The 67624-nt window shown below is 42.7% G+C and overlaps 2 protein-coding genes across 3 annotated transcripts in view; one reads left to right on the forward strand and one right to left on the reverse strand.

The window, feature by feature from the left end:
- The window catches only part of LOC308293708 (protein bicaudal D homolog 1-like), a gene marked incomplete at both ends in the record, with an annotated part of 67142 nt that extends 58520 nt beyond the window's left edge, over positions 1 to 8622 (reverse strand). The window contains one exon of the mRNA XM_080736313.1: positions 8401 to 8622. Coding sequence (XP_080592439.1) covers positions 8401 to 8622 — 222 coding nt within the window. The remainder of the gene's footprint in view (positions 1 to 8400) is intronic.
- A 31064-nt stretch (positions 8623 to 39686) lies between these two features.
- Positions 39687 to 59812, forward strand: LOC308294873 (uncharacterized protein). Of its 2 annotated transcripts, XM_080737778.1 has the most exons (6): positions 39687 to 39767; positions 40591 to 40707; positions 42658 to 42774; positions 57722 to 57799; positions 58316 to 58573; positions 59112 to 59812. In XM_080737778.1, the coding sequence occupies exons 4-6, from the start codon at positions 57745 to 57747 to the stop codon at positions 59453 to 59455; spliced, it is 657 nt and encodes a 218-aa protein (XP_080593904.1). In that variant the 5' UTR covers positions 39687 to 39767; positions 40591 to 40707; positions 42658 to 42774; positions 57722 to 57744; the 3' UTR covers positions 59456 to 59812. The 2 variants fall into 2 exon arrangements, with proteins under 2 accessions (XP_080593904.1, XP_080593905.1); XM_080737779.1 differs by lacking the exons at positions 39687 to 39767; positions 40591 to 40707 and adding an exon at positions 41785 to 41814.
- The last annotated feature ends 7812 nt before the right edge of the window (positions 59813 to 67624 follow it).

Below are 67624 nucleotides of genomic sequence, written 5' to 3' on the forward strand. Positions count from 1 at the left end.
ATACCTTGCTTATTGTAAGTCGCTCTGGATTAAGAGCGTCTGCTAAAAGCCTAAATTGTAAATTGTCATTCAGACTGATCCAAGTTTACAAAGGGTTCTGCCCCCCATGTCTCGCTCTACAATTAGTGTAGTGTGCTTTACAATGCTGTAGTTTCTTCACACACTCTAATTTATTTGACCCTAAAACATTCAGTTTGTTAATAATAATAATAATACTTGACCACACATGCTGACCCACCCTTCCCCCCTGTGTGTGTGTGTGTGTGTGTGTGTGTGTGTGTGTGTGTGTGTGTGTGTGTGTGTGTGTGTGTGTGAGAACAACAGCGCCCCTCCCTTAACATGTGTGGTCAGAAAAGGTACTGCAGGCTTGAGGCTACATACACGGACGGCTGGACGGCCGGACGGACGCATACACACACGGCCACGTATGGGAGACGGTGTGACCACCGCTCAAAAAAACATAATCAGAACTTAGAGTAGATGTGTAAAGCCTCTATTAGAGTCCAGGGTGAAGAGCAATTCACTTCACCGCGGTGTAGTTTTCTAGCTATCACCTAAAAATACATAACAAAGCCTAGGTGATAGCTAGGAAACTACAACGCGGTTAAGTGAATAGCTCTTCACCCTGGACTCTGATAGAGGCTTAAGCCTCCCTAGCTACCCATAGGTAACTGAGTCCCTCCATGTGAGAAGGCTCTGTCTGGAGGAGACAGCACTAACAAGCCTGACCCACAGAGTAATGGCCACTAACCGTGCACGCATGCACGCACATACACATGCAAGCACGTCACACACACACACACACACACACACACACACACACACACACACACACACACACACACACACACACACACACACACACACACACACACACACACATACACATATTACTATACTTGTGAGGGCATTAATGTCTTGCGCTGGCGGTTCTACGACATTTCAACTAAAGCCAAAAATAGATGATCTACAGTACAGTACAAGCTCACTAAATGTCGCAGACACGTTATAGATCTCAGGGTAGATCTCAGCTTGCCTTGCAGATCTGCTATTTTTAGTTAACAACACCAGCACATACCTACCTACATACCACTTTACGTACTGTATAAATCAGGCATAGGCAAGAATAAACATAACCTCTACATTTCAAATCCTAAGCCCAACCTGAATCTTTTCCTAATTGTAAGCCTAATTCTAAAATCAAACGCAGTTTAGTGGTCTCAAATCCAGCGCTCACTTCAAACTGGGTTTGATTCTTTTAAAATAAGGCTAGGTCAAATTCTACGGGTTACGGTGGAGTCTGAAGAGGTGAGGGGGGTGATGAGGACAGTGTTTATATTTTAGTGACAGGTCACAGGTGCTACGTCCTCTTTAATCTGATTCTCAAGACTGTGAGTTATTGAGAGCTGTGAAGAAACAGCAGGCAACCCCCCAGACACCTCATTTAACCTCTTGCACCATCCTCAAGAGAGCTCATTTATTTCACCTCTGGCTCCAGCCCGTCACATGCCATATATTTTTGGGTCGATGCCGATCCCGATTTTGGATAGTCCTAGACCAGGGGTCTTCAACAGGGGGTCCGGGACCCCTAGGGGGTCCTCAGAGTTACTACAGGGGGTCCTCCAAATCTTTGTGTGATAGAAACTTTTTGATCCTTTTTTATATGAACCACTTGAATCCTAGCGTTAGATAGAAGATCTACAAGTTCACAACGCCTCGTGCTGCAAGGCTTTGTGAGCTTGAGATCGGCTATTTACGGCTGTTCAAGTGGTTAAATACGTATCGGAAAACACAAATTGACATGAACCAAAAAACACTGATGATCCTACTGTCAAACAATGAAACTATATGGAATCTATGAAAAAGTTGTGGGGGTCCCTGCTTCATCGCTCTCTCAACTAAGGGGTCCTTGGCCTGAAAACGTTGAAGACCCCTGTCCTAGACCATGATATTTTGTCAACATTTTCAAATCAATTTGAAAGGCTTAGCTTAGTATTGGTGGATTTGTTGGTGCATAATAATCTGATTGGTTAACAAATCTTATTGCTTTTTTTGTAGCATGAAAATAGTTTTTTGTTAGATTTCATTAAAGTTTCTAATTGAGAACATGCAACTTAAAAGTAAAAAGTGTAAATAAAAATGTAAGGTAGCACTCCATCACGATTGTATTTGACCACTCAAGCCCCATTAACAAAAATCCTAAAATAGACAATCTACAAGGCCTAAATTAGGGACACCAGGCTGCAAGTGGTAAACTAATATATTGACAATTGCGTCACCAAATAAAAACTAGACTAAAATGTTTGGAAGGAACTAGTGGAAAGGAGATCCAGTGGAACTAGACAAGTCATTTTATGTCTGGTGAGCTTGGATGTTCCGCTCTGAAAATAGCAGATCTACAAGCTCACAACGTGTCGTGCTGCAACGTGTTGTGAGCTTGTAGATTGGCTACTAAAACCAACTGTAAATTTTGTCAACTAAATTCTTATGACCTTTCATTCAAAAGACTATGACTCAATATTTGCAGTTAAAATTAACACTGACAGACAGACAGACAGACAGACAGACAGACAGACAGACAGACAGACAGACAGATAGACAGAAGCCGGTGGGCAAACATCACAGCACAAAGCATATGGATATGAACACATCATGCACAAAGAGAGGGAGGAATTCTTCCATCTCCCACGTTTTTCATCAAGATAAGTGTATTTCATGTATAAATGTATATCTTTTTATTAGGGCCAAGGACACTTGGCCTTTGGTGTTACACGTTATTCTTTGAGGGCACACAGGCCAAATGACAGGGCACTGAGGGCAGGAAGGCAATCAAATAAAACAAAGGCTGTTCCATTCACAAAATTAATAATGCATTGCTATTTACAAATCACAAATCAAAAGTTCACACACGACTAATCTAATCACTGAATATTTGAAGATGGGATGTCAGTAGCCATAAATTATAACTACCAGGAGAGGATGCTAATATGCGGAGGTTATGTCTCTCCTGGAGTTATAAACCAGAGTCATATGGCTCTCGCTGGTTGAGCCCCAACGTCCATCCTACGCTCAAAACATGTACAAATCAATAAGTTGCTCACCGAGTCGTCGAAACAGCTTTATATCTACTGGACGGCACACTCGTTGGCATGTGTTAGTCCATATGTTTCTAATAAATTAATGTTTACTAAAACTTCTCCGAGTCTCATCGCTTTCCTTGTTTTTGAACTGCTGGCCGACCATATCACGTGACGTTGATCGCCGTTGCGATTCGCTCATACTAGGACATGACGTTTTTGTATGCGGAAGTATTCCAACGTTCTGTAGTTCTGAAGCGTTCTGAAGGCGACGAGGAGACGTGAGTCTCGGAGAAGTTTTAGTAAACATTAATTTATTAGAAACATATGGACTAACACATGCCAACGAGTGTGCCGGCCGGTAGATATAAAGCTGTTTCGACGACTCGGTGAGCAACTTATTGATTTGTACATGTTTTGAGCGTAGGATGGACTTTGGGGCTCAACCAGCGAGAGCCATATGACTCTGGCTTATAACTCCAGGAGAGACATAACCTCCGCATATTAGCACCCTCTCCTGGTAGTTATAATTTATGGCTAGGAAGTCAGGGAGAGGTAAGAATTCAGAATCTCAACAAAACACGCTATGCAAACTTGGGGGTTTAAAAACCTCAAGAGGAAAGAGTCAGAGGGTAAAACAGTGGAATCAGCTGGGGCAGTATGGATAGGATGGGGCATCAAGGCTACTGTGGCCTGTCACAATTATTACATAATCGTCTGATCGCAATTATTTGAGGTAATCGCAATTATTTTGCATACTCGTCATAATCGTTTCCATGTTGAGAGATGTTAATATAGTTTCAAACACTTTAAAAAAGTAGTGGAAATAGCAGATATACAAGCTCACAACGCGTCACGATGCGACGAGTTGTCATAATAGGCTTTTGGTCTTCAGGCAGGTGCTCTGAGCCACTCTGCCACAACTTCTCTAAATCTGATTCAAAATGTAGAGAAATCTGTGTAAACAGAGAGTTAATAACAAATGTACCAGACTTGTTTTAGTGCAGGTTGGTCCATATTTAAGTAGAGTGAGAGGCAACAGACAGGACACTGAGAAAGATTAGCATGCAGAGCCTTCGGTCTAGCAGAGAATGACTCACACATCCTTCAAACCCCTTTCAACCCGCCGGCCTATTCTGGACAGGTCATTGTACCGTATGCAGTGGTGTAATGTAACGTAACTAAGTACATACTCCAGTACTCTATACTTAAGACAATACAATTTTGAGGGATCTTTATTTTCTTCAGTATTATTATTATTTTTTACTTCTACTCTCATTTACATCTCAGAGGAAAATATTGTTCTTTTACTCCACTACAATTATTTGAAAACATTGTAGTTATTTGTTACTTTGTAGGTTTTGATTATTATTACAAAACACACTGACCACTTCAGCCCAATATATACAGTATTTCAGCCATCACATCACGCATGTAGATTGGCTATATGTTCGAAAGATACTTTACACATTTTGAACTTGTGGAATGGGACATTCTGCATAATGAGCACTTTCTACTTTTTGGTGCAGAGGGGGGGAAAAAGGAGCGGCCCAAGTACAGAACCCCTGGTTTAAGTGATTAAGTACACCCCACAGGCCGGCTAACTAAGGGTCACACCCATCTTGTGACATTCAGGAGATGTAGATCGGAATCTTGAATGGGTTTTAAATTTAACCAACTCATCATTTCAAAGGGAAAAACCTACAGCTGACGTTTTAGAACATAAAATATTCACAGCTCTGTTCAGGAGCTATCATGCATCCATTAGCGTTCTTCCTACGCCTCTGTCTCCCTCTGTCCTTGCCTCTTTTTTGTTTTTACATTCTCTCTTTCAGACACATCGTGTCTCAGCAAAGAATCCATACTCTAAGTACCAGATATCAGATAGCTCTGATGCCACTAGGTCATTACTTATACTAGGTCATTACTTTTTTTCCTTTTTTCCACACATAATAGAACGGTTTGCTGCACACAGCGCAGAGAATATCTGAATCAGCGATATGTTGAAGAATTTAAGCAGAGGAATGGAAGGATGCTGGGAGACATGGGGGGGGGGCAGAGGTGCAGTCATTCATGCATAATGCAAAGTGGCGTCAGATTACTGCGACAGGACAAACGTCATGCTATCGTGATTTTTTTAATATGTCCAGTATGGATGCTCAACGGTGCCTCATGGTAACTCAACAACAGTGTAGTAGAGTAGAGTAGAGTATAGTAGAGTACAGTGGTCAGACAGTACAGTAAAGTAAAGTACAGTGCAGTGCAGTGCAGTACAGTACAGTACAGTACAGTACAGTACAGTACAGTACAGTGATTGAATCTCATGGCTAATTGATGATTAAGGTCTTGTGACTTGGTCTTGTGCACTGGTAGTCAGCTGGGATGGACTGGCTGATTAATTAATAACGACAATCTCTATCTATCTTTAAGTCTCCACTGGCAGTTATTGGGTTTTAATTGGTGGAATTGCTTTCATATGCAAGAGTCAAGAGATGACACTGTTTAAATCTGAACAGTTTGATAATGCCTCTCCGTTACCGCTCCCTTCGTACAGTCTTCCCTCCACGCACAAACGCACGTACGCACACGCGTGCACGCACACAGACACAGAGACAAATAGACAGATAACAGGCAGGCAGGCAGGCAAACAGACTAACAGGCAGACAGACAGGCACGCAGACAGGCAGTCTCCAGCATCTTTTCCATCTCAATAAACGACCATGAGCTTTGGGCGCTGTCAGCATCTGCCCCTCTCGACGTACGTACGTATGCAGCACTGACTCCATGTATATTATATCATATGATCCATTATTCAGGATGGATGGCCCATATGAAAGCTTAATGCACAGACACCCACACAGTGGAGCGTTCCTGCTGCTATTCCAAAAGATGTATTGTGTACACATCATGAATGACACAGCATCTGCTGTGAAAACGCTGCCATGTACTGTAAATTATGACAATATAAAGGCTGTTGAAAAGGGAATGGCATCCTCCCTATGTATACTGTACGGTAATTATGAATATCACGTAATTCTATAGAACATTCATGAGCATTAACTTGCTTAATCTTTTCTTAACAAACCAAACCATGCAGTGGTAAAACGTGAGTGTGTGTGTGTGTGTGTGTGTGTGTGTGTGTGTGTGTGTGTGTGCGTGCGTGCGTGCGTGCGTGCGTGCGTGCGTGTGTTGAGCTATAGGAAAGCAGGTTTCCAAACATCAACAAGCTGTCCGTTCACTTCACAGGTTGCTAGAGAACATATATGAATCAATATGCAACTGAGCCACAACACAACAACACACTGCCCGCTCTGGACACATCTATTAGAGCACGGCTGGGTGAATAATCTGAATATGACTTCAAATCAATGGAAGGAATGAATACAGTAATAAGCCATACTTGACAGTGTGGTGTGTGTGTCACTCTGTGCTGTGTTGCAAGGTTGCTGTTGTGCTGCATTATTTGATCCAACATTATTCAACAGAGTATAACGTTGCATGTTGGGAAAATAAGAAACCTTGTATGTCCATATTTTAACTTTTTGAGTTTTTATTGTAAATTAACGCCCTACTTCTTGATCATACAGTGTCACCCGAAATCATCAAAAGTAGATCCGCAATTAAGCTCGAACATGGTGCGAAGTGAGGTGTTTTGAGCTTTTATATCTGCTATTTTTTAATTTGAATCCTGAAAAGTAACAGTTTTGGACATATGAGATTTCCAGTTTCCACTCGACAGAGGCACTAATTCATTATCCATAAGCTTTAATGATGCCGTGATATGAGACCCGAGATGATATCGACTGGGATTTTGGATATCATATAGGGCAGGCTATCATAATTATTACTTATTAAAAAACTGTCAAATGGTAAATGGCGCTATTTATATAGCACCTTTATCCAAGGCACTTTACATTCACCCAGTCAAAACAGTCAATTGGTCTGGTGTGAGTCTGCAGAATAGCTATTTTCACTATTTTGGAAAACTTTAAAAGAAAATGTATATTATTTCCCAATTCAATATTATTATCATAACACTATCAATATTTTAATATCTTATTTTGTCCATATGGCCAAGCCCTTCTTTGAGATACAGGACCGGAATGGAAACAAGCCTTTAAATAACCACCACTGTATTATTTGCAAACTGTTATTAAAGTATTCAATCAATCAATCAACCAACCAACCAATCAATCAAAAAAGAGACAAAACAACAGCATTGTCAGTCTCTTTGACACATATTTTGACATAATAGGACCCCAATGGAAACAAGCCATCCTATTAGCAGACCTTGTATAAACTGTAGGCCTACCTTCCTGACCTGCACCTTCTTCTTTTTTTTTGTGTGCAAATTGCAATCAATTATGCAATCAATCAATTGAGGACATAATCAATAATGACAAACTGAACACAGCCTTACACAGGTAGCCTATGTCAGTGTGCGAAGTGCTCACAGTCACAGCACAGACCGTTTTGATTGATTGATTGAAGGCTTTATTAGAAGTTTGCATAGGAAAATGTACAGATTCATGACGGTACAGTTCAGAAAAGACTAAGCTTATTTCAACAGGAAACCATTTAAGTATCTCATATAAAGAGTAGCCTATTATTAGAATATAAATGTAATTAACCAGCTTATTGCTTCACATTTCACTGGAGTAAAGCCACATTTCAAGGATGCAAATAAACAACTGCCGTCAACTTGCGTCAAGTGAATGAACCAAACCGAGCTCTGGTTCATAGCGTTAGAATGAGTTCTCCTTAACGCTATGTCACAGATGATCCCTTGCGCTCACAGCCACGGTAGCCCAGGCTGCTCAGCCTCTCGCCTGTAGTAGAAATAAACAGTACAATTTCGCTACTCACCAAAACAAAGACGGTTCTAAGATGCTGAAAGCCTACTTTCCTTAGTGGGAACACTCGGAGCTCCCCACCTCACGTCTAAAATACACTTTTTGCCCAGAAAAGAAAATATTTCACCGGAAGTTTTAGCTACTCCACAGCGCCCTCTACAGATCTTGTCAATAGAAAATTCCATGGACCAGATTCTTTCTTCCGGTGAAATATTTTCTTTTCCGGCTAAAAAGTGTATTTTAGAAGTGAGGTAGGGGGCTCAAAGTCCTCCCACTCAGGAAAGTAGGCTTTCAACTCTATAAATCCGCCTTTGTTTTGGTGAGTAGCGAAACCGTATTTTTCATTTTCACTACAGACGAGAGGGTGCGCAGCCTTTCCTGCTGCGCAAGGGATCATCGGTGACATAGCGTTAGGGAGAGCCCCTTCTGACGCTATATGGACCAGAGCTAAACAACCAAACAAACCTCACCTCTTGTAACTGCTCCAGCTCCCTCCTCAGAGTGTCCTGCTCGGTCTCCAGCTCGGCGTACTGCTGCTTCAGGCTCTGGTTCTCCTCCAGCACCACCAGACCGCACTCCGCCGCGCGGATCTTCTCCCGGTTGGCCTCGGCCAGCTCCTGGGTGAGCCGCTCCACCTCGGCCCGGTACTGCTCCACCGTGTCCCCGCCGCATCCTCCTCCGTCCGCAGCCATCGCCCCTCTGATGCTGCTGCTGCTGCCTCTCTGACTCCCACTGCCGTCTATATGCGGTCCTCCTGTCTCCTCAGAGACTGAGAGAGATAGAGAGAGAGAGGCGGAGGCTGCCTGGCTGCAGAGATGCTATGCTGCTGCCAGGGGTGGACTAGAAAAAGTAATCAAATGTTGTAGGCTACTTAAATAAAAGTAGCAATAGTGCACTGTAGAAATGCTCGGTTACAAGTAAGTAGGCCTAATAGGCTACTCATTATGCATTAATGTCCCATTTCAAGTTTTCAAAATAAAGATCAAAGATCTACAAGATCACGGCTTGTGCATCGCAAGCATTGTAAGCTTGTAGATCTGCTATTGTATCTTGTAGTGTGAACTTGTAGATCTGCTATCTATTGTAGATGCTATTGTAAATCTGCTATTTTCAAATGGCCAAAACATATTATAGGACTGAAGTGGCTAATGTAGGCCTATGTTTTAAAGTATAAAAATCTAAATCTAGGCTACAAAGTAACAAGTAAGGTTTTCAATGTAGTTGAGTAAAAGTAAAGAAGTATTGGAAATTTGAAATATTCAAGTGATATCAAAATTATACTTAAGTAGCCTACAGTACTTGAGTAAATGTACAGTTACTTTAAACCACTGCGCTCAGTGTGGACGCAATGAATGAACAACTGGCAACAACTATAACTAGAAAATATTGTTCCTTCGAAACAATTGTGGGCTCGCTTCAAGCCAGAAAACAATGGCTATAAAAGTACAAAATGTCAAGATCGCAGGCAGTGCTCTCTTTGACCTTACTGACGCAATCGGACACTGCATGCATGATTTGAGGCATTTTGTTCCAAAAATGGGTTATGCAAAAAGTTGACCCGCTGGTGGCGCTATAACAGGACAATGTGAGAAGGGTGGCATCTGTTCCTTGACAATGTGAGAAGGGTGGCATCTGTTCCTTGACCTAGTGGGAATGTGCTTACAAGATTTCATGTACATCGCAGGCTGTGTTCATGATTTGAGGTGTTTTTGGCCACTTTATCGCTGCTTGCAGCTATATTTATTATTATTATTATTATTATTATTTTTGTGTGCACTTCATAGGCATGTTAGATAAAGGTCCTTAGATTGTGTGTAGAATGTTTCATGCAAATTGCAAAATAAAATCCTAGAATAAAAACAGGTTTAAGCGTTTCACAAACTGCTCAAAATTATATAGCGCCCCCTTTGGCCAATTGGGGTAAGATTGGTTTTAGTGATATTTGGAATAACACTCTACATCTTTGCCAAATGCCATGAATATATTACTTTGCATGTATGATTTAGAGGCAGAAGAATAATTTGCATAAAACTGCAATATTCATTGAATTTATTAAAAAAGCATGTTTCAATTTTTAAAAAATCCGATCTGACAGATTTTTAGATATCGGTCCAAAGTTCACGTAAAAAAAGTTTTGTGCACGTGACGCGAAAATTCCAGAATAAAAGTGGGTTTAAGTGTTTTACAAACTGCTCAAAATGGCGGAAAATCTAAGGGCGGAGCTTACTTAACAAAGACACAGATGTCTTCCGCTCGAGTCAAAGCACGCGTGTAAGCAAGTTGCATGACTTCAAACGAAACGAGTCATGACTTATGCCCGTTTGAAGTTTGAATTTTCAAACGCTTCGTATAGCGCCCCCCTTTGGCCGATTCGAATGAGATTGGTTTCAGTGATATTTTGACTAACCCTCTACATCTTTGCCAAATGCCATGAACGTGTAACTTTGCATGTATGATTTAGAGGCCGAAGAATAATTTGCATAAAACCGCAATATACATTGAATTATTAAAAAATCATTATTTAACGTACAAACTTCTCACCACATAGCCTGTGTAGATATAGGTTCAAATTTCATGTGAAGAAAGTTTCATGCGCATTACGCAAATATCCCAGGAGGAGATAGATTTTTACTGTATTTCATATAATTCCAAATTGTGGGAGACCTAAAGGTCAGAGGTCAAAAGTCAGCGGGTAAAAGTTGTTCGGCATGAGGAGACGCATACGTGTATACAGGTTTCATGGCTGTAACTCAAACATCCCTATTGTCATCATTCGACCTGTCCCTCACCCCTTCCCCTCCCACCCATAAGGCAGGGAATGTATTGGACCTTGTGTTCTCCCGAGCCTGCTCCCCATCTAACCTTACTGTTACCCCTATGAAGTACTCAGATCACTGCTTCATAACCTTCTCCCTCTCCCTCTCTATCCCTCTCCCACCCTCGGACTGTCACCACACGACGCAACCTGAAGACCCTGGATCCCTCAACTCTCTCCTCCTCCATTCTCTCCTCCCTCCCAACCCCAGATACCCTTCCCTCTCTCCCTCCTGACACTCTAACATCTTCCTTTCTCTCCTCTGTCTCCTCAGCGTTCGATCGGCACTGCCCTCTCTCGACCAGGCCAGCACGCTCAAATCCACCGGCTCCGTGGCTATCTGAAACCCTCAGAACTGAGCAAACACCTCTCAGGGCGGCAGAGAGGAAGTGGCACAAGTCGAAGCAACCAGAGGACCTAGCTCACTTTCATGGACTCCTGTCAGGTTTCTCAGTCGCACTCTCCACTGCAAAATCATCATTCTACCACACAAAGATTCAATCATGTACCTCAAACCCTAGGAAACTGTTTAGCACCTTCTCAACCCTCCTCAAACCCCCCCCCCCCCCCCCCCTCCGTCATCCCTCTCAGCGGATGATTTTGTCACCTACTTTGAAAAGAAGGTTGATGATATCAGTAGTTCATTCTCCCATCTCCCCCAGAATACAGTGTCTAACACACGGAATTGTATCCCTAACATAACATGTCTGTCCTCCTTCTCCCCTCTCTCTGCAGATGACGTCATAAAACTAGTGACTTCCTCTAGACCTACCACCTGTGCCCTGGATCCAATCCCTTCTCCACTCTTCCAGACGATCGCACCTGACCTACTCCCCTTCATAACCGCCATCATCAACAGTTCTGTAACCTCAGGCCAGCTGCCTTCAAGGCAGCCAGAGTATCACCACTCCTCAAAAAACCAACTCTTGACCCCTCGGACGTCAAGAACTACAGACCGGTATCCCTCCTCTCATTTCTTTCAAAAACCCTTGAACGTGTGGTCTCTAACCAGCTTTCTCTCCATCTCTCACAGAACAACCTGCTGGATCCCAACCAGTCAGGTTTTAAACCGGCCCATTCTACAGAAACGGCACTCCTAGCAGTCACAGAAGCACTCCATGTTGCCCAGGCTGCCTCCCACTCTGCAGTCCTGATTCTTCTGGATCTATCAGCAGCATTCGACACAGTGAATCACCAGCTGCTCCTGGACACCCTTGCTGACCTAGGCATCACCGGGACGGCACTAAAGTGGTTCGCCTCCTACCTGTCGGACCGGACCTACCAGGTCTCATGGAAAGGTTTGCTTTCATCCCCCCGAACCCTCCACACGGGAGTCCCCCAGGGATCCGTACTTGGCCCTCTGCTTTTCTCCCTGTACACCAAATCCCTTGGTGCTGTAATCTCTGCTCACAATCTATCCTATCACTGCTACGCTGATGACACTCAACTGTTTTTGTCCTTCCCCCCTTCTGCCACCCAGGCGGAAGAACGCATTGCTGCATGTCTGGCCGACATCTCACAGTGGATGTCAGCCCACCACCTTAAGCTGAACCAGGACAAGACGGAGCTACTCTTCTTCCCAGCTAAGTCTTGCCCCATGCAAGATCTCACTATTTCCATAGATAATGCATTGGTGACTTCAGTTCCTACTGCTAGAAACCTTGGTGTGGTCCTGGACAGCCAGCTATCATTCAAGGCACACATTGCATCAGTCACCCGGTCCTGTAGGTTCACACTCTATAACATCCGTAAAGTCAGACCCTTCCTTACCCAGGAGGCAGCCCAGCTCCTCATTCAGACATGTCATATCAAAGCTTGACTATTGTAACTCTCTCCTCACTGGTCTCCCGGCATGTGCACTTAAACCTCTCCAACTGATCCAAAATGCCGCGGCACGACTGGTCTTCAACCAGCCTAAGTTCTCACATGTCTCTCCCCTTCTCCGCAGCCTCCACTGGCTCCCGGTTGCGGCCCGCACTGAATACAAAACACTGATGCTGACCTTCAAAGCAGCCAAAGGTATGGCTCCTCCATACCTCCAAAACCTGATCACCCCCTACACCCCCACCCGTTCACTTAGATCAGCCAACACAGGGATGCTGACAGAACCCTCGCTAAAAACTCCAGGGCAAAAATCCACTCGTCCGAGACAGTTTGCCCTCCTGGCCCCCAAGTTGTGGAATAAACTCCCTGTCGCACTTAGAACAACGGACTCACTCGCTAGCTTTCGCCGTGGACTGAAGACTCACCTTTTCAGACTCCACCTAAACCCTTAGCACTACAGAAAGGTCAGTGACCATACATGAAGCTAGTTAGCATTAGTTTTTTGTCTTTAGGTTTTTAGAACTTTGATTATACTGTGTTTTTTCTAGATAGATATCCATTTGCATTTGTTATATTGTTTATGATGTTCTGACCAGAGTGTATATAAGAGAGTTACGTCACGCTTTGAACTCGCCGCAGACCGGAAGTGGCGTCGCATGGAGCCTGTTCTCATTCTTATCGAGGCTCTGCTGCTCTCCTGCCCGTCCGCCCCCACTATAGCCGAGGTATTTTCAATCACTGGTAAGTAGACGAAATCACGTCTTTTTCACCCTTTTAACGCATTCACGGGCCTCTCGTGAATGTGTGAATGCGTGAATGCGTTAAAAGGGTGAAAAAGACGTGATTTCGTCTACTTACCAGTGATTGAAAATACCTCGGCTATAGTGGGGGCGGACGGGCTGAAGACGGGCTAGCTAGGAATGAGAACAGGCTCCATGCGTGCGCAAGTGCGCATGCGTAAGCTTCCCACCATAGAGTAAATAGGCTTTCCACGCTTACTATGGGAGTCGACGTAAGTGACGTAACTCTCTTATATACACTCTGGTTCTGACATATTATCTTGTTTATTATTGTGATGTTATCTGCTTATTGTAAATCGCTTTGGATTAAAAGCGTCTGCTAAATGCCTAAACTGTAAACTGTAAACTGTAAACACAGCATGAGCTATACCTGTTCAAAGTTTGCACTTTCGAAGGCTTCCTACAGCGCCACCATTTGGCCGATTGCTGTAAAAAGTAATAGCACACGTCGCCACAGTAAGCTGAACACATTGATGTTTTTATTTTCATTTTCTCACTAAGTATGTAGGAGTAGAAAGGAACCGAAGTTTTGAGGAGAACTTGATATGATTGTATAGTATAGATAGAAACTAGAGTTGACAGAGTCAATTTTGACAAGTGTGCCTGCAGCTCGCTAAATGTGCGAGTTTGGACGGTGAGGCAATCCACCAAGTTGTCTGTGTTAAGTTTTGAGAGGGTCGTTCCACCTGAAAAACGCGCTCTGGCACGAAACGGTTACGTTTTGCGCGTTTGTGACGCCCCCTACGGGTCGAAGTGGAAATGCTTTTGGGGATCTGTTGAGTATGCCACCCGCGACCTGTGGTTGAAATTCAGTGTTGACTTGACCTTTTGTTTGTGATTTATGGCAATCTTTTGCCAAACGGGCCCCTCCCGCTAAAAGGGGCTCATACCGTTACGAACGAACGGTATGAACTATCGAAATATCCCTTGACTATGTTTATTGCGTGGGTTCCTAGATCAAGTGTACCCATTTCTGTGACATTTGACGAAAATATGTAGGAAAAGGAGCAAAAAGTGTGTTTTGGAGAAAATTCAAAATGGCGGAAAATCTATCCTGATGCAAATGGGCGGGGCCTATATGGGGAGATGCGTCTTGACCCAAGAAATCCAGGGAAAAAAGAAATTTAATTTTTCGATCTACGGTTCAAGAGTTACGATTTTTTTCTCTCTCTCTTTTCGCTCTCTTGCTGTTCCCTCTGAGGACAGGCGTGCATGCATGAGTCAAACTCTTCACGTTGTTTTTGGGACGGCAGTAAGATGTCATCGTGTGCGGTGCAGAACTCATGGTTAAAATCAAACCTCGGTTCGAAGTGGAGCAGTGGCGGGTTTTTCAGGGGGACCGACCCTCTCAAAACGAAACACAGACAACTTGGCGGATGGTCTCACAGTCCAAACCGCTGCACAAGGTCGCACATTTAGCGAGCTGCAGGCACACTTGTAAAAATTTACTCTGTCAATTCTAGTCTCTTTCTCTCCTCTCGCTCTCGCCTCCCTCTGGGCTCATAGAGGTAGGTATTTTCTGAGCACCCGTGCACTGTTTATTTCAAATACATCAGTAGGTGTAGATCTCTGATTATCTGGGTATGCAAGACTAGTGGATCAGTAAAGGATGTTACAGCCAGTTGCAGATATATGCCTAATGACTGTTTTTCCTTTGTGTTTTTACAGAGCTGAAACAAGCACAAGCTATGATGAATGCACTACAATGAAGTATACACACCAACTAGTGGACATACTGTTATTGTGACTGATGATGAATGGTATCTCACAACCAGAGACACAGTTAGACTTCTTAAAGTGCCATATTTATCTGTCTGTGATTCCTAACCCTGGTTTCTCAGGGGGCCCCTGCCATATTAAAAAAAGGGCTCCTGCTGCTTTATCTTTATTTATGAAACAGAACCGCATTACAAAATTGCCACAAGTGAATTGCAGTACACATGGCTATAGATCTTCTGTGACATAGCTACCCAAGTAATAATTTAAATAGACCATGTGAAGTTGACCGACGGCCTAGGCTCCAAGAATGGCTCAAGATGTTCTTTTACAGCGGTTTATTTCACCAACCTCCACCTCCGATGCAGTTTTGTACAGTGCAAACAAAATTCCAAATACAAAAATAAAGTTGGCCAAAAATCAAAAATAGAGAACTCAAGAACAAAAGGCAAAAATCAAGAAAAAGGAAAAATAACAAACTGCACTAGGCTATGCCCATGAAGGGCCCTGGCAGCTCTTTCACAGAGGTGTTCTCACCTCACTCTCCCGAGCATAACTGAGTTGCCCTGGTTAGCAGCCTCCCTATAAAGGAGTGGACTGTACCACTAACCAGGGAACTAATTAACAGCAAATAGCTGATCTACAAGCTTACAGTCTCTTCTGAACACCTTACCATATTAATAAATGTTCAAGTGTGTTACACTACCCATCATTTAGGTTAGAATTCATGTATAGAGACAATAGGTAGTCCCCCCAGGAATCCGCGGAGAAAAATTCTTAATTCCGCGGAGAACAATCCTGATTCTGCGGAATTCTGTGGTGAACAATTCTTGATTCCGCGGACATTAAAAAACAACCTAAAATGACCAGTTATCAAGCTAAAAATGATATAGTTCTAATAATCAAGTAAAACCCTTCATGAAATAGCTACAATTAATTTTAATTAGTGGTTAGAATAATCAAATAATCATTTTTGAGAATATAAATCTAATATTAAATCTATTCTTTTTTTTAATTGTTATTGTTTTTAATAATTACTTTCTGTTGCAAAGACTATATTGTCATGCAAACCCTGCCCATAGTAACCACATTTTAGAGGATAGCCTACCTACTACCTAGTATGGGTGTAATATTTATTTATTCTCTTCTGCATTATTGCCAGGACCATAGACATAGAGGAACTATAGTTCAGGACACAGTTTCTGTCAGGAACGAATGTGGGACCGGACCAATAGAATACAGCATCAGTGCAACCAGTAGGAGGGAAGCTAAGCTATTCCCCCAGGCTCTGTATGAGGTGGCCACTGGCCAGACCATGTACACATCGTTTTATAATAGTAGTAATGACTACTCCCGCCGCTCTGCTGCCACTCGCGACCGTTATTCTACGGACGTCAGAAAAGTCCGCGAATGGCCGAGAAATCCGCGGGTGGTCCATGTATAGCATGCGTGAGTGCGTCTTTCTCACCATGTGAGGCTTGTGAGCCAATATAAACAGTCAGACGATGTGCCTAGTTCCTAGGCCATTAAAAATCAGCACCATCCGCTCTGGTATCGTCACCACACACACGAGTCACAGCCGGTCACAGCACATGAATGCATGCCACGGCAAACAAAGCCATTTCCGTTTCCGTATCAGGCACGAGGACCGGCTAGGCTGTGAGTCTTGTCCGTCTATATCACCGCGACATCTAGCGGCCGAGATGAAAACTACATGTAAAATGCAATATTCTGCTCCTCGTCTTGTCCTATTCTGCGGACTACTATGATATCCGCGGGAGGCTCTGATATCCGCGGAGGGCTTCGATTTCCGCGAAAAATTCCGTGATCGCGGAATCGCGGATTCCTGGGGGGACTAATTAATGTTCACAATTTTGTTTCTACTCTGTGTCTCATGGGAGGGCTGTGGGCAGTTCAGAAATCCATCTACCAATGACATCATTGTTTGGAAGATTCTTTTTTTAAATATTTAGATTTTTATTATAGTGAGAACAATGCCTTCCATTATAACATTGCAACATTTCAAGAATAGAAATTCAAGAATAGAAAGCCTAATTTCTATTTGTTTTGATTCCCTATCGAGGATGTCACTGGTAGACGGACGGAGTTCTATGATTTTTGTTATTTTATCATGAACATTAGTGAGGACCAATTAAATGAAGTTAGGTTGAAAAGTGGAGAAGTTCTCCTTTAATGTACAGTAGGGTCAGCAAAATGTTTATATTTAACATTAGTCCAATACTTGTCAAACATCGATTTCACCATTGACATATAATCTAAAAACAGAATTTTAGTAGGCCTACTGACACTTAATTATTTTGTGCCATTATCTTGTGTTGTGGATGTGACACACACACACACACACACACACACACACACACACACACACACACAGTTTCCACAGGATTACTTACTTTGCCCATCTTGTCTTCATTCACTGCCAGCAAATCCCTTCACACATTCTGTAAGGAAAGAGTCAATTTCCCCCTCTTTTTAAACACATTGACCTGTCATTTAAATAACACAGGGCACACACCACTAAAAATGCCTTCAACAACTAAACTTGACTTTTATGCTAGTTTACATCAAAAGTTCAACTACATGCCTTCTTAGCTTTCAGCTAACAGTCAATTGAATTAGCAGCTGCAGCTAACAGCTAATCAACAGTAATGGTGTGTGTCTCCAGTCTCCCTCTGTAGACAAGGCAGAATTTCTGAAAATGTGCTTGTATAAAGTCCCGAAGGCATTTTGCGAATATTTATTATATACAACTGTTCTAGGGGTATTAAGGGATGCTGAATCCAAATTTGCTGTATATAATGCTCAAAAATGTTCCTAAATGGCTAAAAATTGAGAAATCCAACATGGCCGCCACTGCAAGGCTGAAATCTATTTAAGTGAAAATCTTTTTGACTAAACAAGGTAGAAACTTGAACTAAATGTGTTTTTCTAGGTTAGCCTACATGGGGAATTTGAAATTCTATCCTGATTTTAGATCAGACGTGAATAATTGGCTTGAAACTCATGTATAGCAGAAAAGGTTCGTTATTGATGCATAATCCGTCAAACAGAAACAAAAGCAGGAAGAACCATGGTTTTATTCATCAAAACTCTTTTGATTTAGATTTTTCTATCAACAAATCATATATGCAAATTATATATAGTCCTTAATATGAAGGTAGGCTACATTAATTTAGCCTATTTGCAGTCATCAATATTTCGAGCAGATCTCATAGGTATTTTGCAGCTGCATGCATCCAATTCCACTTTTTCTGAATAGAATAGAATGGGTTATAATATAATATAATAGTATTTTACCATATCAATAAAAGCAAATGTACATGGGACTACTTCTTACTGTAATCCTTACTGTGGCAGCTTATTCACAGTCTTCCTCAGTGTTCCGACAAGTGTTGAGTTTTTTGCAGTTGTATACTTCCATACATGCCATATGACTCTTTATGGATAGAATAGAAGAGAAGGGGATACAACGTTTATAGCCAGCACAAGTACATCAGGGTAGGGTTCATCAATCTGTCAACATCTAAGAGTCTAGAGTATGCAGTCTAGTAGGCTGATATTCTCTAAAATTACCAAATCCCATTAGTACAAACTATTATACATACATACCTGCAGCTGCAGCTGCAGCGTTCGCTGAGGCACTCCTTTGTACACCCACATGAAGTGAACTCCCTGCAGGCTTTGGGCATAGGTGGCAGAGAGAGTAGCCGTGGCACTAACTGGCCTTCCTTGATCATCCAATCCCATTTCCTCCACTGGAGGAAGATCGGGGTGTGGCAGGTGAGCTTGATTCCATATAGTTGCTTGATAGTGTGCATGTATGATATGGAACCTCACAGCATCTGTGGTTGGTGGCAGAGTCTCTTGGGGACGACCTTTGCAGAATAACTTTACTCATGCTTTGTTGCATGAATCAACGTCAGGCACACCATAGATCTTACAATTGAATGTTTCTGATGATGTCACGATATCTTCTGTGAAAGGGCCCTTCCCAAGGCCAGCAAGATCAGTGTGATGTTGTTCGAACACCTGCCAGGCTGTCTTCTTTCCGTGGCCGCTGAACTGAGACACACTGTCACATCCAGTAAGGGCATGGAAGGCAAGGAGTGTCCACGAGGAAGCTGATACACGACTGATCCTTCACTGTATCCATGCACTGATGGAAACAGTAGTCATGTCAGCACGTGACACAGAGGTGGTGCTTCTACTACTGCTTGCTCACTTTGACAAAATCAGATGTACCTATGTCTACATGAAAGCTGGGATATCAAAGGACCCAACGTTTTTCCCAGTGCATGAAATTCACAGGACTTCCATGCCCTTACTGGATGTGACAGTGTGTCTCAGTTCAGCGGCCACGGAAAGAAGACAGCCTGGCAGGTGTTCAAACATCATCACACTGATCTTGCTGGCCTTGGGAAGGGCACTTTCACAGAAGATATCATGACATCATCAGAAAGATTCATTTGTAAGATCTATGGTGTTCCTGACGTTGATTCATGCAACAAAGCACGAGTAAAGTTATTCTGCAAAAGTCGTCCCCAAGAGACTCTGCCACCAACCACAGATGCTGTGAGTGTGAGGTTCCATATCATGCGTGCACACTATTAAGCAACTATATGGAATCAAGCTCACCTGCCACACCCTGATCTTCCTCCAGTGGAGGAAATGGGATGGATGATCAAGGAAGGCCAGTTAGTGCCACGGCTACTCTGTATGCCACCTATGCCCAAAGCCTGCAGGGAGTTCACTTTATGTGGGTGTACAAAGGAGCTGCAGCTGCAGGTATGTATGTATAATATATTGTACTAATGAGATTCGGTAATTTTAGAGAATATCAGCATACTAGACTGCATGCTCTATAGACTCTTAGATGTTGACAGATTGATGAACCCTACCCTGATGTACTTGTCCTGGCTATAAACGTTGTATCCCCTTCTCTTCTATTCTATCCATAAAGAGTCATATGGCATGTATGGAAGTATACAACTGCAAAAAACTCAACACTTGACGGAACACTGTGGAAGACTGTGAATAAGCTGCCACAGTAAGGATTACAGTAAGAAGTATTCCCATGTATATTTACTTTTATTGATGTGGTAAAATACCAATTACCAATTATATTATAATCCATTCTATTCTATTCAGGAAAAGTGAATTGGTTGCATGCAGCTGCAAGATACCTATGACATCTGCTCGAAATATTGATGACTGCAAATAGGCTAAATTAATGTAGCCTACCTTCATATTAAAGTGATATTTCTCTTTCAAAAAACTTTGGGTAATTTTATCGTCTAATCAGGCTTTTATGAACACCCTGAACAGTTTTTAATTTGCTTGATTCAATATTTAGATATTTGATGTAAATGTTACCAGGCCCTCGGCCTCTCCCCACAGACACCCATTGTAACTTCAAACTTCATTTTAACCATGATAGATTCATTAAAAACACCCATTATTTTTTCTGGTGAATCATATTACCCTCCTAATATGTGAGCAGGTCGTGTTTTTTCAATAACATTTTTTCATTTATTTTTAATAATTATTTTTTGAATTAAAATTTTTCCATTTTCCCAAATAATTAATCAAAATAAATGAAATGAATGGAAAAAAACACGGTCTGCTCACGTATTAGGAGGGTAGAATGAGTCACCACAAAAAATAATGGATGTTTTTAATGAATGGTTAAAATGGAGTTTGAAGTTACAATGGGTGTGTGTGGGGAGAGAAGCCCTTCCCCTGTTTCCCTGTTGAAAGTGGAATATCCCTTTAAGGACTATATATAATTTGCATATATGACTTGTTGATAGAAAAATCTAAATCAAAAGAGTTTTGATGAATAAAACCATGGTTCATCCTGCTTTTGTTTCTGTTTGACGAATTATGCATCAATAACGAACCTTTTCTGCTATACATGTATGAGTTTCAAGCCAATTATTCACGTCTGATCTAAAATTAGGATAGAATTTCAAATTCCCCATTTAGGCTAACCTAGAAAAACACATTTAGTTCAAGTTTCTACCTTGTTTAGTCAAAAGGATTTGCACTTAAATAGATTTCAGCCTTGCAGTGGCGGCCATGTTGGATTTCTCAATTTTGAGCCATTTAGGAAAATTTTTGAGCATTATATACAGCAAATCTGGATTCAGCATCCCTTAATACCCCTAGAACAGTTGTATATAATAAATATTCGCAAAATGCCTTCGGGGTTCTGATTTTCTGAAAATTGATCCTGTCTACTGCCCTGGCTGTCACGGGTCCATGCTCAAGCTCCCTCAGCCCTATGTTCCCTCATATCAGCCTTATGTTCCCTCAGCCTTATGTTCCCTCAACCCTATGTTCCCTCAGCCTTATGTTCCCTCAGCCTTATGTTCCCTCAGCCCTATGTTCCCTCATCACAAAATAGGACCCTATGTTCCCTCAGCCCTATGTTCCCTCAGACCAAACATTTCAGTCCCCCATGGCATTGTTTCCGATGTCTCATTGATCTGACGCCCCATTCGTCAGATGCTGGTGAATGCTAACCTGGTGAATGCTAACCTGGTGAATGCTAACCTGCCGACGCTGTTGAATGCTAACCTGGTGAATACTAACCTGGTGAATGCTGACCTGCCAACGCTGGTGTATGCTAACCCGTGAATGCGGACCTGCCGACACTGGTGAATGCTAACCTTTTGAATGCTGGCGAATGCTAACCTTGTGAATGCTGACCTGCCGATGCTGGTGAATGCTAACCTGGTGAATGTTAACCTGAAGAATGCTAACTCTTTATATGCCCATATATGGAGATCCCTGATGTCATCATTATTAAGGCCAAATCTGTGAATGCATGGGGAACAGGGATCTCTATATATGGGTAACTGGTCCGATATAATAAAGGATAACATAAATTAAAAGTTCACATATGGGTATTCCCAGATGATGCCCTGTTAGGGGAGCCACACCAACAGAATCCATATATGGCCAAGACTGGTGGCCAAGACAGATGGCGTGACCTTGCCCCATTAAGGCTTAATGGGACATCGGAACAATGAGATGTCGGACCAATGCCATGGCACCGTCTATTTTGGGTTGAGGGAACATAGGGCTGAGGGAACATAGGGTCTATTTTTGGGTTGAGGGAACATAGGGCTGAGGGAACATAGGGTCTATTTTGGAATTGAGGGAACATAGGGCTGGGGGAAACATAGGGTTGAGGGAACATAGGGTATAATAAATTGTTAGGGAGTGAGGGAACATAGGGCTGGGGGAACATAGGGCTGAGGGAACATAGGGTTGAGGGAACATAGGGTTGAGGGAGCTTGAGCATGACCCCGCTGTGACAACAAACAAATGTAACTACTGCTCGTTCTGCATGGCAGTGGAACATTCTAACCAACTAAAACATGTTGAAAGTCGAAAAAACCTTACCTTACTTCCAGAATGAAGGAAATGTTGAAGAATGGAGATGACAAACTTCGCTAACTTCCATTTTCAGGAGAGGAGGAGATGTGACGCAGCAGTCATTGGAAAAAGTGGGCGGGGCCGACATAATGCCGGGTGTGTGTGTGTGTGTGTGTGTGTGTGTGTGTGTGTGTGTGTGTGTGTGTGTGTGCGTGCGCGCGCGTGCCAGAGAGAGAGAGAGAGAAAGAGAGAGCAATAACAATTCTAGCTATACATGTAATGCCATGCTCAAAGGGACAACAGGTTTAAAGCAGTCACCTAGCTTGGTCATGATTCACCAAAAATTATATTATATAAAATATTTAATAGAGTTAGGGTATTTAATAAATTCCCATTTTTGGTGTTTTTCAAATATGTTTTGACAGAATAAGATGTTTTATGGTAATGATTCACCAGGACTGGATGTCTTGGTTCCAGGTTTATAATAATTTATATGCATATTTTCAGAAGTCTTTATGACAGCAAAATGGCCGCAGGCCGCAAGCCAACTGATATGCCCATATATGGAGATCTATGTATCTGTCAGCCCTTATCCCTTTTATATCCCTGATGCCATCAGTATATCTCCATGGGCATGCCACCTTTTGTACCCATATATGGAGCAGACTGATTTGTTTGCACCTGATGCCATGACAACACATGGTTAGATACACTTCATATTTGGGTGTAGTTGCATGGTTATGGCTGAGTCAGTGACATCAGAGATAAGCCTACCGGCTGGCTAAAAGGTCCTATTGTTTTTTTATAAATCTTTCCACACATTGAAAATTGTAATTGTTTTATGTATGTTATAATTTACAGTTGCAAAACACATACTGCAACCTCGGGTCCATGCTCAAGCTCCCTCAGCCCTATATTCCCTCAGCCTTATGTTCCCTCAGCCTTATGTTCCCTCAACCCTATGTTCCCTCAGCCTAATTTTCCCTCAGCCCTATGTTCCCTCAGCCCTATGTTCCCTCATCCCAAAATAGGACCCTATGTTCCCTCAGCCCTATGTTCCCTCAGACCAAAAATCTCAGTCCCCCATGGCATTGTTTCCGACGTCTCATTGTTCTGACGCCCCATTCGTCCGATGCTGGTGAATGCTAACCTGGTGAATGCTAGCTAACCTGGTGAATGCTAACCTTTTGAATGCTGGTGAATGCTAACCTTGTGAATGCTGACCTGCCGATGCTGTTGAATGCTAACCTGGTGAATGTTAACCTGAATAATGCTAACTCTATATGCCCATATATGGAGATCCCTGATGTCATCATTATTAAGGCCTGTGAATGCATGGGTAACAGGGATCTCCATATATGGGTAACTGGTTCGATATATATTAATAAAGGATAACATAAATTAAAAGTTCACATATGGGTATTCCCAGATGATGCCCTGCTAGGGGAACCACACCAACATAATCCATATATGGCCAAGACTGGTGGCCAAGACAGATGGCGTGACCTTGCCCAGTAAGACGCCCTTAATGGGACATCGGAACAATGAGATGTCGGACCAATGCCATGGCACCGTCTATTTTGGGCTGAGGGAACATAGGGCTGAGGTAACATAGGGTCTATTTTTGGGTTGAGGGAACATAGGGCTGAGGGAACATAGGGTCTATTTTGGAATTGAGGGAACATAGGGCTGGGGGAAACATAGGGTTGAGGGAACATAGGGTATAATAAATTGTTAGGGAGTGAGGGAACATAGGGCTGAGGGAACATAGGGCTGAGGGAACATAGGGTTGAGGGAACATAGGGTTGAGGGAGCTTGAGCATGACCCCCACACGTGCACACACAATGGTTAATATTGTGAATGACCTCCTCTCGATAGTTCACAGCACTTCCTCCTTTTCTGCTGGTATGAAGTCAAATGAGCATTGTCAGGACAGGCACAGTTGTACGTTGCAGGTTTGTTATCTGCAGAAGAGTGTCTGACATGGGAAAAATGGGCTGCTCTTCACATAATGTGTAACTGGTAGTGGAAAGACCTTCACCATGACCGGTTCTCCAGGCGATCACGGGACATATTGCGACCCCCAAACATGAATCAACATTGCACCACTGACTATAGTCACTATACCTGGACAAATCCATTTGGAAGTTGATGGGAAGATATTGCACATTGAGATTATTGACATAAGATACTTAAATATAAAACTTACCCAGCAGTACAAGAACATGACTGGTCCAAAAGTCTCTCTTGGTCAAATTTGAGAAAGAGATTGTGGGGCTTCTCATTTTTGGCTTGAGAACGGTATGCATTTCCTTCTATGACTGTTGTGTTTCCTTCTTTTTTAATTTTAATATTATGGATATATGCTTCAAAGGCATACTGTAGCCCCTTTTCCCTCGACCTAGATGATATTAAGGAACTGTTGTTCCAAAAACTTTGGCTAACAGCGACGGGCAGCGTGTTGTTGACATTTTCCTCCATACTGACAGTGAATGAATGACTGACGACAGGTGCTGCAAAGCGTGTTAGTCCTTAGGCTCATACTCAACATTTGACATATCGGTACCACCTGGGTGGGCAAATTCTAGTTGTGATTTTTATATTCCTATACATCTCTAGATTAAGTTTTGATATGATAGACCTTGCAGACAGGTAGCTTAAGTGGTGTTATCAGCTGCTAAAGTTACCATCCCCCTTTGAAAATTGGCATTTTAGACACAGGTACATATATTTCTATTAGCTTATGTAAGTACAGTGGTCACTGGACCTCTTCAAACCTTTAATAAATACATAAAAATAACTATTTCCGCCTAAACCATATATTTTCTTTTAGTTCTGTGGCATCAAGAAACATCAGAGACACAAAACACAACAACTAGAATACAGACACGACCCTAAGGATTCAGGAAATGTATAATTTACCAACAGTATTTCATTCTGAGGTGGTAATCTTCAGCCTTATCTTAAACGGGCACTTTTTATGAGAAATACAGGTTAATAGGCCTATATGAAAGAATAACATTAAACCTCCCTAAACATTGATACAAAAGTGTTTCAATTGGTTCTTTTACCTTTAGGCATGCTTGAGAACCGAAAAATTTGGAAAATATAATTTACCATAAAGGCATCATTTTCAAGATGGCACCCAGGATGGCTGCCGGGAGCTTAAAGGGCATTAATATACCTTAGAGGAGTTGTTTAAAAAAAAAAAAAAAAAAAAAGTTCCCCCTCTTCTGTGTTGCCTAGAACTGGAGGATTGCTTTTGGGGTTTGTATTGTAAAGTACAATGTGTGATGTCATCAAGTTGTAAATTACAATACAAACCCCAAAATCAATCCTCCAGTTCTAGGCAACACAGAAGAGGGGGAACTTTTTTTTAATTTCCACACAACTCCTCTAAGGTATATTAATGACATAGTTCAATATTGAAAATGGGTTGTCTTCCCCTTTAAAATAGCTACCGGTATATCTCAATTATGCAACCTAGAAAGGTGGTTTTGGTGTTTAACCCAAGGTTTTGGGGTTCAAGGAATGTGTCTGAATCAGTGAAATTAACACCAGTTAATCAAATGTTAATGCCAAATGCAAGATGGCGTCCCTCCCAAGATGATGTCCCATTATACTACTATACTACAAACAATAAATAACACTAACTCTCACATTTAATGTCAAAACTAGGAAACACTTTTGGAAGCATGTATACTATGTATTAGTATTTTAATCACTTAAATAACCACAAAGTAGTCAAGTTATCCTGTAAGCCAGATCTACTAGCCCTATAGGCACTTGTTGTCTTATGTATGCACTGTTCGTTGCCATATTCTGACTCCTCTGGAAGAAACTTGTAAGGATTGTCACATTCCTTAAGAAGTTGACAGTCTGTCCACAGACAGTAATACATTTACAGAGAGCAGCAGATATGAATGACCGTCATGAGACCGTCTAGGCTAGAGAAACATTCATTCAGGTTTCAGCCCCATGCAGCTCATGGCTACCATACCCTCTTCTTTCAGCTTCGACTGCTCTCTTCGCATTCAATCCGACTTTTTCACCATTTCTCAGACGTTTGAATGCAGAGAATATGCACTGGGTATCCACGGAGGAGCCGTGGATACTTTGAAGTACGCATGCGCCGATATCTCTCGCCTTGAATATTGTTCCCCTCAGGGGAATCGAACCCAAACCGTGGGTTTGTTGCATCCGTGCTCTACTGACTGAGCTAATGAACGGATGAAGTGACTCCTTTTTTGTGCATTTATCTATGACGTGGATAGTGGGGTAGATGTTGATAATGAGGGACTGAATATTTACTATTCTGTCCATAACGGCACATAACTCGGTAACGCGGCTGAGTGGGATTGGGCGCCGTTCCCACCGCTCGCCGCGGCAACTCGGCTCGCTAGCGCTCGCCTCGGTGGCGGCTCACGGGGGTCATCGGCGCCCAATACCGCGCCGCTCCGTCGGGGTCTGTGGCGTGGGGCGTTACACCGGGGAACAGAGCATACTTGGCATCTTGGCATCTGGTTCGAGGCTGGGAATCACCTCAGGTTTTATTTTTGCGCTCCTCTGAGGTTGACCACTAGATGTCGACATTTTACTACTAATATCTCTGCATTGGCATACTGGATATCCAAGTATCCTGGATACTTTCTGCATTGAAGAGTCTGAAAGCACGTGAATATTTCGCATTAAGTGCGTTGATATCATTAGAAGCAGGTGCTTCTTTTCCCATCCAGACCATAAAGGTAAATGGACTGCATCTATCCACAAGTTTCCAACGCCCCATAGTGCATTGCGCAGGCGCCGTACAGAGCTTCCGGCACCGCAGCCGAGTGTGATTTACAAGCTCACAATGGGTTGCATCTGTGAGCCGGCCAAGTCTCACATTAACAGCCAGTGTGCAAAACTGGGTCAAGTTCAACTCTCAAGTTCAAGTTCTCAATATGCTAATAAAGTAACCCAATTACCAATGTTCAAGGTTTGTTGCCGGACAACGCCAGTTGGTTTAACCAACAACCCATAAAAAAAGGGTTTCTTTATATAGGCTAACACAGGTTCGTAATGTACACTGAGAGAGCAACCTGGGGAATGCAAACCCCGAAGAGAGAGGGAGACCAAACAAGTTTTCAGGGGGTTTACAAAGGTACAATTATTTATTTCCCTTTACAAGGCGTCTTCGCCGTCATAACAATAAAACATAAAAAAAAAACAAAAAAAGAAAGAACCCTAACTAAAAGCGCCACTAAGCTGTGGACTATAAAGGGGTATTTAAAATGGTACTGGTACAACTTTATTTCAAAAGCGGATGCTAAAATAGTTAATTAAAATGCTAAATCACCCAGAGCAGGGACACTAATATAACTCCAACAGGGCCACAGTGCGTCACTTATTCAAATACTTTACTCCATTTCTCTTCAACAATACAGGCCGAGACTCAGGCCGGCGCAGAGCGCTACAGTACTTCTACTTAATTACTCAGTTATTCGTTACGTGTCAGCATACAGGCGCAAAGCGCTACAGTACTTATACTTAATTACTCAGTGGTTATAACGTGGAGCAGCCTCCAGGGCGCAGAGCGCTACAGTACTTCTACTTAATTACTCAGTGGTTATAACGTGGAGCAGCCTCCCAGGGCGCAGAGCGCTACAGTACTTCTACTTAATTACTCAGTGGTTATAACGTGGAGCAGCCTCCCAGGGGACCCAGTGTCTTCAATGAGTGAACATGGATAGCAGGAAACCGTCACCTCTCCCGTCTACTTCGGTACACCTGAAAGTACAGGAGGGACACCGCCAGATAACTTGTTCTACACCACCAGTCGTTCTACATGTAAAGGCTATAGCAGGAAATCGTGGCCAGTGTGACATAGAACGGTACTCACACACAAAGGCAAGCATACGCTTGCCTCCGAGTTGAAATGGCTCGTCACACTGCGATCGCCGTCACACTGCCTCGGCCAGGCTCGTCACCCTCTGGAAGGTTGTAGGTAGTTGGACACGGCCCGTCTCTCCGAGGCTGATTCTATACTGGTGCACACTCTCAGGTCACTCACGTTCGTTCTACTCAATGTCACTGTCACTGTCACTAGGCCCCCTTATCATGCTCTGCTGCTGCTCGCGCACCACACGTCTGCCCTCTCTGGAGTTCGTCTGTCAACTGAGTGCGCTCTCCCATTCATACTCAGCGACACTCCCTCTGCCGGCTCCCCATTGGCCCGCAGTGACGTCACCCCACCCCCATTGGCCAAGTCTCTGCTCCTAGTTATCCAACCCTGCAGCATTACACCCAATGTCCTGGGAACAATCAGTCCATTCACAAAAACAGAACATGAATGGGGGAAAGAGAACACAAATTAATAATTCAAATAAACATACAAGGCGTGTGTACACAACAGAAAATAATAGAAAGAAACACACGCATGAACAAAAATAAAATAAAAACAAAAAACTTAGGAGTACCCTCTTTCACCCCATCACACATCTGCGACGCGACGTGAGCTTGTATGTCTGCTGTTAAACCGGAAGTGTGGTCCAAACAGGTCCAAATAATCTCCAGTAAACTCCCGCGGAAACAGGTGGATATAGCGCTTTACAATGTACTTAAATTCAAAAATTGACTCTCACACTGATGGAAACCATGGCAAGGCACCACTTTGATACCAACCCCGGGGGAACCCGGGTTTTGAACTAGGAACGTTCCATTTCCCAAGCTGCCCTCTACCTCCTGAGCCACTGCTGCCCAATGATGTGTTATTAATATTATGCTCTAAGACAGTGGTTGTCAATCATTTTTATTTCAATATACCTCCATAACTCTGAGAGGGTACAATGTAACCACATTATGTTTCCATTAGGTTCTATGTGCACACTTCCAGAGTTACAGACATAGAAGGGTCCATTTAGACTCCCTCTGTGGACCCCAATTTTGATAACCAGTGCTCTAAGAAAGTTGGTCATTTGGGGCAGATGTTCTTTTAAATGGTTGCTGTCATACAGTACACTTTAAAACTGCCATCTACAATGGACAAGACTTCGCAGATTTTGGTCTTGGCAAAAAGACTACTTTCCATAAGCTTGTAAATGGAGACCCTGTTCTCCATCCATAAGGCAATGGATGTCCGTAACTGAGAGACCACCTGGGACACTGAAGGTCCCACGTCCGATTACTGGCCCCAGCTATGTGGTGTGAATGAGCAGGGGTGTAGCTGTGGAGTTAACCAGGTCTCCTCTTTGTGCCAACACATTCACTGTCCCAAACCAGACTGGTGATTGATCACCTTGGGTGCCAAAGTAATGGCTCATATATTCAAACAATCATGCAATATAACTCCTTCTGTAACTCTGGGAGTGTGAAAATGGAACCTAATGGACACATAATGTGGTTACATTTGTACCCTCTCAGAGTTATAGAGGTTCTTGAAACTACACATTTTGAGAACCACTAGTTTATTTAGAGCATACTATCAGGGAAGGTTTGGCCTTGTGCCCCTCCAAAAACTGGCATTCCCTGAGGCCCCAGCTGACTGTACCACTTTCTCCTCAGTCTCTTTCTTGTCATGTAGACACCAGTGTCTTTTGTCTACATTTTTAAAACCAATCCAGTATCTTTGCTTGGTGCAGAGCTGAGCATGGATCAAATTGTAAATAGCATAATGTATTTCTTTCATAGCAGATAGTCTACATATAAAATGTTTTATTTACCTCACAACAGGCTCAAAACGGACGCGTTTCGACCATCTACTCTTCAAACGCTGATGAAGACCTAGATGGTCGAAACGCGTCGGTTTTGAGCTTGTTGTAGGTAAATAAAACTTAAAAAAAAGAAAAGGAGATTCCTTGAGTGCTGGCAACTTCTTCACCTCGCATGTTCTTTTGAGCCGTGCACCGAAAAGACTGTATCTAATTTGGATGAAAATGACCACCTCAGAATGAAATACTGTGGGTAAATTATACATTTCCTGAATCCTTGGGGTCTTGTCTGTATTCTAGTTGTTGTGTTTTGTGTCTCTGATGTTTCTTGATGCCACAGAACTAAAATAAAATATATGGTTTAGGCGGAAATTGTGGGAAAATCTGAGTTATTAAAGTTTTGAAGAGCTCCAGTGACCACTGTACTTATCATACATATTCACAAAAGGGCTTGAATTAAAGCTCAAAGTGTCCCCTTAAAAATAATACCAAACATATAATATAAAACCTTGCAATATGTCCTGAACATGAGCCAATAACAAGATATGCATGAATGAAAATCCGCCTATAGAGGAAAATAACAAAATGGCAAAAAAATATAAAAAGCTACTCCTATGGAAAGTCTATCATATTTTAATTTACTTATATTGACCCTAAAAACAATTTAGTATAGGTAAGGTTTTGCCCCCTCAGCGGTACAGATATCTCGTCCAGCCCAAGGACTATGTCGGACATATCAAAACTACCGTCGAGGGAAAGGTGGGGGCGGAGCTACCGCTAGTCATCCTCAGTAGTCTGGGATCACTTCACTTTTCGGGTTTGTAACCGGTCTGGAGCGGAAACCACAAAACGTCACGTTGTAGTACTCAAAGGACTACAATTTGCCGGAAAGATCAAACCGGATTCAGTTTTAACCCAACATATTCCCCTGCGCTCAAGGACACACTTTTAGGGCCTACATAATAAACTCCTTGATGCGGAGTAGTTTTGCTTTTGAAAAATTTGTTTGGTACATCTTTTAGTCCAACTTTTAGCGACTGGCAAGACTACACTAGGCTACTCGAGCATTTTAATAGGTATTGGGGAAACAAACGGAGGGAACCAAATCAACGCGACACCGCTTCTTCTAGTGGTTTCCGCGCTCTAGGCGGAAACCAAACGGCCTGTTGTGAACTAACACCACGCTTTTCGCGTGATTCCTAAACCCACCAGGATTGAGTTAAGACCCGCCTCCTCTCGATAATCTTAAAGGGGAGTTTCGGTCAAAAACGACTTTCCTACCTTTAAAATGTTGATTCAGGAAGCTTCTGGGTTGATCCTGGTTAGTTTTGACCCATAGCAGCATTTTGTTCCATTTTGGATTTTCTCCCCTGCACCCCACGGCTCCAAACGGCACCTCTTGGGTCACTCCATAATCCGGTTATTATTCTCGCTCAAAACTCACTTTTCTCGCTCGGTCTCAGTCCCTGGTAACGTTGTTAGCAAATCCAAGCTACACCAGCTCCTGGTCGCCGCCATGTTTGTTTACTTTTAGCTCAACTCTGAACTCTCAGCCCAGGAGAGAACACTGTGAAATCACGTTTTGTATCGCGTGACTCCCCGACGCGCGACGAACAATAAAACACAAAAATGCTCTTAGCCAAAGAAAAAAGATGTAACTATGTCGACAAAGTCTGCAGAGTGATGTATGGTGTAGCCTCTTGTCTACCTCAACAGGCACAACAGGCTGTGGGGGGAGGGGGGTGGAGCTGTGAGCAGCAGCAGCAGCTTGTGAACGCGCGTTTCCCAACGGGTATGGGATTTCCCAGTGTTTCTCTTGCAGGGCTGAGAGTTCAGAGTTGAGCTTCTTGTAAACAAACATGGCGCCGACCAGGAGCTGTTGTAGCTCGTATATGCTAACAACGTTACCAGGGACTGAGACCGAGCGAGAAAAGTGAGTTTTGAGCGAGAATAATAACCGGATTATGGAGTGACCCAAGAGGTGCCGTTTGGAGCCGTGGGGTGCAGGGGAGAAAATCCAAAATAGAACAAAATGCCGCTATGGGTCAAAACTAACCAGGATCAACCCAGAAGCTTCCTGAATCAACATTTTAAAGGTAGGAAAGTCGTTTTTGACCGAAACTCCCCTTTAAGTATGAAAGTGCCCATGAACGTTAGTGCTGCTCGCTCAAGTGCAAAGTACCTACTACCTACTGATCCATTACAATAATACACGCAGCATAATAGGCCCAAAGCCATATCCAAACCATAACAATTTAACTGATAATCAGTAAGAGTTTTTATTTTGAGCGCATATAGTGAGTGAAAAATTAATAGCTTGCCTTTCTCAGTACGTTTTTCTCTTTAGCAAAGTTACAAAGTTTTCCCTTTATTAAGCACAGTCAGTTTCAAGTTTTTTTTTAGCACAGTTTATTTTGAGCACTGTAGTGAGAAATTAATAGTTGTGCATTGTGCAAATGCAGGCTTTTCTCAAGTACAAGTCTTCATGCCTCTGACTTTATCCACCCTCCATGTGTCAGGCAGGGATTTCAGCCACTCCTGGAAGTCCTCACGTTTCCGCGAGGCGGGTCTTAACTCAAGCCTGGTGGGTTTAGGAATCACGCGGCTTGGTGGGCGAGGTTACATCCTCAGAGTATGAGAAGCCCTTTAGGCCAATATAGCATAGTCAGCTCGCACATACATATATACTTCACTTGCACATACATACATAATGGTCTTTCACTTGCACATACATACATACTTCACTTGCACGTACATACATACTTCACTTGCACATACATACATATCGGTACTTCTTTCGCACATACATACATACTTCACTCGCACATACATACATACTTCACTCGCACATACATACATACTTCACTCGCACATACATACATACTTCACTCGCACATACATACATACTTCACTCGCACATACATACATACTTCATTCCACATACATACATACTTCACTCGCACATACATACATACTTCACTCGCACATACATACATACTTCACTCGCACATACATACATACTTCACTCGCACATACATACATACTTCACTCGCGCATACATACATACTTCACTCGCACATACATACATACTTCACTCGCACATACATACATACTTCACTCGCACATACATACATACTTTACTTGTGCATATACAGTGTTGAAAATGTATATATGTGCATGTTGAGTTTGTTTAAATGTGTGCAAAAGTATGTATGTATGTGTGCAAAAGTATGTATATATGTGTGTGCAAAAGTATGTATGTGTGTGTGCAAAAGTATGTGTGTGTGCAAAAGTATGTGTGTGTGCAAAAGTATGTATGTGTGTGTGCAAAAGTATGTATATATGTGTGTGTGCAAAAGTATGTATGTATGTATGTGTGTGCCTGAGTATGTATATAACAGGAAGGCACTTGATATATCCGGAAGGACCCTATAGTTAGATTTCAAATTAAAAGCTTTTTGGAAAAGCAACAGGCCTTCTGGACGGAGTGCACAACTGATGAAAGCAGCAGCAGAATGCAAAAATGAAGACAGTCCATTTGATTTGTTTTGTTTTGATTTGTTCGCAAGTCAATCTCTTAAATGGCAATAGAGACTTTGTAATTCATTTCTTTCAAGGTTTATTAAATAATAATTACAAACATTTTTGACATTTTGATTGGCAGGACATTGTTATAACGATCATAAGACCCAGAGCAATAACCCAGTAAACCCACCTATAACCCAGACTCCCTCTCCAGTCAGAGTTCAGAGTTTTAATGAATGTAGAATTTTGTGCAAGATGTCATTTGCTATAAATGTCCTAACTTCATTTAATTTACCAAGTTTAAAAAAATATTTGTTTTTAAAATAAAAATCATCTCTGTCACACTTCTGCCAGTGTGCCGGTGATCACCCTCCCCTGTGCCAATGTTGGCACCCGTGCCTAAGGTTGCCTACCCCTGAGCTAAAAACCAGAGGCTGTGGCCGCCCTCAGACTATGAAACAGCCTGCCCTTTCACATTTGAGCTGCTGAGGACATACTACTCTCTGGCCTTTGACCCCTAGAATTAGGCCTATATTAGGCCCACTGTGGTTGAAAATGACACGGCAGTTAATTAATATCATAGCACAGGGGTCCTCAATAGGCGGACCGCGGTCCATGTCCGGACCGCGAGGCACCACCGACCGGACCCAGGACGAATTATAGTAAAAAAAATATATAGTATCGCCACGTTTTGTTTCACTTCATTGCATGCGCTGTGCGTGTGTGTGTGCCCACTGTGGTTGAAAATTCATTGCATGCGCTGTGCGTGTGTGTGTGCCCACTGTGGTTGAAAATGACACGGCAGTTAATTAATATCATAGCACAGGGGTCCTCAATAGGCGGACCGCGGTCCATGTCCGGACCGCGAGGCACCACCGACCGGACCCAGGACGAATTATAGTAAAAAATATATATAGTATCGCCACGTTTTGTTTCACTTCATTGCATGCGCTGTGCGTGTGTGTGTGTGTGTGAGAGAGAGAGAGAGAGAGAGAGAGAGAGAGAGAACGATATACAGTATGTATATATATATATATATATATATATATATACATATATGTGGTGGATAGAGTCGCAGCCCCAGCCTGTAGCCTCAAAAGTCTAGTATCTGCCCTCATTCCATAGGGATATCCCTTTGGAGTGATGGTTAAGATATTGGATTTTCACGTAGGAGACCGGGTTCGAAGCCGGGTGGGGAGGTTCGGATCACCTCCGTTACATTGGTGCCGTGACCCGGATCCGGTATCCGGTAGATATTCCCCATGCAGATGGGTCAATCGGGACCCCTACCCACCTACGGGGTGGCAGGCTATCACCTCAGACTAGAACCCGTACGATGAGGCCGACTCCAGCCCGTTGGGTTAGGAAAGAGGCGTTGATGTCCCTTTAATCTTTGATGGGGTGGCCAGACGATTAAGGGTTTCCGTTCGGGCCTTTTCAATATTGTACAGATTTCACAGGAAATCTGGGGGTGGCTGTTTAAAGACCCTCACTCACCTTCACGTCACATGGCTAGTCGTTAAATCTCCATAAATGGAGATAACCGACGCATCTCACTAAGTCTGACCTCACAAGCCCCATATTTGGGCACGGACAACCTATAACTCCATATATAGAGACATGGCTGCTGACATCAGTGTGATGTCACACTGCTGACATCAGTGTGACGTCACGCTGCTGACATCAGTATGACATCACACAGACAAGCGTTATATAAAGGGTGATTATCTCTTCCCGGTTTTTATGCCAGCAGAGACACCAGCCAACACGACTCATTAGCCAGCTCTCATGGAGAGAGCCCACAGCCTTCCGTACGAGTCGGGATACCTGGCCTTACAACCCAGATATCTCAAGCATGAGGGTTTTAGTGTGGGGCCTGGAGCAAATGCTAATTTCGTGTAAATGTCTTAAAGCGCCAAACTTTCGTGCAAATGTGTCTTAAAGCGCCAACTTTTGCACAGATGTAGCCCAGGGCATGCTCTAATGATTCAGTTTGCGACCTTCGGGGTCGCCACAGCGGTCAAATCAAGTTGGGCTCCCATCGACTTTCTATACAGGAGGAAAATACCCAGAAAAACATTTTTTTTTCTGGGTATTTAAGTAGGATGTGAGGGGTCTAACTAGGGGTTGTCATGATGCTGAATCCATTGCACGCATTTGTTTTGCACAAAAAACATTCCTTGGGCTACAAATAGCCCCAGAATACGCCCACAAAACTGTGATAAACCATGGAGGAGGAAACGTTGAAAGGATCAGGAGGGTGGGGGCTAGCATGGATCTTCAATGCATGTAAGTCAATGAGAGGAGTCAGCACAGACTTTGTGGGTAGGGGAGGGGTGGGGAGAGGAGAGAGCAGAGTGTATATAAGAGAGTTACGTCACGCTTTGAACTCGCCACAGACCGGAAGTGGCGTCGCATGGAGCCTGTTCTCATCTTATTATTATAGCTCTATGGTTCTCATTCTTATCGAGGCTCTGCTGCTCTCCTGCCCGTCCGCCCCCACTATAGCCGAGGTATTTTCAATCACTGGTAAGTAGACGAAATCACGTCTTTTTCACCCTCTTAACGCATTCACGGGCCTCTCGTGAATGCGTGAATGCGTGGTGACATCTAGTGGTCATTAAATTGAACAGTACAGTAAGTCACTGGACTAAACCAAATTATAAAACAGCAGAAAGAAAGCTACCTGACACATTGGAGAGAAGCAACCCAAAAGCAGAGCAAACTAGAATGCTATTTGGCCCTAAACAGAGAATACACCATGGCAGAATACCTGAGCAAGGTGGCCGACCCAAAACAAAGAAAAATCTTGACTAGGTACAGACTCAGTGAGCACAGTCTTGCAATCGAGAAAGGACGTCACAGGCATACCTGGCTCCCTAGAGAAGACAGACTTTGCACCCACTGCACACAAAATGAAGTGGAAACTGAGCTACATTTTCTAACCACATTGTCCGCTGTACCAAGACATCAGAGACACATACTTCCCACAGATTATAACCACCCAAGGAGAGTTTGAAAATATGACCAATGATGAAAAACTCCCATACCTGCTGGGTGAAGTAAAAGAATGTGCAAACACAGCAGCAAGATTTGTGAGCTGCTGTGATAAGAGAAGGATATCAAATGGAACCCAACCACCTTAAAAACCATTGTATATATCCCTGCTCTGCCTGCACGTTACCGTGATGCATGAAAACTGTTTTCACCTGTACATATTTTGTTCTGATTGTATTGTATTGTGTACACTTTTGCTTTGGCAATGTAAACGTATGTTTTCTCATGCCAATAAAGCCCTTTGAATTGAATTGAATTGAATTGAAGTCTACCCAATGCCTATTCTGAGATGGAAGATGGCAGCATATGTATTTATTTATATGAATTGATAATCGGGGCCCAAGGTTTTATTCTGATTTGGACAACATATCTAGCAATGTGCAAACATTCAATCAACAAATAAATAAATACATTACAAGTCAAGTCAAACATATTTATTAGGCACATTTCAAAACAAGAGAAGTTGACCCTAAAGTGCTTTCCAATGGACGAAGCAACAAATAGACCTTTTGTTATTTACAAATCATATATACAGGCATATCACCAAGTACGAAACATAAAACAAAACAATAAAAGAGCAATAACAACAGGTAATAGATAATACATCTGTATATATATTATAAAATAGAAGAAAGAAAAAAAAAACATCCTGTAGATGTCAGAATATCCTGTACATGTAGATTGTGTATTTTCACTTTTTCTTTAATTTAAATAATAAAACATGCAATAAGTGTACATTCAGATAGGGCTCTATACATCATTACTTCTCAAAGTGGGCCCTGGGGACCCCCTGGTACTCCTTGAGGGAGTTCCTGTGGTCCCCAGACTCCCCAGGTGAATGATAGTATTGAACTAAATAGACGATTATGTGTATCTAACTCTGAGTGTACAAATGGAACCAAATGGACCCATTAGGGTAGATGTGGCTCCATTTATAAACTTTCAGGGTTAAATCAACATTAATTGTACAATATCAATTGGTGGCTCAGAGATATAAATACAATGGGTCTGTAGCTCTGAGTGTACAAATGGAACCAAATGGACCCATTAGGGTAGATTTGGCTCCATTTATAAACTTTCAGGGTTAAATCAACATTGATTGTACAATATCAATTGGTGGCTCAGAGATATAAATACAATGGGTCTGTAGCCTAATGCATGTCAAATTGGGGGTCTGAAATTAAATTGGTTTAGAATCACTGCTAGAGCTGTAAAACCGTTCTCTATTGGTGGTCCTTGCCTTGGCATATCTTCTCAAATGGTGTTCTGCTGGGCTAATAAATGTCAATTTGGGGGTCCTTGACATGAAAAAGTTTGAGAACCACTGCTATACATTATATTGTGCAGAGGTGTTACAGCAGTGTCAAACACTTACGGTCAGCACAATATAATGTATAGCAGTGAGGGTCAGTGCCCCCATATTTATGTTTGGTGGGTGTCTATTGTCATGCTAGATCCCTTGAACATTGTTTGTTGTAAATTGGAGCTAAGGCTCCTCTGGCCCCTGGCAATTACATGTGGCCCCTGATGTGGTTATGCATCGCATTTCCCTGAACAGTGTTTGTGCAGATTCGTTAGGGTCGTCCCTTTTGGTGCGACAGTACAGCATGTTACCCCAGTGGCTTTTGTACTTTCTGTGGATGCTTGTCATGCTCTTCCACCTGGTTCCACGCCTCTGGTTCCACGCCTCTAGGATGTTGTTCAGCTCCTCTGCTGTGATGCTCAGCCTGCCTGTGGTGCCTCCCTGTTCTCCTGGTCCCGGGCGAGCACGTATAGACATCACTGGCTGCTTCCGCACCCAAATCACATACCTATGAGTTGAGAACCAAATATCAGAGCATTACTTCACACATCATCACTCACTCACGTACTTTTGAAGCACATCATGGGGGGGGGGGGGGGGGGGATTCAAGGTGCCCTCAAGGATCCTATTACAATTATCATTAATGTCATACTCAAGTACAGGTGCAGTTATAATCAGGTAGCCTACAATGACATTTTGTTTGGCAACTGTCATTCAGTGTTAATCCACTGTCACTAATCACAGAGCTGTCTGGATGCCTGGTAGGCCTATGCAAATTAAACTATAGAATTGGCCCATAGAATTGAAATTGAGCAATCCAGAGAGTTGAACTCTGTACCATAACAATGTTACAGTAGTACCACTTACGATCGCTGCTTTGTTTTGCTTACCGGTATTTGTCACCATGTCTAGTGAAATGTTAATGTATGTCAAAAGAATAACTCTCACCCTATTTAACTTTTTGTTTTATGCATAAATACATTACTTGTATGAAATCAGTGAAAGCACCAACTTCAGTGATTACTGATACAGGTGATCACACAATACAATAGATAAACTATAGCTTATCTACAAGCTTGTTGATCAGCTATTCACTCAGACTGGGGTCTGGGAACACCGATTTTTGTTTTGTATTTTTAAGATAGCATGAACAGTTACCCTGTATCCCTCAACTATTTAAAATACAAGCTTGTGGATCTGGTATTTTCAATCAGTTTGGGGTCTGGGGACCCCCAGGGGTCCTCCGATTTTTTTTATTTGTATTTATAACACATGAACATCAGCTAGGCACTATGCCTCAGCTATTTTAAAATACCAGATGTAGAAGCTTGAGGATCTGCTATTTTCAACAAATCAGTGTCTAGTCAGCCCAGTATCAAATCCCAGATCAATATAAAAAGTGATCCACTATCTTCACCAACTAACCAAGACAATTAACCTAGGGTGACCATATTTTCAGCCAGTCAAACCGGGACGCAAAACACTGTTGCCTAAAACTGGGACCCTAAAAGCAATGCGCACGTTACCGCGCACGCGCGTGCCCATTCTCTAACGTTCGTGCACGCGCGCACACACACACACACACACACACACACACACACACACGCACCGCAGGGTTGCAAACAGGCAGTGAGTGATTGACAAACAGGCTCAGTGTTGAATTCAGACACGCAATGAATTTGTTCCTTTTTTCTGATTGGTTAGGTGAGCATGTTTATGATAAATGTCTATGCAACCACTGAAAACAGCTACTATTATTTTAATTCTGGTGAAAACCGGGACAATTTTGTAGTGAATGTTGAAAACCGGGACATATTAGTGTTTTAGAGATATTTGTCGGGACACCGGGACACGTAGCTTGAAAACGGGACTGTCCCGGGTAAAACGGGACGTCTGGTCACCCTAAATTAACCATCAGAACGTTAGCTTTTCCATGCGAGGAAAGTGTTCAATGCATTCAAAACACAGACCAAATCGGCGATGTAAATAGGCGATGCTAACGGCGCTAATGTGTTAGCATGGCCCTCAATGGACTATAGACTTATTAAACAGTGTTGTTTCCTGTAGGTAAAGTCGGCTGTCGTGCGCGCGCCGGATATAGCAAATCTACAAGCTCACAATGCATTGCATCGGGAGGCCTTTTGAGCTTGTAGATCGTCTATTTTCAGCGCGCGACGCCGTCGTACGACGAAGCATCGGGCATTAACGTAAATTAGTCAACGTCAGTTTTCTGCTACCATTTGGTCATTGGGGAGCTTTTTGCTAATATAATAACAAAACAGTTAGTAGTCTAAACACAGAGTGAGTGTACCACAGTGCAGATAAAAAGGCAGGTCAATAATATTATATCCTTCTGTTCGTGAGTTAACTTGCCAGCTGACAAGCAATTATAGTGAATACAGGCGATTAGGACTGACTGGACCTGGTTAAACTTAACAAGTGAATACTGGGCAACTAGTTTCGTTGTGTTAATTGTTTAATAAGGCTATTATAAACTAATGACATATCCTACATTTCTCATTTGCAGTAACTTTGGAACACAATAGAAGGCTCAACAGTACAGTCAGGAAAGCTGATTCTACCACCAGCAAACACCACAGGACTGAATAACAGCAAAGGTCCTCGACAGAAAATAACACTGGAGGTGAGAACAAATGAGTCTGGGATAAAAAAGAAAGAAATAGGAGCTTATTCATTTCTGCTACTGTGATTCAGTGGTTCTCAAAGTGGGGTTGGGGACCCCCAGGGTCCTTGGGGGGGCACAACATTTTGTATAACACGGTTCTATTGTGAAAATAGCAGATCTATATATGCTCACAACCCCTCACGTTGCGAGGCATTGTGAGCATGTAGATCAGCTATTTTCACAATTTCAGTCTCTAATATTTGACAATTTGACCTTTGTCAATTTAATTTGTCATTTCAGAGGTTAAAAAAGTCCTTACGTTGTCATTAGACATGTACATAAACCCTCAATACACTCTGTTGTTTTGTTGTTTTGTTTAAGTTGAGTGAGAAAACAATGTTGCACATTAAGTTAATCATTTGGGGACCCCCCAAAATCATTTTGGGACCTCTCTGGGGTCTCGACCCACAGATTGACAAACGCTGAGTCCTGTTGTGCCCAGAGGCGTCAATTGGGTATGGCAAGCTATGGCAGCTGCCATACCTTAGCTACAGGGGGAAATAATAAAATGTACTGTAATCGTGCCTGTTGCTAAGGTATGGCAACATGACTGGTGTCACACCAGTCATGTTGCCATACCTTAGCTTTTTCTGAACTGACGCCACTGGTTGTGCCCGGCTGGCGGCTGCAGTGTGTACTGTGCTGTGTCGAACACACACACACACACACACACACACACACACACTGCATATTAGTAAACGATTGAGTAGAGGACTTCTTAAAAAGTTTTAGATTAAGACAATTTGCTTGCATTGCGATGCAGCCGCGTGCCGTTCTGAATCTGCATCGATGCTGTGACGTTACATAATTGTTACTTTTAGCCTACGTTTGTTGTTGTTTTTCCTCCTCAAGGAACGTGGCTAAATCGTTAGCATGCTTGCGCTTTAGCCCCGTTCCTTTAGCCTTGGAGGAATAAAATAATTACAGTCAGGCAGTTTTCAAAGCAGAGAATCTACCAATCATGCGGTTTACAACAGCTTTAGTAGGGCAGGAGAGAGGGGTCTACCAGCACCCCAATGACATGTTTTCGAAACCTGAATTTGTTCCTTTTTTCTGATTGGTTAGGTGAGCATGTTTATGATAAATGTCTATGCAACCACTGAAAACAGCTACTATTATTTTAATTCTGGTGAAAACCGGGACAATTTTGTAGTGAATGTTGAAAACCGGGACATATTAGTGTTTTAGAGATATTTGTCGGGACACCGGGACACGTAGCTTGAAAACGGGACTGTCCCGGGTAAAACGGGACGTCTGGTCACCCTAAATTAACCATCAGAACGTTAGCTTTTCCATGCGAGGAAAGTGTTCAATGCATTCAAAACACAGACCAAATCGGCGATGTAAATAGGCGATGCTAACGGCGCTAATGTGTTAGCATGGCCCTCAATGGACTATAGACTTATTAAACAGTGTTGTTTCCTGTAGGTAAAGTCGGCTGTCGTGCGCGCGCCGGATATAGCAAATCTACAAGCTCACAATGCATTGCATCGGGAGGCCTTTTGAGCTTGTAGATCGTCTATTTTCAGCGCGCGACGCCGTCGTACGACGAAGCATCGGGCATTAACGTAAATTAGTCAACGTCAGTTTTCTGCTAATGTCAGTTTTCTGCTACCATTTGGTCATTGGGGAGCTTTTTGCTAATATAATAACAAAACAGTTAGTAGTCTAAACACAGAGTGAGTGTACCACAGTGCAGATAAAAAGGCAGGTCAATAATATTATATCCTTCTGTTCGTGAGTTAGCTTGCCAGCTGACAAGCAATTATAGTGAATACAACAGGTGATTAGCACTGACTGGACCTTGTTAAACTTAACAAGTGAATACTGGGCAACTAGTTTCGTTGTGTTAATTGTTTAATAAGGCTATTATAAACTAATGACATATCCTACATTTCTCATTTGCAGTAACTTTGGAACACAATAGAAGGCTCAACAGTACAGTCAGGAAAGCTGATTCTACCACCAGCAAACAACACAGGACTGAATAACAGCAAAGGTCCTCGACAGAAAATAACACTGGAGGTGAGAACAAATGAGTCTGGGATAAAAAAGAAAGAAATAGGAGCTTATTCATTTCTGCTACTGTGATTCAGTGGTTCTCAAAGTGGGGTTGGGGACCCCCAGGGTCCTTGGGGGGGCACAACATTTTGTATAACACGGTTCTATTGTGAAAATAGCAGATCTATATATGCTCACAACCCCTCACGTTGCGAGGCATTGTGAGCATGTAGATCAGCTATTTTCACAATTTCAGTCTCTAATATTTGACAATTTGACCTTTGTCAATTTAATTTGTCATTTCAGAGGTTAAAAAAGTCCTTACGTTGTCATTAGACATGTACATAAACCCTCAATACACTCTGTTGTTTTGTTGTTTTGTTTAAGTTGAGTGAGAAAACAATGTTGCACATTAAGTTAATCATTTGGGGACCCCCCAAAATCATTTTGGGACCTCTCTGGGGTCTCGACCCACAGATTGACAAACGCTGAGTCCTGTTGTGCCCAGAGGCGTCAATTGGGTATGGCAAGCTATGGCAGCTGCCATACCTTAGCTACAGGGGGAAATAATAAAATGTACTGTAATCGTGCCTGTTGCTAAGGTATGGCAACATGACTGGTGTCACACCAGTCATGTTGCCATACCTTAGCTTTTTCTGAACTGACGCCACTGGTTGTGCCCGGCTGGCGGCTGCAGTGTGTACTGTGCTGTGTCGAACACACACACACACACACTGCATATTAGTAAACGATTGAGTAGAGGACTTCTTAAAAAGTTTTAGATTAAGACAATTTGCTTGCGATGCAGCCGCGTGCCGTTCTGAATCTGCATCGATGCTGTGACGTTACATAATTGTTACTTTTAGCCTACGTTTGTTGTTGTTTTTCCTCCTCAAGGAACGTGGCTAAATCGTTAGCATGCTTGCGCTTTAGCCCCGTTCCTTTAGCCTTGGAGGAATAAAATAATTACAGTCAGGCAGTTTTCAAAGCAGAGAATCTACCAATCATGCGGTTTACAACAGCTTTAGTAGGGCAGGAGAGAGGGGTCTACCAGCACCCCAATGACATGTTTTCGAAACCTGTTTTTTTTGGACCGTTATGATGTCTAGTTATGATTTCTGCTTGTTGCCGTCGCCAACTAATGTCCCATGGGGTTCATTTTTAACCTTTTCTCACAACTATTCCCAATCTGAACCATACAATGGTCATAACAGAAAATGCCATAACGCTTGATGTAAACAACCTACAGGGACAAATGAACACACTTTTCTATATGATTTTGACCCAGGGAATTAATTAAAGTGGTTATTTTTTAACATTTATGCACATCTTGACCCTATTTCAGGACAGAAACGGTGAAGAATTACCCAAAAATGTTCAAAACACGTCTATACTTCTCTTTGTACAGATAAATTAAGGTGTATTCTTTTGATACCACAGGTTTTTTAGGACCCTTATGATGTCTAGTTATGATTTCTGCTTGTTGCCGTGGTCAACTAATGTCCCATGGGGTTCATTTTTAACCTTTTCTCACATATCCCCAATTAGTGTGGGGATTTAGGGGAGCAAATGCTAATTTCGTGCAATTTTGACTTAAAGCGCGACATTTTGCACAGATGTAGCCCAGGGCTTGCTCTAATGATTTAGCTAGGGCGCCCGAGTCTGCGACCTTTGGGGTCGCCACAGCGGTCAAATCAAGTTGGGCTTCCATTGACTTTCTATACAGGAGGAAAATACCCAGAAAAAGATTTTTTTTCTGGGTATTTAAGGAGGATCTGAGGGGTCTAACTAGGGGTTTGTCATGATGCTGAATCCATTGCAGGCATTTGTTTTGCACAAAAAACATTCTGTGGGCTAGAAATGGCCTCAGAAAACAATACACGTATGGGTGAGTATTCATGTTAGTCGGAGGCCTTAGGGTTTTTTTTTCTTGTGCTAATCAGTCTAAAAGTTCAAAATTTTGCACAGATGTAGCTCAGGGCATGTTCTAATGATTTAGCTAGGGCGCCCGTGTCTGCGACCTTCGGGGTCGCCACAGCACCCACACAACTCTGAAAAGTGATGACTCATCACTTTTCATCACTAAAGTCGATGGGAGCCCAACTTGATTTGGCCGCTGTGGCAACCCCGAATGTCGCAGACTCGGGCGCCCTAGATTCAAGGCATCTCGGTTAAGTTCTTACCGGACACCACTGCATCGGTTATCTCCATATATGGAGGGATGTGTTGGTTATCTCCATATCTGGAGATTCAACCTTCAACGATTTTGACATCTTGTTACTAATCTGTCGGTAGATAATGCCGGTCTTATATCACAGCCTCCACCTCTCACGTCATACGGGCAGCCATAGTTACACCTGGAATGTTGAATATCCATATATGGAGATAACCTACGCATCACACAAAGTCTGACCTCACCAGCCCATACTTGGGCATGGACGACTTATATCTCCATATACGGAGATGGCCATATATGGAGATACGATGACATCACAGAGTCCACAGCTGATGATGTGGCGTGATGTCATACAATACACAAACAAGCCCTATATAAAGGGGCAATTCTCAGCAGGGAAGAGAGCATTCCCCACTAGCTGAGTATCTTATCACATCTTGGTTGTGATGATAAGCTATAAGCTTAGTTGATCCTGGCGATAAGGTCTGAGTCGAGGAATGCTCTCTTCCCTGGTGAGAATTGCCCCTTTATATAGGGCTTGTTTTTGTATTGTATGACATTGTATGACATCACGCCACATCATCAGCTGTGGACTCTGTGATGTCAGAGTGATATCAGCTGTGGACTCTGTGATGTCAGAGTGATGTGAGCAGTGTGATGTCATACTGATGCGGAGATATGAGCAGGGCAAAAGTGTGACGTCACACGTGTCACGTCACACGTGTGACTCAGGGACGGACTCAGGGACGGACTCAGGGACGGACGGACGGACGGACGGCCGGTGGAGGTTTTCATACTAAACTGCGACCTGACGGTCGCAACTATATATTCTGCATCTAGCATGAGGCATATCTATTCTGCATCTAGCATGGGGCAACATGTTTAACCAGCTGTGTGTGTGTGTGTGTGTGTGTGTGTGTGTGTGTGTGTGTGTGTGTGTGTGTGTGTGTGTGTGTGTGTGTGTGTGTGTAGGCGGGGGCGGGGTGGGGGGGGGGGGGTGGGGGGGGGGGGTTACAGATGTTGTCCAAAAATCCTGCAGATCGGTACACAGTATCTCTGTAGCCATTAAACGAAACGGGTATTTCTTACATTGATGCTCCTACATATTATCATGCAAGCACCAGTTAAAGTTACTTTCCATCCATCATATAGGCCTACTGTGTGCACAGTGCACACCCCATAACCCACACACTGCACATAATTTCGGAGCTCATCTTTGAACGGGTAAGGACTAGTTCACAATGGTTTATAGAAATACCCAACACATTTGCATTCTCATTGATCATAGTGTTATAACCATACAGCTATAAATCAATCCATTATACGGTTTAAGCAGAACATTTTGTTCTAGCATAATTTTCCGCTTTTTATTTTAGCATTTAAGTGCACTTCATATAGCAAATTAGTGATTATTAAACATGGCATGATTATTGTTATTAAGTATAACTATTATTTATAAGTTCTTATAGTTATAATTAACTATACTTAGTCCTATAAGAAGATTATTTGTTGTTGACTGAAAGTGACAAATATGAACTCTACTTATTTTAAATCTTTACGCCTTAAATACAGTAGCCTATGTCGTGATTGGTCACCCTAATATAATGTGCAGTTTCATAAAGACGTTCCCCTGTGCACAGCGGAGATTAGGCCTACATGCACACTTCTCCAGCTTCCAGGTATGAACTACAAACTGCGATGTTTCTCTGGAGCTGGGCAACCAAATGGACCCTTATGTAACTCAATGTGTACACATGGAAACAACATTGATTTTATAAAAATATAAATTGGGGTCTCAGAGAAAGAAATAGCCTAATCCATAGCCTAATGCATGTCAAACAGGGGGTCCTTCACATTACAATGGAAGGGAATCACTGCTAAAGCCATACAAATATTATCTTATGGGGGTCCCTGGGATAGCTTTTCAAATGAGGGTCTGTGGGCTTGTCAAGTTGTAGGTCCTTGACATGAAAACGTTTGAGAACCAGGAGAGAAGGAGAGAGAGAGAATCTTTTCGCTATATTCCACCAATCTGTAAGGCCATAGATATGTTTACATTAATGTTATTCAATATACATTTTAGCACAAAATACTGGCTATTCAAACCAGGTCCAGTTTCCATTATGTTATTGCATTTTCTGTGAATTAATAATTCTACACAGTTTGCATTTTCTGTGAATTATTTTCTGCACAATCTACAGTTTAACCCAGTGATTATCTGCTGTTTCCTTCTCAAGGACCCCCAATTTGATAGAAATTAGCCTAGCTGCCTAATGCCTATAGGGCATTATTTGATATGATTTTAATCTTTGGGACACCAATCTACATGGTCAAAAGCCAGTGTTAATTTAATTGAGTGTGAAAATGTAGGCCTATACCAAATGTTCATATGCATGCATGCTTAAATTGGCACCTTGGCACAGACAGTAGGCTACACATACTGTATGCTCTTGGACTGTATTTTATTCATAATAATGCCACTTAATAGAAATGTGTCAATATCAATGTATTGTTATTTTGTTGGCTCATATTTTTTTAGGCCCATTGTATTTACACAACATCAACCTGTGTATATACAAAGATAGATAGGCTACCTTTATTATTCCAAGGGGGAAAATCAGTCTATAGGCCTAATACTGAATAATAATGGATATAAAACCCTCCCCCCCCCCCCCCTCCTTTTTTTGTCATATAGTAGCCTACAGCCTATTAAAAGTAGTCGAACCTCTATTACTTATTCTGTAATTAGATTTGAATAAGCCATAACTTGACATGACTTGACGCACTGTGACGCGGTGTACACTTATGCACTTGTTGCTCAGCAGTGCTCAAATTGCACTCAGAAGGTTGGAGTGTTTGCTAAGACCAATGAAAAATTAGAGGGAACATTGGTCGTGACTCACAAGGAAAAACTGAGAATTGCATTATTAGGACATATTGAATATAAGTAATATACTTGACATTTAACTTTTTGTACAGATAAATTAAGGTGTATTCTTTTGATACCACAGGTTTTTTAGGACCCTTATGATGTCTAGTTATGATTTCTGCTTGTTGCCGTGGTCAACTAATGTCCCATGGGGTTCATTTTTAACCTTTTCTCACATATCCCCAATTAGTGTGGGGATTTAGGGGAGCAAATGCTAATTTCGTGCAATTTTGACTTAAAGCGCGACATTTTGCACAGATGTAGCCCAGGGCTTGCTCTAATGATTTAGCTAGGGCGCCCGAGTCTGCGACCTTTGGGGTCGCCACAGCGGTCAAATCAAGTTGGGCTTCCATTGACTTTCTATACAGGAGGAAAATACCCAGAAAAAGATTTTTTTTCTGGGTATTTAAGGAGGATCTGAGGGGTCTAACTAGGGGTTTGTCATGATGCTGAATCCATTGCAGGCATTTGTTTTGCACAAAAAACATTCTGTGGGCTAGAAATGGCCTCAGAAAACAATACACGTATGGGTGAGTATTCATGTTAGTCGGAGGCCTTAGGGTTTTTTTTTCTTGTGCTAATCAGTCTAAAAGTTCAAAATTTTGCACAGATGTAGCTCAGGGCATGTTCTAATGATTTAGCTAGGGCGCCCGTGTCTGCGACCTTCGGGGTCGCCACAGCACCCACACAACTCTGAAAAGTGATGACTCATCACTTTTCATCACTAAAGTCGATGGGAGCCCAACTTGATTTGGCCGCTGTGGCAACCCCGAATGTCGCAGACTCGGGCGCCCTAGATTCAAGGCATCTCGGTTAAGTTCTTACCGGACACCACTGCATCGGTTATCTCCATATATGGAGGGATGTGTTGGTTATCTCCATATCTGGAGATTCAACCTTCAACGATTTTGACATCTTGTTACTAATCTGTCGGTAGATAATGCCGGTCTTATATCACAGCCTCCACCTCTCACGTCATACGGGCAGCCATAGTTACACCTGGAATGTTGAATATCCATATATGGAGATAACCTACGCATCACACAAAGTCTGACCTCACCAGCCCATACTTGGGCATGGACGACTTATATCTCCATATACGGAGATGGCCATATATGGAGATACGATGACATCACAGAGTCCACAGCTGATGATGTGGCGTGATGTCATACAATACACAAACAAGCCCTATATAAAGGGGCAATTCTCAGCAGGGAAGAGAGCATTCCCCACTAGCTGAGTATCTTATCACATCTTGGTTGTGATGATAAGCTATAAGCTTAGTTGATCCTGGCGATAAGGTCTGAGTCGAGGAATGCTCTCTTCCCTGGTGAGAATTGCCCCTTTATATAGGGCTTGTTTTTGTATTGTATGACATTGTATGACATCACGCCACATCATCAGCTGTGGACTCTGTGATGTCAGAGTGATATCAGCTGTGGACTCTGTGATGTCAGAGTGATGTGAGCAATGTGATGTCATACTGATGCGGAGATATGAGCAGGGCAAAAGTGTGACGTCACACGTGTCACGTCACACGTGTGACTCAGGGACGGACTCAGGGACGGACTCAGGGACGGACGGACGGACGGACGGCCGGTGGAGGTTTTCATACTAAACTGCGACCTGACGGTCGCAACTATATATTCTGCATCTAGCATGAGGCATATCTATTCTGCATCTAGCATGGGGCAACATGTTTAACCAGCTGTGTGTGTGTGTGTGTGTGTGTGTGTGTGTGTGTGTGTGTGTGTGTGTGTGTGTGTGTGTGTGTGTAGGCGGGGGCGGGGGTGGGGGGGGGGGGTGGGGGGGGGTTACAGATGTTGTCCAAAAATCCTGCAGATCGGTACACAGTATCTCTGTAGCCATTAAACGAAACGGGTATTTCTTACATTGATGCTCCTACATATTATCATGCAAGCACCAGTTAAAGTTACTTTCCATCCATCATATAGGCCTACTGTGTGCACAGTGCACACCCCATAACCCACACACTGCACATAATTTCGGAGCTCATCTTTGAACGGGTAAGGACTAGTTCACAATGGTTTATAGAAATACCCAACACATTTGCATTCTCATTGATCATAGTGTTATAACCATACAGCTATAAATCAATCCATTATACGGTTTAAGCAGAACATTTTGTTCTAGCATAATTTTCCGCTTTTTATTTTATCATTTAAGTGCACTTCATATAGCAAATTAGTGATTATTAAACATGGCATGATTATTGTTATTAAGTATAACTATTATTTATAAGTTCTTATAGTTATAATTAACTATACTTAGTCCTATAAGAAGATTATTTGTTGTTGACTGAAAGTGACAAATATGAACTCTACTTATTTTAAATCTTTACGCCTTAAATACAGTAGCCTATGTCGTGATTGGTCACCCTAATATAATGTGCAGTTTCATAAAGACGTTCCCCTGTGCACAGCGGAGATTAGGCCTACATGCACACTTCTCCAGCTTCCAGGTATGAACTACAAACTGCGATGTTTCTCTGGAGCTGGGCAACCAAATGGACCCTTATGTAACTCAATGTGTACACATGGAAACAACATTGATTTTATAAAAATATAAATTGGGGTCTCAGAGAAAGAAATAGCCTAATCCATAGCCTAATGCATGTCAAACAGGGGGTCCTTCACATTACAATGGAAGGGAATCACTGCTAAAGCCATACAAATATTATCTTATGGGGGTCCCTGGGATAGCTTTTCAAATGAGGGTCTGTGGGCTTGTCAAGTTGTAGGTCCTTGACATGAAAACGTTTGAGAACCAGGAGAGAAGGAGAGAGAGAGAATCTTTTCGCTATATTCCACCAATCTGTAAGGCCATAGATATGTTTACATTAATGTTATTCAATATACATTTTAGCACAAAATACTGGCTATTCAAACCAGGTCCAGTTTCCATTATGTTATTGCATTTTCTGTGAATTAATAATTCTACACAGTTTGCATTTTCTGTGAATTATTTTCTGCACAATCTACAGTTTAACCCAGTGATTATCTGCTGTTTCCTTCTCAAGGACCCCCAATTTGATAGAAATTAGCCTAGCTGCCTAATGCCTATAGGGCATTATTTGATATGATTTTAATCTTTGGGACACCAATCTACATGGTCAAAAGCCAGTGTTAATTTAATTGAGTGTGAAAATGTAGGCCTATACCAAATGTTCATATGCATGCATGCTTAAATTGGCACCTTGGCACAGACAGTAGGCTACACATACTGTATGCTCTTGGACTGTATTTTATTCATAATAATGCCACTTAATAGAAATGTGTCAATATCAATGTATTGTTATTTTGTTGGCTCATATTTTTTTAGGCCCATTGTATTTACACAACATCAACCTGTGTATATACAAAGATAGATAGGCTACCTTTATTATTCCAAGGGGGAAAATCAGTCTATAGGCCTAATACTGAATAATAATGGATATAAAACCCTCCCCCCCCCCCCCCCCCTCCTTTTTTTGTCATATAGTAGCCTACAGCCTATTAAAAGTAGTCGAACCTCTATTACTTATTCTGTAATTAGATTTGAATAAGCCATAACTTGACATGACTTGACGCACTGTGACGCGGTGTACACTTATGCACTTGTTGCTCAGCAGTGCTCAAATTGCACTCAGAAGGTTGGAGTGTTTGCTCAGACCAATGAAAAATTAGAGGGAACATTGGTCGTGACTCACAAGGAAAAACTGAGAATTGCATTATTAGGACATATTGAATATAAGTAATATACTTGACATTTAACCACTTAAACCCTAGTTGAACATCTTCCCCAAATAATCTTCTTCTTCTGAAGATGATACACCAGCCAGGATCACATCACATTCCAAGGTTTATTACACACATAGAGAATATATAATACAATATTGCACAGTGGTCACAGAACGTGACCATGAGATAAGACAACAGGTGGCCAGGAACAACATGCATCTTGTATTATTGAGCACAGAAGTCAATCTCTGATAGGTGTTGTCATGTCATAGGTATCAAATATGCAGTATGTGCCCCGTACTGGTTCGATCAGACAAGATCATAATTCAGAAGAACTGCCAAAACTATGTCTTATGATTGCATTAGAAATGGGATTAGAATGTATATATAGAGAGAGAGTATAGAGTATGAGCACCACCTTGTGGCTGGTGTCAGCTGTTTTGGGGATGAGAGTAAAAACATCAATGGCAGGTAACACTCTTCTGTGCTTATACATCACTGAACTAGCTGGCACGATATTATGGACTGCGTCAGACAATACACTGTATACTGTAGTATACGGTCATGGCAAGCTATGTAGAGAATGCATGACACCCATGTGTAGTAGATTTTAGATGGTGCTGTGAATCTTGATGTTTTAAACAAAATGGGTTGTGAGTGTGGGTAGACAGGTTGCATTTGGTGGGTACTGGGTAATACCTGCAGTCTTGCTCTGATGGTAAATTTCAATACATCCTCACCAATAACAGTGTTCTTAAGGACCGAGTGTAAGACTGAATGGTCTGCAAATGTTATGCAAGCTAGTTTCCCCTGCATTCTAAGTCCACACCAGTCCTGTCTGACCTCAGCCTGCCTTACATAAGCAGGACCCTCCTTGCAGTCTGCTGGTTTCTCCCTGTAGTGTGGTGAAGGTGGCCTCCCCAGCTACACACAGGGGTCTGTGACAGGACTTCAGTCTGTGTGTTAGATGTTGACCAGTTGGAAAGGTCAGTGAGGTCTGGCCAATCAGACCAGAACCTGAAGCCCTTGTCCTGTGAGTCCAGTTTCCCGTAGTCTTTCCTCCTGAAGCCAAGGAAGTTGTTCTGGTCTGCGGTGACCAGGTTAACTTTCCTCCTCCGTGGATCCAGCAGAAGAGAAGAAGCCCTGGCTGTCATCATTGTTCAGCATGTGGAGCAAGTGGACTAGTCTGGTGGCTGTGTAGGTCCATTCCACATTGGGGAACGCCATCCAGGAGGGGTGACAGGTCGACCAGGTGGAAACGGTGGAACCTTCATGTGAACACTGTTGAACTTGAGGTTATAGACAGACAGACACACACACACACACACCCACACACACACACACACACACACACACACACACACACACACACACACACACACTTTAGTGAAAACAGGCTCACATTGTCAAGACACAGTACCTTCTGAAGAAGAATGCAAAGTCGAAACCAGAAATAAATACCTGCAGTTGTTTAGCACCTGCCATTCGACTGGATGGGCCTAGCCGCAAATTGCAACACTAGATTTTTTTATAATGGGATGAATCTAGGGTTGCAATACCTCCCATAGGCAGCCGATGCATGAAAACAGTTTTTTGCTAACTGATTGTATTAAACGACTTCAAACTCACCAATATTGTAGCTCTATGGAAAGCTTGGAATTTACTCTTGCTAACTGCAAAGTGTTTGTTTCAGAAAAATCCACAGTAGACATGTTAGGAGCTACTTTCTATCCAAGAAATTTGGTTCAGGTGATAATTTTTTCTAAGTCCCGGAGTTTGGAAGCGCTCGTGGAAAATCCCTCAACGGTCCTGTGACCACCTGGTTCTAAATGTCACATTATGCAGGAGGCAGCGGTACATGGCGTTATAGAAGACGAGCGCTTCCGAAGTTCAGCACTTAGAAAATAAACCATGTCTGCTCGGATTTCTTGACAGAAAATAAATCATAACAATTCTTCGGTGGATTTTTCAGAAACAAACACTTTGCAGTTAGCAAGAGTAAATTCCAAGCTTTCCATAGAGCTACAATATTGGTGAGTTTGAAGTCGTTTAATACAATCAGTTAGCAAAAAACTGTTTTCATGCATCGGCTGCCTATGGGAGGTATTGCAACCCTAGATTCATCCCATTATAAAAAAATCTAGTGTTGCAATTTGCGGCTAGGATGGGCCTGTTAATGTTTCTACAGTACATTTCTTGAAACCGAACCTCTTGTTCTCTTTGCTCATTCTCTGATCCATTCTTCAATCCCCAAATGTCATGTTGCAATTTGCTTATCTTATTTTGTGGTGTAATTACAGTGCTATCTGGGTGAGATCATTATGGATATAATTAATCTGGCATGATAATTAAATGGGGTTGTATCACAGTTGTAATCTCAACACAGTGTCTTTAAACTAGTTTATTTAACTGGTTTACACAATTACACACATCTCACAAGATTGTAACATTAATCAAGTGTAGTGACTAATAGAACATGATATATGGGACTATCAAAACGTTGCATTGTGAAGTTACATGGCTCAACAGATTATGCAAATAGGCCCTAGAAAAGGGTCAAATTCACATCCGATCCAACCACACGTTTTTCTCAATCCAAATGGTCAGAAAACGTCTCATCACACTGCTGGTCATTAATCTACAACTGATTATGAGCCAGGGACCACCACCACATAAGAATCAACCTGGGGACCACTGTTGTTGTGTTGGGGTGTATGAGACGATATTGGTAGCATAGGAGAAATACCAGGATGAATGCAGATGTTCAACAATAAGTTAACTAAAGATCTAAGGGTCCATTTGTTTACCATCTCTCCATTTAGCTGGGGACCACCTGGCACCCTTCCAGGGACCACCAGTGGTCCACGGACCACCTGGTTGAAACCCCTGATCAACTACAACATCCATGAGTTTAAACATGGCATCGTGGTGATGTAAATGTTGATTAATAAAGTACAATGTCTAACGGAGGCTACACCCATAGAGTTAGGCTACACCCCTTATATATAATAGATAGATAGATAGATAGATACCTTTATTATCCCAAGGGGGAAATTCAGTAATACTATATGGGCTTATTTCTTCCATCAGGTGAACTAATATAACTTGGCAGAAACGTGCACATTAAACACGCAAAGGTTATAAGTGCTATTAGAAACGATGTATGGACAGCTTACCTCCCCGCTGCTGTGTGCAGAGTCTGCAGACTGGGGTTCGTGCTCTTGTAGAGTACTGTTATTTTGAAGACTCCCCACAAGACTCTCTATAGTCTTGTGGGGCCGTTTCCATGGTTTCATGGTGACGTAGGGCGGAAGAGAAACGAAGGGGGCGGGGCTTCGGCTCTAGGTATCTGGTATGCGAAATGTGGAATGTGAAATTCACATACCACATTTCACATTGTGAAAGGCGCTGTACTGTGTGTGTCAGGTATACTTGGAATGTGGAACGTGGGATCGGAGAGCCTTTTGAATGGTGAAGTCCGTTAGGTTTTTGGTTTGACGGTTTGTACACTGATCCGGAACAGTATCAATCACAAAATCACAAATAAGTTGGCTGACTTTGTTTTGGGACACGCCTTGCCCAAACTGGAGCTTTGGTTGCTTGGTGGGAGGAGGATGAGCGGCGGCCCCCTGGTCAGATGTACTCATCTCAATGTCACCGTCTTCATCATCAAACACTAGGTGGCAGCGTTTCCCTATGAACAATTACCCTGGGCCTTGGACCCGTCACCCACAGAACTGTTTTGTTTCGTAAAAGCCTTTGAAAATCAGGTAGCTGTTGTCTTCTGTTGTTACTATCCTCTTCATGTTCTTATAAAATGCCACCTTAATTGTCTTCTTGGCTTGCGATCATAAATAGCCTACGAATAACGAAACCACCAGCAAAATATCCTATATCCTTCATCAGATAAATTAAGGGGACTGGGGTAAAGGGATATAAGAAATTGTCCATTTTAGAAGTATTTAAGCCTTTTTGTTCGTTTAATGCACTTGTACATGGAGCGATTGGAGCCTATTAGGCTATCTTATATAGGCCTATGGGCCGTCAGGCGCGCAAATATGGATTGTTTATGTGATGATGATAATGATATATACCGTAGGCCTAATGCAACAGCGCGACAGACAGACAGCGTCGTGCACAACTGTGCGCCTTGTCAGTAGCTATACTGTAGGCCTATATTCATGTCCATCAGTCTTGGGCCGACGATATCATTTGATAACAAGACAGAGTCCAGACCCCAGCCAAACTGCGAAAAATTGCCGATCTACAAGCTCACAATGAGGTGTGTCTACAGACTACACAACATGCATGCTTGCGAGTTTGCAGATCTGGTGAGCTACCCAAAGGCATACTATTGATTAGATTTGATTAAATAAGCATGTCACAGTGACCCATTGTAATTTGGCAACTTTCTTGAGCCTATTTATTGTTGAATCAAGTAGGCGTATAGACTATATTTATTGCTCCTATATGATTAAAAATTAAGCCAGCAATATAGCCTACATTACAGCTACGTGATTTCATCTGTTCTGTAGGGGAATGACGTCGTTGCTGTCCGTGGTCCTGGAGGCAGGCTGGCCCAGGTGCCCACTGAACGGCGGGGGGACAGGCGGTGGTCCGCGGGGCCCGGGGACCCCCGGGCTGCCTGGGTGTCGGCGCCAGGGCTGTATTAACCATTGGGCCGGTGGGGCCGTTGCCAGGGGCCCTTGGCTCTCAGGGGCACTTGGGAGAACTGGGCCGCGTGGTCATTGACAATTTACAAAAATTTAATGTATACATTAATTACAAATCTAATGTGTGGGCCCCTCCTCTGTAGTCTACAGGTGCTTTCTTGGCCCACAGATGATAATCATGGCTTAAAATACGAGCTGGGTAGTGTGCATTGGGAGGGAGGGGGGTTATGATGGAGGGTCGGGGGCCCTAAAAAATGATTGGCCAGGGGCCCTCGCAGGGGTTAATCCGTCCATGACTCGGCGCCGCCTCGGTTCAGTGTATATAAATGTTTTAATTGTCCCTCCATCAAACCATCAAGCTTGAAGTACAGAAATAATACTAGCCCGTTACAAGATTGCGTTGAGAGAGAGAGAGAGAGAGAGAGAGAGAGAAAGAGAAAGAGAGAGAGAGAGAAAGAGAGAGAGAGAGAGAGAAAGAAAGAGAGAGAGATGGGGGACAGGGGTTGACACTAAGGTCTCAGAGGCACTTGCCCATCGGGCAAGTACAGGTCATGTTCTACTTGCCCGAAGGTAATGCCCACTTGCCCGAAAAGTATATCGTCCATTATAAAATGATAGGTACGATTTTAATTACCGCTCAATTCAACACTTATTTCTTCACTTTCTGGGGCTGTGTGATAAAATGTCATACCTCAATACCTCCTAATCCAAATACCAAATACTTTAGCTATGATTGAATATGTCTATGGTTTCACACTTGTTATTTTATATTTTTAAATGTAGCAACAGTAAAAACAGCACATCATAGGTAAATAGTGCTCTTATTTTACATTCCACAGACCAGAAGACACAGCGCACTGGCCACTTTCAGGTGTTTAGACAGATATCTCGTGTTGTGTTTATAGACATTTGTGTCCCCTCTCAAATGAGCACTTGCCCTGTCGGGCAACCTGAAAGCCAACTTCACCTGCCCTGACGTTTTATTTACCTGCCGGGGGCAGGTGGGCAAGCCTTAGTGTCAATGCCTGCGGGAGATGCGCACATAAACTCATTCCTTTTTTTCGTTCGCGTAGAAGCAGCGGCCGTGCGTAGAAGGGCTTTCCTAGGGTCGGAGTGGTGATGTCTATAGCAAAACGGGGACACCCTGCCTTTCCGACAGGTTTATTCGAAATGGCGGTATTTCTGAACCTAGACGTTATAGGGTCGTAAAGGCGATGTGCATAGAAAAGAGGGAGCACCCCGCCATTTCGACCCATAGAAGTCAATGGTCGGAGTGGCAGGGTGTCGGAAAGGCAGGGTGTAACCGTAACCCCCGTCATTGCTAGCTCATGTACGGTAGAGAGAACATTCTCTTCCCCTCGCGTACTGTGTACAAAATGCAGATTCTTTAGTGTGCCACAGTTGTTTTCATCACAGTAGTAATAATGTCAATGATGTTCCACCTCTCTTCCAGGTCTGCAATAAAGAGACAGGGACATGTTTCTTCTGGTCTTCATCACCCTGGTCTTCCTGCCTTACACCAGCGCAGATGGTAAGCTGCTCTTCACAGCTCTTATTTATTCCAGCCAGGCCACAATGGTGACCTTTCGTGTTTCTCGGACGAGAGGGATTTGGATATTTTGACTTTTTGGCAGATTCTAGCTTTGGTCCTTACACTACACTACAGATACACTTGTACTGCAGACTGCAGAGGCATCAGCTCAGCTACTGTCTGCTACTATATATATGAAATTACATTGGGTACCTGCCATCAAGGAAGGGGGGCATCAAGTACATGTCTAAAGCATTTTTTGCATCATCATAGATTAGTTTCTTGTCAGTGTTGCATTCTCTCTCTCTCTCTCTGGAGCTGACAGGATGCACTTTAACACAGCTATGTGCATACAATATTCTGCATGTGGTCTTGTTTTTTCCCTACACTAAACATTTAGATAACTTTTACTTTACTTATACTGTATAATATTCGTTCCAGATATGATCAGCCATGTGTGAGATCAAAGTGTTTTAAATATACAATTGTGTGTTTATGTTGTTTGTCTCCTTTTAGATAAGGGAGGTGCAGGGAGCTACGACTGCATATGTGACGGGGCGACTTGCGGCGGCGTGGAACGGTGCTCCGGCCAGCAGTGCTTCTCTGCCCTCGCCATCCTGAACGGCACACAGGTTCAGCAGAAAGGCTGCATTGTGGGTAATGGAGGAGAGGACTCGGTGAGCTGCGGAGGCCCCCCAGCCCCTGAGCTGGTGGTTGAGTGCTGCCATGGCGACCTGTGTAACATAAACATCACTGTGCAGCCACTAGGAAGAGGTGAGCTGTTCATCGGACAGTCAATACCACATGCTAGCATTACGAAAACATGTTTTTCAAAATGATGTATCCATGTAGGGCAGGGCTTGACATTAACTTTTTGAGGCACTTGTCCTATGGACAAGTGTACATTTCCCATTCACTTGTCCAGGCACAAAAGTCACTTGTCCGGATAAAAATTCGACATTTCAGACTCAGAGAGAACAGGACAAGCCTTAATGTCAAGCCCTGATGTAGAGGAAAAGAACATCCTGGGGGAATAAGCTGGGGGAAGAGTTACTTTCCCATGTCCTTTTAAATCCTTTGAAAACTAGCGTTGTTGACTGAGCTTTCAATCATGTTATTGCCACTATTGCAAATCCCAATCGGGGAATGGACCTCTTCATATTGTCGTATGAGCCTTTAGGCTGAGCCTCACTTCAATAATACTTTAATCTTCTGTGTTTTTTCCATCTCAGTAAATGCCATTCAATTTGTTGGGATGATAATGATGTTGCTCTAATGGATTTCATCATATCTGTCTGATTCTTTTCATCAGATGTGGAAGTGTCATCCGGCAGACCGGTCCTCAGAGACCAGGAGTGCGTGTGCGAGGGGCTGGCGTGTGAGCAGGGCGACCGCTGCCTCGGTCAGCAGTGTTTCTCCTCTGTGACCATGACGGACGGGGCTGCCGTCCACCAGAAGGGCTGCCTCAGGGATGACGAGGAAGGCAGAGGCACATGTGCCACTCCACGCTCATCGGCCCATGTTGTGAAGTGTTGCCAGGGCCACCTATGTAACATGAACGTTGTGCAAGCAGGCACTGGGAAAGGTGATTTGTTCGATAGTTTTCTTGGATGTCATTTCACACAGACCTTTTCCAGTGTCACCTGTGTAACTTGAACAGCACGGTGGAGCTGCCAGTCCAAGGTACTGCACTACCCAGAATGCATTACATGCACCATCTGTCCTTTTTTCCATGACATTTGTGAAACACTGCTCCATTATGCCTGGTGTGGGCATCAGCCTAGTACATCCTTTTTTAGATTTCGCCTCCATTCCAATTAGGAATGCCAATGAGGGTTAGTTCTGCCTGTGTTTTAAGTCCAAAGGGATGCACATTCCATCCTCTCCGCTAAGGAGGACAACAAGCCAACAATCCCTCGGCCGTGTCCATCCTCGCCAGCTCGCATTAGACTGTCTTTTGGGTATGTACGGTTGCAATCCCAGGGGAACCACAGAGGAAACAGAAAAAATGGAAAGGACAGTAGGGGAAATGGGAACAGAGAGGGAGGCTGTGAATATATTGTTTAGTCATGGTCCACTCACCCTGTCCCCTCTGTGGCTGTCACGGCTGGCTGACATAAGACCAGAGGGTGAAGTCCTTGGGGAATGGAGAGACAAGAGACAGGCCACCATATGTAAAGTCTTTGTCACCCTCCCACCCTCACCTCTCCCACCAGTTAACAAACAAACAAACAAACAGATGGCCCGGCTCAAAAGGCCCAGGATATCGCATTAGAATATATTTAATAGGTGAATGCAATCTTACTTCCTTGTGTACATTTTTGGAGCAGACCTGCATCAAACAGTATTAGGAAACAGTATCTTGTTTCAAGGTTCTTGGAACACCATTATTGTTTGCGGTTTCTGCCATGGGGACAGAAGTATCCCATAAATGAGTATTTTACCATAAATTGTTAATCATAAAAGATTCTACTTAAAACTCTATGCTATCACTCCATCAGTGTCCATCACTCACTGTGTTGTATTATTTGACTAAGTAAGTACACCCATCAGACATTCCAAGTGAAGTGGCAACAACAGAAGTTATCTGTAAATGCAATTTGACCCACATCTGCTAACAGATGTGCGACTCAAATGCATCCCCTCTGGCCTAGATGTGTTTGGTTCAAGACTAGCTAGCTCCCAGAGTGTGTTCGCCAGGTCTATGTATGAGGGAGAAAGAGTTCAGTATATGCTGGGAGAAAAGGGGGAGCGTTGACTGTGCTGGAGGCTGTACAGTCTTTCCCCTGGAATGTTTGGAGTGTGTGTGCGGTTGTCACTTCCCGAGGCTGGGCTCCGCTGCCTGTGTGTGTGTGTGTGTGTGTGTGTGTGTGTGTGTGTGTGTGTGTGTGTGTGTGTGTGTGTGTGTGTGTGTGTGTGTGTGTGTGCGCGCGTGCTGTTCTCCTCAGAACTTGTGTGAGTGCAATTTTGTGCGTGTTTGGCCTGTGTGTTCTAATAGACCTCCACCCTTCCGTGGTTTTGACCGTCTGCTGTTATGACCATATTGCTGCAGGGCTGTGTGCTGCTGGTCTGAGTGAGTGTGTGTGTGTGTGTGGTCCTGTCAGGAGAGGAGGAGGTTGGAGGGGAGGGGGGGGGGGGGGGGGGGGGGTGTTCGCTTCAGCATCCATAATTATCATCACCTGTCTTCATGACTCAGACCAGGCCAGGAGGCTGTGGTTGACCTCAGGCACTGACTCACCTGACTAGTGTGACGTGGTCTGTGTGACACAGCATCCATCCACATCCAAAACACTGCTACACACCTGTGTGTGTGTGTGTGTGTGTGTGTGTGTGTGTGTGTGTGTGTGTGTGTGTGTGTGTGTGTGTGTGTGTGTGTGTGTGTGTGTGTGTGTGGCCATGGGATAGTCTTGAACTTTATTTTTATTTAACCACTAAAGCTGTACTAAATTAAATGTCAAAACTAGCCTATCTACAAGCAGCATCATTGTGAGTCTGTATTTTTTAAACATTGGACATAATGACATGCCCAAAATAGATTGAAAATGGCAAAAGTCAACATTTGGTGATATGATTGGTCTGGCTCTAGTTAGGTCCATTGATGTCCCAAGGTCAAGGTTAACGCACAGGAGATGATACCTTTGTACAAACTCTGTTTGACTGTTTTGAAATCCTGTCTTAAAACAAGTCTTTATTAACATAGTATGAATGTTTGTGTTCTCCTTTTTCTTAAGGTCTTATTGATTTTATTATACTATTGTCCTTTTAAATTGGTCTTTTTTGTCTCCTCCAGGCCGAAGGCTTGGGGAGACTATGTTTTGCTCCCTGTCTGTGTGTCTGTGCGTGCGTGCATCCGTCCGTCCGTGCGTGCGTGCGTCCGTCTGTTACCAGCTAATCTCCGGCACTGTTGGCCCAGTACCTGACAAACTGTGGACACACACTCCCTGGATGCCAATTCAGAACCTCTGCCCCACATTTTTCACATGGGCCTGTTCTAGTGCCACCATGGGGCCGATTTTTGCAAAACACATTCTTGGATAGTACTCCTACAGATTTTGTCCAGAAATCACGCAAATCGGTAGACCGTATCTCTACAGTCATGTGATCGACATGGATCTGTCTCATTTTCCGGATTCCATTTTTGGCTAAGATTGGCTTCCGAAGTTTGCAGGATTGGTCTGTTTTGAACTAAATTCCTCAAATCACAAACACAGTATCTCGTCATGTGATCAAGACGGATCAGACACACACAGACGAATGGACAGACTGGAGCAAAAACATACCGGTAGTCTCTGGCCTAGCGGACACAACAACATAAAATACATGATTTTGACGTGTTGGTGATCTAATCCTAATGTAACTCTGTCTTGAGATGGCGGACTTGATGAAGTGTGAACACTTTACTCAACAAAGGTGTCTCTTCTCCCCACAGCAGATGAGCTGCCCAGCTACAGCATGAAAACCCTGGCCATTGTCTTCATGACTCCTATCATCGTCCTCATCGTGCTGTCCTCCATCGCTGACCTTATCCTGGTCTTCAGACGCAATCACCACAACCAGATGGAGAGGTTGGCGGCGCGGGACGCTGAATACGGAACCATTGATGGCCTCATAGCCTCCAACGTGGGAGAGAGCACCCTGGCAGTGAGTAGGGCTGACTGTTCTTGCTCTGCGGATCATCCGTGCGAATAATTAAATATGTTTTGTATGTGCAAATTCTGGGCCCTGGGTACAAGGATTCACTGCGGGCCTGCCATGAATGATCTTCATTTAGACTGGCAACACATTATTTTGTGCTTTAAAATAGCAGATATACAAGCTCACTGCGAGCTTGTAGATCTGCATTTTTTTTTTGTATTTGAATATTTCAAATCCTTCTAAGGTTTTTTGAAAAACCCATGTTTCTATGTCAGTGGTGCTCAAAGGTTTTCATGTGAAGGATCCCAAAATGATATGTATTTGGCCACGGATCCCCATCTAAAAATATTTAGTTCTAGGGACACCCCAGAAGCAAAATTTAAGTTACAAATGTTCGCTTAAAAATATACATGTATTCATAGATTTGCACACATTTTCACGACTTTTCAAAAAATAGCTAAAGCATAAAATAATTAAGGTCCCTCCACCTTGGGCCCTAGTAACTCAGTCCCCCCCCCCCCCTTGTGACGCCCCTGTGTGTGATCTTTGTTAGCAAACAAAGGCAATATCAACATGATTATGTGTCGGTATACTGCAAGTCTTCTTCTGCAGTTCAACCCCAACATGTCTTCTTACTGGTCCAGTGGTTGGGTGGAGTCCTGTGGTTAGCGTTGAGCCTGAATGACAACCAAGCACAGCCATTGGCTGACGCACTATATAATCAAGTTGAGCATAAACAACGTGCAATCTGGTGCGTGCCCTCAAAAATGTATGTTTGCGTCACTCCACAGTCTGTTTCATGATCCTTTAAATCATGGAATAATAAATACATGTCGAAAAGATTTCCTTGTTCCCCATGAATTTTGAGAGCCATTGTTTGTACTGCAGCGTATAAACATTTGTGATTCCCATGCTGCTTTGTGCTTGTACGGCCACAAAGAGTCTCTGGGGACATACTGTACTCTTCTACTGAAGTATCAATTTCTCTACACCTTATTCCAGCCTTAGCAACTGAAATCCCAGACAATCCAATTCATCTTTAATGACTAAACATAAAGGCATGGTGGACAATGTTTATAGTGGCACATATAATACAAGCTTAAGTGGTTAATCAGACTAATACATTTAGTTGATTATATATATATATTTTTTGTGTGATTCATATATAAGAAAAAAGAAAGAAAAACATTATTACAATTATTATTATTATTTAATTTTTTTCGGCCATAGTGTGAGGGGTTGATGATCTTGGATCCATTTCAAGCTATTTTCAAAATCTGTTACTGTAATCCAGATTACACACTTTAAAATGTAACATAGGACGTTACAAGTTACAAGTTACGTAACGGCGTTACATGTAATCCGTTACTTAACAACCCTGCCTGTAGTATAACAGGTAATATATAAACGTACAATAATATTACACTATTAAACTGCGGTCGCCACCGCTACAGCTTGTTGTGTATGAAGCCTGTGTTATACTGTACTTCGTCATACGACGGTGTTGCACGCGAGCAAAGTCGGAAAACTTGTGACGCAGGTCGTAGTACAGTAAACTGAAACATACTTTGACCATGATTGGGCTTTAGAGTAAATATCCATCTCTAAAGCTATCTCTAAATGAGTATGAATGAATGAATTAGGAGGACTATATGTATTGTCAAAAACATTAAAGGTGAACAAGTTATTTATCACCTGTGAATATATGAAGACATTAATGGTTTGTTAACAATGAGTAGCCTGTATCCTCTATGAATGAATATACAGACTAGACGGTATGTGATCTATACACAATGTAGGCCTATATATCAATTAATGAATGCACTAGAAACCTACATGAGTTGAATACTTTCAACTTCATGCAAATCATGCACAGAAAGGTGGTTTTATTTAGGCTGCTCAATTAACAATGTTTAACAAAGACACAGGTAAATATTTAAAGGTAAATAGCCTACCTGACAATGTAAAGCTATTTTGCTATTTGAATAACATGATTATGTTGATGTATGTTCATTCATTAAGTCACTGGTGAGACTGTTTTGCTAGTCTATTGTTAACTAACTCTGAGCAAGTGCAGTTAGTATATTTTATTAAAGATTTGTCAACAATATTGCCAAAGCAACATTACTGTATTGCCTGGTAATACTAGCCTAATTTTTCTCCAGACCAAATGGCATTTTTATTTAAAAGGTTGTTCTAACATCTTGCCTCCTCCTATTAGTGTAAGTCAAGACATGCAATGTGCTACATTTCTGGTGTGAAATTTTGTTAACATAACTGTAAAGGTCCCACCCAAAAAGGTGCATGGAACCCCCCAAAATATACGCTGTTTTGTGCGGGAAAACAACAAAAATTGCACCGCGGGCGCTGCGCGGGCGCTGCGGGCGCCGCGCGGGCACGATCTGGTCTTACCATTTCCTCAGATATTCAACTTCGTCAGAAACACTCACAGGGCTGGCTGCAGATGCGGAAACTAGATTTTTTTGTTTTGATTGTTAATTGGCCTTGTGGGCACAGTCAACAGCTAGAGCAGATTGTCATTTATCAGGTTGATCACTAATACAACTAATCTTCTGCTCATTATTAGATGGACAGTACAGTAATGTACAGTAATGAGCCTCCACAGCAAGACAGCTCTCCACCAGAAAAGAAACGGGCTGTGGATCCAACAACTTCATTTAAGACCAAAGTTGCAGGTAACTATGCCTAAAGTGCAGTTATTAGTCTCTTACAAGATGTTATGGTCTGGTTAAGAATGGGTATTCCATTATTACTATTACTATTCTATTACTTAATCCGAATACACACAATATGTCATGACATGTTTTGGCACTAGACCATTATATAGAAATTCTTTATTAGGAATAAACCATTGAGATGAACCATCTCGTTTTCAAGGACATCCTCAAGTTACAGATACGTACAGTATCTGTGTAGAACAAACAAAACTAAACAAATAAACAAAACAAACAAGTGAAACAAAACCAAACAGCACTAAACATAACAGGACAAATCAAACAACCTCAACAATGGGGGACACAAATACAAACATACAACATACAACAGAGCACATATAAGAATCATTGCGTCAAAGGATCTGTTATACTGTTAATGAAAGCATGAGCAGGTAGTCTCAAAGTAAGAGGACAGCGCTGTTTTAAATAGATGAAAGGAAGATATTGATCGGATATGAACAGGAAGGTTGTTCCAATCGGAAGGAGCTTTAAAACTAAAGGATTTTTTACCAACTGATTTAGTTATATTAGATGGAATTGTAAAATAAGTCTGTGCGCAGTGTCTAAGATGATGATTACCATTGCACAAACTATGTTGATGAAACAGAACTTGATGTACTATAACTGTACTATAATTAAGTTAAACAAAACAGGAAGATGCAGGACTGCATTGTCAGGAATCAGACTTCATACTTTATTGTAGATCTCATCACAGAAGAGAGAGAAAGAGACTTCCGTCTCCCTCCAGATCTTCGCCCATCCGCCCCCAAACACCCATGTCCCACACACATTTATACATAGCCAGGAGATGTACAGAAAAGTAACAAAAGATGGTCACTCCTTACATGGTCTCTATTCTATAGTTACACACACACACAGTCGGCATATTGTAATAGATTTGTGTGAGTCTCTCTGTTTGTAAGGGGTTTGTCAGGGAGGAACAGGTGATGATGTCAACCCTGCAGTGGGTTTAAATTGCATTATCTAATACATTTAATAAATTAATACCACAATGATTGTTATATGGATTTGTCCACCACAGGCTGTTTGTCAATCACTCACTGCCTGTATGCAACCCTGTGTGCGTGTGTGCGCGTGCACAAACGTTAGAGAATGGGCACGCGCGTGCGCGGTATCGTGCACATTGCTTTTAGGGTCCCGGTTTTAGGCAACAGTGGTTCGCGTCCCGGTTTGAGCGGCTGAAAATATGGTCACCCTAATATAAGAGACAAAAATACTTTATATCGCTGACTGTCCTTTTTTGACGCCTTCAATTATCATGGTCAAGGGGAAAAAATTACCTCATGACATGTTGTGCCTACACTCCCTACAGTACACGTGTGGGGGATGTTGTGTTGCAGTAACCAAAAGTGTTAGATGAACATTACTCTGCTTTGCATATGGATTTAAGGAATAAGGATTGGAATTAGAGTTGTTTTCTACAGTCACAGCTGCCATTGGATCTACTTTCATGAAGCAATGTTTTGGTGTGTTGACTTCGAAAGCGTATGCGTAAACGCTCCAGGCTACACCAAGGAGGGAGTATATGTGAGGAAGACCAGATAGTCTGTGTACAAAACGCATAGGCGTGCTTAAAAAATAGAACCGATCCTATTTTTAGGGAATGCGTATCCGTGGTTCGCGCTATCCGTACGCCTGGTGTAGCCGGCTGAATTGATATACATTGGATCTATCCAAAACGCACATACGCGCGCGCGCCCCGCATATGCACTCATACGCACTGACGTGCGCGAAACGGCTTGGTGTAGCTCGGCCGTTACACCGCAAATGTTGACCTATAGAATCTGGTGACAATGATTGCGTTCACTGCATATAATGTAAACAGACGTTAATAAAGTATTGGTGAGGCGATGACGTGGTGTAGGCCTATACTGTTTGATTTGCGTTGTAGATGACAACTATTTGAGGGGACTATTAACGCGAGTGGGTGGCCAATAGTGAAATACGGACGTTACCGCGATTGAGATGAAAGACAAGTAGTAGAAAGTTGTGAGCTAACTATTAGCTATTTAGCTAACTGTTTCCTTTCCGGGTTGACTTGAGGCTATTTTATACAGAGGCAAAAGATGACGGTAATAACGAATACAACTGTATACAGAGGTTTGTAAACTACATCTTGCAAAATTGGCATGGGTGTTTGAATTTGTAAGCTATATTTAGTAGATATGTAGTACGTCTCTTGGCCAAGTGGTTTGGTTTTAAATTTGCGGTGATTGACCCGGTAGTAGATGATTTACCCTTTTGTATTATAAAGATACACTAGGAAGCACATGCTTCACAATCACAGACTGCATCAAATTCTCTCCCCATCTCTCTCTCTCATCAGACCGCTGCTCATGGCTGGACCACACACCTTGGGACCCCATAGTGGCCATAACAGGTTTATTTGCAATTTTTTTTGTTTTTTTTTTCAATTTGAGCAGCCAATATGCTG

Source organism: Nannobrachium achirus, assembly GCF_963921795.1.
Source record: "Nannobrachium achirus genome assembly, chromosome: 11".
In the NCBI taxonomy this organism is placed as follows: domain Eukaryota; kingdom Metazoa; phylum Chordata; class Actinopteri; order Myctophiformes; family Myctophidae; genus Nannobrachium; species Nannobrachium achirus.

Excerpts from the sequence above, each read along its gene's own strand:
- LOC308294873 (XM_080737778.1), top strand. The coding sequence starts at position 57,745 with ATGTTTCTTCTGGTCTTCATCACCCTGGTCTTCCTGCCTTACACCAGC. Across the intron at positions 57,800-58,315 it reads GCCTTACACCAGCGCAGATG|ATAAGGGAGGTGCAGGGAGC; the intron begins GTAAGCTGCTCT and ends GTCTCCTTTTAG. Across the intron at positions 58,574-59,111 it reads TGTGCAGCCACTAGGAAGAG|ATGTGGAAGTGTCATCCGGC; the intron begins GTGAGCTGTTCA and ends TCTTTTCATCAG.